This window comes from Enhydra lutris, unplaced genomic scaffold, assembly GCF_002288905.1.
Source record: "Enhydra lutris kenyoni isolate GAN:26980312 unplaced genomic scaffold, ASM228890v2 scaffoldscaffold5, whole genome shotgun sequence".
Classification (NCBI taxonomy): Eukaryota; Metazoa; Chordata; class Mammalia; order Carnivora; family Mustelidae; genus Enhydra; species Enhydra lutris.
In genome coordinates, this window is record NW_019154089.1 from 14567950 (window position 1) to 14639102 (window position 71153).

At 49.3% G+C, this 71153-nt stretch overlaps 1 protein-coding gene across 5 annotated transcripts; it reads right to left on the reverse strand.

Annotated features, from left to right (window-relative positions):
* Nucleotides 1–2464: 2464 nt before the first annotated feature.
* On the reverse strand, nucleotides 2465–57867 carry LOC111141117 (histamine receptor H2). Of its 5 annotated transcripts, none has more exons than XM_022493459.1 (5): nucleotides 57716–57867; nucleotides 36515–36634; nucleotides 34464–36040; nucleotides 34280–34371; nucleotides 32623–32781 (listed from the first exon to the last, which is right to left on the reverse strand). In XM_022493459.1, the coding sequence occupies exons 3-5, from the start codon at nucleotides 35537–35539 to the stop codon at nucleotides 32675–32677; spliced, it is 1275 nt and encodes a 424-aa protein (XP_022349167.1). In that variant the 5' UTR covers nucleotides 35540–36040; nucleotides 36515–36634; nucleotides 57716–57867; the 3' UTR covers nucleotides 32623–32674. The 5 variants fall into 5 exon arrangements, with proteins under 5 accessions (XP_022349169.1, XP_022349171.1, XP_022349167.1 ...); XM_022493460.1 differs by lacking the exon at nucleotides 57716–57867 and adding an exon at nucleotides 44239–44459; XM_022493461.1 differs by lacking the exons at nucleotides 32623–32781; nucleotides 34280–34371 and adding an exon at nucleotides 2465–5351 and having other exon boundaries at nucleotides 57716–57864.
* Between the last annotated feature and the right edge of the window lie 13286 nt (nucleotides 57868–71153).

A 71153-nucleotide genomic window follows, 5' to 3' on the forward strand; every position in this document is an offset into this window, starting at 1 on the left:
ACTCTGGGCACTTTGTGACCCTCTTCAGGCCCCAGTTGGTGGGGATGTGAACCTCTACCTGCCAGGGCTGACTGGTGGAAGAAATGAGCTCGAGTCTGTGGAGGGGCTGACATCATGTCTGGGCACAGGAAGGGGCTCATATAAATGTCAGCTGAAAGCAAAGGATAGGGTCAACTGGGAGGCACGTAGCCTAGGCTGCAGGTCCCTCTGGGGCTGTATTTCCTTGGGCATCCTGCCAGGACTACTGGGCACCTAGATAGAGCCCTGGCAAGGCCCCAGCAAGTGAGGGCTGTGTTCCAGCTGGGCCAGTGCTTGGCCTAGCCCAGTGCCATCTCAGGACATGAGAGAAGCCATGTTGTGTTCTGTGACCCCGAGTGGGGAGATCGGGAACATGGCACCAACACCTGCAAAGATCTCCAAAAAACAACAAATTATGAATGCCTTGTTGCTGCTGGCTGGGTGTGGGAGACTTTCTCCCAGTCACCGTCTAGGCTGTTAGTGACCATTTAAGTCTCCTGAATTGTCACTGGAATGCTTGGAATCCTGAGAGGTCTGTGTCCTTGGCTGTCAGTTCCTGCTTGGGTGGCTTGGAAAGAGATCCCTCAACTGGACAGTGAAGACGATAAATTGGCCCTCAAAGCTCCAGATGGAGTTGGGTCAGCGAAGTGAATTGCTGGCTGCTAGGCTAGATGGGATTCCAAATAGATTCCCTTGGTCCGGGCTACTGAGTGCTCCCGCCCACCCTCCACACTTCTGAGTTTTAGCACGGCCCCAGCATGCCCCAGAGACGTAGCCCTTCAGAAGGTCATGGCTGCCATGGCCACATCCTCCCACGCTCGGCACCCTGCACCTTCTGTCAGGCCTCGGCCACCCCAGTGCTGGCCCCCATGTCCCATTCTTTCCATGATTCCCTGGTAGTTTCAGGTACAGGCCAGAATCTCTTGAGGGTGGGTGGGTGGGGGTCCGCTCCTCTGGGTTCCCAGCATGGAGCCCAGGGTCTGCTGTAGAGCCTGAGATAGATCCTAATAAAATCCTACAGCCCACCCTCCCCAGCAGTGGGGCTGCTCCCTCACCTGGAGAATGAATGACCATTTTGTAACAGACCTTCTCATTCCTGAATTTTCCAAACTAGAATCTGAATGAACTTTCCATAACACAGACCTCATCACGTTAGGCCCTCCTCATGAAGACTCTTCCATGCTCCCAAGGCAGCTGCCTTGGGGGCCTGCTCTCACTCTCTGAGGTAAGCCCTTCTGGACTCCCTGGTCTCCTTTCCCTCCTCCCCCATTTGTCTAGTTAGCAATAATGGCTTTGCTCCTCTTCGGCTTCCTACTGGTGGAATCTACACCTGTTGGAATAGGATTTTAGAAATTGTGATTCCCAGGCTCCAGCCCTGGCTGGTTGCCTATATAGCACCCCACTGTTCATCACCCCCCATTGCTATAGTTCAGGGGACACTGAATAAAGACTATCATTTTCTCCCATCCACACAGAACTGCTTAATACCATCTATAGACTCCATCAGCTACTCTCAACTTTCCCAAGCCCCCCTTAACACAGCTTTGTCCTTTCTTCCCTGAAAAAAACCATATCACTTTGAGGGGCCCCTGGGTGGCTCAGTCGGTTAAGCATCTGCCTTTGGCTCAGGTCATGATCTCAGGGTCCTGGGGTCGAGTCCCGCATTGGGTTCCCTGATCCGCAGGGAGCCTGCTTCTCCCTCTGCCCTTCACCCTGCTCATCTTCTCTCTCTCTCTAAATAAATAAATAAAGTCTTAAAAAAAAAAAAATCCACTTTGAGCCAGTCAGTTCCTATAAGCTTTGACTGAGATGACTCATAATCACTTCTCTGTCATCGGGGTATGTCTTTTTGTATTTGCTGTGAGGCCCAAAGTTCAGGACTCTGCAGCCTCCTCTGGTCTCCTCCCTTCCCTCCGAGGGGACGCGGTCACTGCTGATCTCGAATCTGGCCAGCTCCCTCTCTTCATCTTTCCAACCCTTTCATTGGTGACTTTGGGATTCCTTCCTAGCCCCAAATCCATGAACCTCTTCTTGTCTGGTGGCCTCTTACTTGCTCCTCATCCACCTACCCTCAACCAGCAGATTCCCTCAACCAGCAAGTTTTCCATTTGAAAGCTATCTTTTTCTCTTCCCTAACACAGGCATCGGTGCAGCTGATGACTGCGGAAGCGTGGCCTTCCGAAACCCTCACCGAGAGTCCACTGTGTACCTGGCCCGCGGGGCCAGCGGGACAAGGGCCTGATCCTTCTGACAACCCGTCCTTCATTGCCAGTGTGGGGTTTCTCCCGTCCCTTTGAGAGCTCCTTGACTTTTTAAGGCAACTGCCGAGTTGGCCTTTACTCCAGTCTTTCACCATAACTCCATTTCTAAATCAAGACACACCGTGTGATGAAGTTTGGGGAGTGTTCCTCACCAGGAAGTGAAAAAATAAAACTGCAAGGCAGCATCTGTTTTGATCGCTTTATTGGAACATGATGGTAACGCAGAACATGGGTTTGGGGGCCCACAGCAGAAGCTGCCCTCCTCTAGACAGCATGTACCCCACTTCTGCAGCCAGCAGAGGCTCCACAGAACCTCCAGAAGGGTGAAGGCAGCTCAGCCCAGACCCAAAGGAGGCCCCTGCCATGCCGGGGGCAGGGTGCGTGGGCACACGCTGGGCCGGAACCCCCACCAGCTGAGGCTGCCACCAGCCAGACTGTATCTTATGCCTCCAATTCCTTGGCTGTGACTTAAGAGACCCACCTGCCTCAGGGAAGGGATTCTGGGGCTTCTAGAAGGAACCCAGCCAAGAGATTGAGCACCTCTGAGGGTCATCGGGGCAAATCATGCCTTCAGGTGTTTTGGAAGATAAACAGCTTAAAGCCCTTGCTACATGCCAAACACCCTTCTAGGGGATGGATATACAAAGATCAGCAGATGTAGGCAGGGCCCATGGCCTCCTGAGTGGGGGAGACAGACAAAGGGGAGGGAACCACACAGATAACTGTAAATCACAAACATGCAGTGGCTTCTGAGGCCCGTTGTGGTGTGTGTGGGGGAGGCCTGACCTAATGGGGTGGGTCAAGGAAGACTTTCTCAAGAAGTGGTATTTCAGTCAAGCTCTCATGGCCAGATGGGTGGGAACAGCATTCCACGTCATGGAAACAGCTCTGTGCATGGCCCTACGTTGGGTAGGAGCAGGAGGATAAATAAACAGAAAGGAGAAGCCAGGAGGATCAGGGCAGAGAGACAGAGGGCAGTGTGGCTGGAGAAGGCCGGAGGGCCATGTCAGGCCTGAGCACGCACAGCTGGTGGCCCAGGAGAAAGGTGGTCACCTGCGTGCCACATGTGACCACAGCAGCATTTTGCTTAGCCTGCTGTGGCTGTTGGGTGGGGGTGGGGGGTGGGCTGGGCAGAGGCCAGTGGGGAACGCGGAGAGCTGTCAGGAAGCTATCTCAGTTGTCCTGCCCAAGGGATGGCAGTGGGGCTGAGTGTGGACAGGGCAGGAAGAGAGAATCAAGCAGACAGTTGGGACCTGTGCAGCTGGGACGCGAGAAAATGGACCATGAGGAGCTGACCCTCAGGCTGCAAAGCCAGCGGAAGACTTCTGTGTGAGACAGGAAAGCTGACAGAGGAACAAGTGCAGGGAGAAGGTCACGAGTGTGGTTGCGGACAGGCTAGAAGAGAGGCGCCTTCGAAACACCAGGCGGAGGGGTCGGGCATGCGGCTGGGAGTGGAAAGCTCCCAGGGGAAGCCTGGGCTCCGGACACAAACCTGTGAGTAATTTCGTCACAGGTAAATCTCCTGGTGACTTCGGTTACAAGGGTACACACGAGGCCACAGTGGGACAGAAGTGAGTGAGAAGAATGAGAAGAGAAGGCTCGTGGGACAGGCACACCTGACAGCGCGAGAGAGGACAGCCGCCAGCTGGCCCAGAAGGCCTGGGTGCGCACGAAGGGGGACACCACCGGGGGTTCGTGGAACCAAGGGAGGAGTGGGCTCGGGGAGGGGCCGTGGTTAGTGGAGAGAGTCCAAGCACACCCCGTTCTCTGAGTGGCACCACACCCACTGCCTTGGGTCTCTTCAACAACCCTGTGAATAGCAAAGGGGATCTTACCCTCTTGGGTGGGAGTCAAGAGCTGCTCAGAGAGATCACTACTGATCCACCCAAGGTCACACATCCAGCAGGGACGCTGTGGGGTCAACTCCCCACCCCCCAATGCCAGCTCTCCCTCACTCTGGCTCACTACCCGCCCCCCTCCCCCACCTGCCCCCGCTGTTGGCTCTGCTCCACACCCCTTCTTGTTGATGGAAAGCACCAAAGAGGGCCAGTGCTGCAGCATGAAGGGACCCCTCAGGCCCCAGGTCGGAGCCCCGCTAAGAGAAGGGTGGGCTGAGTCAAGCCAACACCTTGCTCTCTCCTCAGCAGCAGTGCAATGTCAGGTCAAGGATGCGGGCTCGAGGCCTGGCTTTTTGCCCACGCTCCTGTTCCTTCGTTCCTTCAACTATCTTTTGAGGGCCTCCGAGGAGCCAGGCATGCGTGCTAGCTGAGCTCGACCTGGGGCGGACCCCAGTCTTCCTGGACACTCAGTTTCTACCCCTGTAAAGTAGGTTGGTGATTCTTGCCGCAGGTTCAAAGGATTACGTGAGCTCCTCCAGTTGAAGTGCTTAGCACACGGCAGGTGCTCAGTGAAGGTGAATTTCCTTTCTTTTTTCCCCTTCCCTTCCCTTGCCTTTCCTTCATCCCATAGAACCTGTGAGGGAGTGACAGGCTAACTCTTTATGGTGACACTCCTGCTGCACTCAGAGGGCCTGCGTGTTCCTGCGTGGCCAAATCCACGCACACACCTGTGCACACATCCCCCCCATTCCAGCCATCTCGGCTCAAGACTTGGGGCCAGCCCCAACGTGAGCTTTGAACCCATGGGATTCAGCGGACCCATGCCCAGGAGAGTTCTGAACATCTGCTGGGAATGCTGAGCACCGGCCGGGCTGCTCTGCATAGACCCGAGGACCCCAGCACCCCACTGTGTGCTCCAGGAGTCCCTAGACTCAGGCTAGGGTGCCTCCTTGGTGGCTCTGGGGGCTTCTGGGTCCTTAATGGCTCCAGGAGTCCAATCTTGGTGACCAGAAGCAGTATCTTGTGTGTCCTGGGCCGGGTCTACACAGCCTCGGAGGGCAGAGTCCTCCCCGCTTCCTGGGGTGGTGTCCTCAGTGGCTCTTTGGACAGCGTCTCTCCTGGCTGCTCCTCTGAGGGGCCTCTCATGTGTCTCTGGAGGAACCTACGCCCCCACAGACTCTTGCAGCAGCTTAGAAGTTTGCCGGAGCACAGCGTACTGGAGAGAGCGGGCTTCCTGAGGAGACACAAGCATAGGTCAGGGCTGACAGGACCATGGAGCAAGGCCAGCGGGCCCAGGGCCCACCCTCTGGCCTTTGCTTCCTCTGAGCCAGCCCGGGGAAGGGTGGGGTGGGGTGGGGGAGCCCTTCCTTGGCCACCAGGGCAGCCCACGTGCCGCAAGGACGTCGAGGGATGCATTCAGGAGACCTGCTCTCAGATCTCACGCCTGCTTCCAACATGCCGTGCGCCCCTTAACTCCTCTGAACCCTAGGTGGGGGAAAAAACAGCCACCTTTCCAATTCTTGGAAGGACTAAGTGTTATAAGATATGTACAAAAGTATGCCACTCCTTGCCTGGCTCACACCAGGAGCCCAATTAGTGTTTGCTGTTTCTCACTCTTAGTGAAATGATTCCCGACATCTGCAGCAGGCCTTGCACGGCTTGAAGGGAGGCTGAGAAAAGACGCCCAGATTTACTCAGCCTTGCCTTACAATCAGTTGTGAGCACATCCGTCTCCATTAGAATGTGTGCTCCCCAAAGGCAAGGCACTAGCCCCCGGGCAATTACAGCTGGCGGATAATAGTTACTTAGTTAATGTCCGTGGAGTCAATCTGATCAAAGAATAGATCTCGAAGACTGAGCTAGCCAAAAGCTCGGTAGGAAAGTTTTTAAACAGGTTATTTGGCAGACATTTTGAGGAAGAAGAGATTTCCTTCCCTTCGGGGCATACAAAGTTCCTTGGAGCTATTGCCCGCTAAGGTACAGATGGCAGACCTGCTTTTCTCTTTAGCTGCTTTCAGCGAGTAAGAATTCCTTTATCATCTTTATTTCAAGTCAGAAGGAAAGGCTCAGTGTGGCGCTCCTGTGTCTTCCGCACCCAACACCTGCAGATCTCCCTTTAGAACAGAGAACAGGAGGCAGGTTCAGAGGTATAAGCAGGCAACTGGGCCTGGTCCAACTTTGATGACATTGTTTTGTGTGATTGTATCCATGCTCATGAGTTCTTTCTGTTTTCCACCAGTGATACTGTTTCCATTTATAGTGACAGTATAAAGTTTCCTCATATATTTTAGTGAAAACAGCAAGTTGGTGTAGAGATTTAAGAGCATATAATATAGGTGGGACAAGACTATGGGCTGGACTGGATGGGGAAGGGAATGCGCAAGTGACCGTGGTTTGGGGAGTGTCATTCTGAGTCCCCGACACATACCAGCTTCCACTTAGCTCAAACACAGGAGAAGCTGAGTACTGCGTGGTGTCCCTAGAGACTGTTTCTGGGGTCTCTGCCGTCCCAAGACAAAAATCTGGCTTCAGCTCTGTCTAAAGGACCGAGCTACCTCCTTTCTGGCTTCCCTGCCTAGGCTGGAGTGGTAGCTTTCCTCGTCAGTTTCAAGCTGGGAGCCTGCCACTGCTTGGTCCTGAGACACTGTGCTTCCTAGGATGTCCATGAAGATCACACCTGGCCTCAGCTCCCACGATCATTTGTGAAGGTCATCTGGCTGCCAGAGGAATCTATCTCCCTGCTCCTCCTCCCTTCTACATAGAGAGAGGGAAGAGCATCGAGCTTCCCTTTGGCATCTGTTAGATAGATGGATAGGGGTTGTGGATTGGGACGCCTGACTTTGTAAGACACAGATGACAGCTGCCCCCAACACCCCAGATCCCCTCAGTGCATAGGTACGCTCCAGCCTGGCCACTGCTGAAGGCCGCCAGTGGCCCAAGCACTCCCTGGAGGTATGGTCAGCCCTTCCCTCCCCGGAACACAGGCCCTCACCTGGACCTCAAGGTTACACCCCTGGCACGTCAGAGGCCCCATCCTTCGTGCTAGCAGGCAGGTTATCTACCCTTGGATTAACATTCCAGACGCAGCTCTGGTCAAGCGACTTTCCCTGAAATTACCAAAGAAAAGCTATCTTTGGCTAGGAAATAACGGGCTCCCTTCTAAAGAGCTCACAGATCCCTTAAAATAATGGACTTCACCAAGATCAAAAGCTTCTGCACAGCAAAGGAAACAGTCAACAAAACAAAGAGGCAACCCACGGAATGGGAGAAGATATTTGCAAATGACAGTACAGACAAAAGGTTGCTATCCAGGATCTATAAAGAACCCCTCAAACTCAACACACACAAAACAGATAATCATGTCAAAAAATGGGCAGAAGATATGAACAGACACTTTTCCAATGAAGGCATACAAATGGCTATCAGACACATGAAAAAATGTTCATCATCACTAGCCATCAGGGAGATTCAAATTAAAACCACACTGAGATACCACCTTACACCAGTTAGAATGGCCAAAATTAGCAAGACAGGAAACAACGTGTGTTGGAGAGGATGTGGAGAAAGGGGAACCCTCTTACACTGTTGGTGGGAATGCAAGTTGGTGCAGCCACTTTGGAAAACAGTGTGGAGATTCCTCAAGAAATTAAAAACAGAGCTTCCCCATGACCCTGCAATTGCACTACTGGGTATTTACCCCAAAGATACAGATGTAGTGAAAAGAAGGGCCATCTGTACCCCAATGTTTATAGCAGCAATGGCCACGGTCGCCAAACTGTGGAAAGAACCAAGATGCCCTTCAACGGACGAATGGATAAGGAAGACGTGGTCCATATACACTATGGAGTATTATGCCTCCATCAGAAAGGATGAATACCCAACTTTTGTAGCAACATGGACGGGACTGGAAGAGATTATGCTGAGTGAAATAAGTCAAGCAGAGAGAGTCAATTATCATATGGTTTCCCTTATTTGTGGAGCATAACAAATAGCATGGAGGACAAGGGGAGTTAGAGAGGAGAAGGGAGTTGGGGGAAATTGGAAGGGGAGGGGAACCATGAGAGACTATGGACTCTGAAAAACAATCTGAGGGGTTTGAAGGTGTGGGGTGTGGGAGGTTGGGGGATCCAGGTGGTGGGTATTAGAGAGGGCACGGATTGCATGGAGCACTGGGTATGGTACAAAAACATACTGTTAAGCTGAAAAGAAATAAAAAATTAAAAAAAATAATATTACTATGGAAATATCACATGCTCCTTGTAAAAACTTTGGGACAGACAGATGAACAAAACAAAGAAGATAAACGTCTCAAATATCTCCTCTTCTCAGGTATACCTTTGTTACATGTTGGATCTGTCATTAAGTATTTTCAAATGAAGTACATCATACATCCAAAAAGACTATATAAAAAAACAAATGTGCATGGTTTAAAGACTCTTAAAGAATACTAAAATGGATACCACCTTTCAGGTTAAGAGACAGAATTTACCAGTACGTGATTTGTCCCAGCAAGTACTTAGGTATCGAAACAGCCTACTGGGTTGTTCTGCCTGCTCTTTATTTATTTATTTATTTATTGGCAGAGAGGGGGGTGGCAAATTATAGCTTCATTCTTTTTACAAAATAACGATTGATTCAGCAGCACTGGCATTTTCTCAATTGGAGCTAAATCTGGATGGTCTGTCTGAAATAAGTCTGTTCATGGATGACAATTGTCTTGAGATGAATCTTTTCTCTGCCTCACACGCCTTCCTTAGGCAAACATCGACTCCCCACAGCATGTGGTCCGGGTGGGAGGGTGATCACCGGGCCCCATCTCCCAGCTGCCTCTCCATGTGGCACCTGCGACTGCTTGAGGGGTGAGTTCAGAACTCAGCCAGGGAGAAAGAGGGTCCCTCCCGTGACTGCTGCACCTTTCTTATGAGACAGAGAAGCTGGGAGCCCATGAAATAAGGCAGTCAGTGGCTCTCCTACTGAATTACTATCACTTGCGACCAAAAGACTTTTGCGCAGGGGTGCCTGGGTGGTGCGGTGGGTTCAGCATCCGACTCTTGGTTTCTGCTCAGGTCATGATCTCAGGGTCGTGATTTCAGGGTCTTGGGATTCTCTCTCTCTCCTTCTCCCTCTGCCCCTCCCCCACTGCTCACGCTCGCACTCTCTCTCTCTCTCTCTTTAAAAAGAAAAAAAAAAGACTTTTGTCTAATACACCAACACAGAGTATTATTTGCGGTAGACTATTTCTGGTAATTATATAGTCCGCAAAACAACCTTCTATGACAGTTTGTAAACACAACCAACTGGCTGTACTTTATGATGGTAACAACCCTCTTCAACACTTTACACCTGTAAACAAAACAACTTTTACAATATTTTATAACTGCAAACACAAGTTTAACATGACTGGAAGGACTCACCACTTATTTGACATTTTGAGTGCATATAAAGGTTTGAAAAATACTGGCTTAGTGGGGGCCCTTGGGAGGCTCACTCAGTTAAGCGTCTGACTCTTGGTTTGGGCTCAGGTCCTGATCTCAGGGTCCTGGGATCCAGCCCGGACCCCAGACAGGCTCTGCACTCAGAGGGAAGTCCGCCTGAGGATTCTCTCTGCCTCTGCCCCTCCTCCCACTCAAGCACGGTCCCGTGTGCTCTCTCCAAAATAAACAAAAAAATCTTAAAGAAAAAAGAGAAAAATATTGGCTTACTTATCAGTTAATACACAGTTTCAGATACTAAAATTTTGATTACTTAATGCAGTTAGTGGGTTTTGGGATATATAATCTCTCAACATACATCTCAATCATTTTCACCTAAGTAATAAGCATTAATTTATATAATTTACTCTGGAATTAAAAAAAAATTCACCACTTGTAAAAAACAAACAAACAAACAAACAACCCAGAAAAATCCAAAGAAGGATTAAAACTATAAATCGAAAGTATTTAAAATTCAAATTTCCTTTTATATAAATGAAATCATGTTTTATGATTTTTTTCTCTGCCTACCTTTTATTGTTGTTGAACACTATTTTTGAGATTAAATTGTTCATGTTCCTATAGTTCATTTTCACTGCTGTAAAGTATTCCATTATGTGAAAATACTCCAATTTATTTATCCATTCACCTATTGATAGACATCTGAGTTGTTTTCTATTTTTTTTTATCATTTCCCTTCTCATACTTGTTTTTGAATTTACATGATAATGGCCTCATCAAAACCCTGATAAGAGTCTGAGCAGAATTGGAATGATCTATTCCTAGAGTATTTGGTAGAACTCCTTTGCAAAACCATGTAATACTGGTGTCTCATTCACTTTATTTTTAATGGTTACAGGACAATTCCAGTTTTCTATCTCATTGCAAGTCAGTTTTGGCAAGTTCTGTTCTGCTAGAAAATTTCCCCCTTATCTGAGTTCTCCCTTTGTTTGGGAGAATTGATTACAGCATTCATATTACCTTTCCTAATCTCTGTGACATCTAAAATAATATCCTCTCTAAACCCTTAATATTGCTTATTTATGATGCTTGTGATTGATTTCTCTTTGTAGTTCTGTCAATTTTATGTATTTTTGAGGCTAGTTTATTAGGTACCTATGTATTTAGAATTATTATTATCCTAGTAAATAGAGCCTTTTTTCAAAATATTGTGACCATTTCTATCTTTAGTAAAATATTTTGCTTAACATTCACTTTTCTGATATTAATATAGCTACCCACATTTCCTTTGGTTAATATTTGACTAGCATATTGTACTTTCCTTTCCTTATACTTTCAATATTTTTGTTTCCTTAAAAGTCTATTTCTTCTAAAAACATTTGTTTCGGTTTTAAAAAAATATGACAAGCTTTGTTTTTCTTACTTGGATAGTTTATTCCATTTACACCGTGTATTGTGATTACTGATAATTTTCACTAATTTCCAGTGTAGTTTTGTGTTTTATATTTGCCCCACCTTTTCTAACTTTTCCTATCTTTTCTTGCTTTGCTTTAAATTGCCCCTTCTCCCCTCATTCTCTTTCCTTCTCACTTTGTGGAATTTCTGGCCTCTTATAAAATAATTTTAACATGCATATTTAACATAATAAAGTCTAGTGGCATGGAGCCCTCCCCCTTTACTTAGTTTGCCATTCGTCAAATGTAAGTTGGGATGAGACACTAATAAGCTAAATTCCAATACTGTGTAGACTCTATTACATTATAGAGTCTAGAGATACCAATATTTTTATAGGTTTAATATTCTTTGACCCCCTTCATAGCCCCATGGCACATCCTGCCCTGAGCCATAAATCTGGAAGCTGGGGGATGTTAATGGGGGTTCTCAAGAGCACATAATATGGGTTTTGCCACACATTAAGTGCTTATGGTAAACAACGGTCACTTTCAACTTCCCATCATCTATTACCCTTCTCTTGGTAATAGCACTTTGTCACTTTGATTCTTTGGAATCCAGCCTTTCTCACTCTTTGTCCACATGAGCGAGGTGGGGTTGACCTCTTATTCTTTGCCCTGGCTCAAGGTGTGGGCACAGAGTCAGACATAGGACCCACCCAGCCAATGAAAGTCTGAAACTTTTTTGTTGGAACAGTAGGAAAGAGATACATTTTCCACTGGAGTTGCTAAGACGGTAAGATATAATAAGCTTGGAGCTGCTGGCGGCACCACTGGGAGACTCTGAGAATGAGGTGAATACAGTGTAAAACTGAGTTGAAAGCTGGAGAAAGGCACATTTCTGATGACATTTGCACATTTGGATCCAGCCATGCTTGAAGCTCCCCTTGTTTTCTTCAGTTTTTTTTTTTTAAGATTTTATTTATTTATTTGAGAGAGAGAGAGAGAGATTACAAGTAGGCAGAGAGACAGGCTGTGTGGGGGGGGGGGGGCAGAAAGCAAGCTCCCTGCTGAGCAGAGAGCCCAATGTGGGACTCGATCCCAGGACTCTTGAGATCAGGACCTGGGCTGAAGGCAGAGGCGTAACCCACTGAGCCACCCAGGCACTCTCGTTTTCTTCAGTTTTATAAGCCAGTTCCCCACCTCCACCAATCCCAGCCTCTTTTGTTTATTTTATTTATTTATTTTTTGAGAGCAAGAGCAAGTTCACATGTGCATGAATGTGGGGGAAGGGGTAGAGGGAGAGAGAGAGAATCTTTTTTTTTTTTTTTTTTTTTTTTAAGATTTTATTTGACAGAGATCAAAAGTAGGCAGAGAGGCAGGCAGAGAGAAGGGGAAGCAGGTTCCCTGCTGAGCAGAGAGCCCAATGCAGGGCTCGATCCCAGGACCCCAGGATCATGACCTGAGTCAAAGGCAGAGGCTTAACCACTGAGCCACTCAGGTGCCCCGAGAGAGAGAATCTTAAGCAGGCTCTACGTCCAGTGCAGAGCCTGATGTGGGGCTCGATCTCATGAGTCTGAGATCGTGATCTGAGCCAAAATAAAGAGTTGAACGCTTAACCAACTGAGTCACCCAGGCACTGCCCCCCTCCTCCGCCCCCAGCCTCTTTCCACTGGGTTTCTGCTCCTGGCAGTCAACAGTATCCTGATTATAATACGCCTAGAATCTGAATTTGAATCTGAATCTCATCTTTTCACATTGAGGGTGTTAAAATATATTCAGCCACCCGTGGTCCAGATCCAGTTTCAGCACTACTCTCTCTTTAGGAAGCCTTGCTCAGGCCCTCTCTGAACCTCGGTTTCTCCTCTGTGAAACAAGTCTGTAACAGCAACCTCACAGGACTGCTGTGAGGACTACGGGTAACGAGTGTCAGTGCTCTTCACCACTTCTGTCTCCTGCATAGCGTACCAACGACCACACACACACACAGAACCTGCCGTCACTTCCATGAGTGCTTTTGCCCATGTCCCATTGCTAGAGATGTCTTTATGTTCTTTGCTGACGATCAACTTCTACTTCTGTTTCAAGGTTTTGCTCAAGCATTACCTCCCGTGGGAAGCTGTCTCTGAGGCTTCCCAGGATCGTTGAGCCCCTCCCAGCTCCTACAGCACCGAGGCCCTGACCTCCTGGGGTTAACTCTCAGTTTACTTGTCTGTCTCTCAGACAAAAGGCAGGCGCTAGACCTTTCATCTTCAGCCCCACTGTCCAAGTTTCTAGTAGATGTTCAGTCATGTGTGTGAACATGAAAAGCCCAACCAATCCCAGCTTCAATAGCGATTCTCCCATGTTCTGACTTCCCCAATTCACAGATCATCAGAAACTGTGTGTGGTGACTCATGCTGCCTTTATTTCTATATCCACCTCCCTGCTGCTGGCTGGGAAAAGCCTTATGGACAGGAACCCCAGGAGGGGCAGTGAGGGATGCTGACCATTTTAGCCAGCCCCTCTGAGACTCACCATGTGCTGGGGGCATAGAGAAAGCACGAGATTTGGGACCAGGAGTCCTGAGTGTGGTTTGAGCCTTCCTCATTCCCCTGCTGTTGGGTCTCAGGACAATTCCATCTCTTTCTCAAGTCCCTGTCTTCATCTGTAAAATGGGGATGATCCCAGTGAAAGGGCTGGAAGAGGAAGGTTCCTCCTCCTCCTCCCTTGTTTCCTGCAATAGGCGTGGCCACTGGCTGTTTTGTTCCTCGGGGTCCCTAAGAGCTGGAGGTTGAGGGACTGTGTGTTAAGGGTGTGGGCTGATCTCTGAACCCATTTCTGTGCCCAACCACACAGCAGAACCGCTACTGCCACGTGTCAGCTTTGCCTACATCCTAGGAACTGGGTCACCGAAACTCCTTTATGGGGAAAAGGAAGTAGAGGAGAAGAGAAAGGAGAAGAGGCTCTCTCGTACCTTGGGAGCCAGCTGTAACCCACCAGGGCTCTTTCCCCTGCCTTGAGCTTTTGTCAAAGTCAGGGGTGACCCTCTTCTCCGGGCCAGGCCTATTTTCTGGTTGTTCTGGAATAAGCCACGAGGTGGACATTTCAGGACACTGGACTACCCAGATGCCAATCAGAGCGTCATTTCCACATATCCTTGTTTTCTAGCACAAACTGATACCGCCCGATATGCAGGGATGACCCAACTTCAGGCCTCCGCTCATGAAAGAAATTAATTTTTCATGCCCTACTCAGAATCTTCTGGAAGCAGACACAGAGGGTTTGCCTACAGCAGCATCTGCTTCCAAGGGCTAGTGGTGAGGTCTTTTGTCCTTCAGCAGCAGGTATCACGGTGAACTGGGCGGAGGCTTCCTCCTGGAGTTTTGTACACACACTGTGTTCATTTCCAGAGAAGGTGAAATTTATCCAAGAAAGGCACCCCAGAACTCCCTGGGATGTAGTTGAGATCTAGAGGTGACAGTCATAAGCCATTGGCCCCTTTTAATTGTTCCCTCACGACAAAGGAACCAGATGGTGAGGATCCGAAAGCTTTGGGCTCATCAAAGGGATCTTAATGATTAGGGACATCTCGGGACACCCATCCCTGAATGCTGGTGAGTCACAGCCTGGGACCGCTCTGGGAGCTCAGTGAGGGAGGGGTCGCTATGACTCTGGCAGTCATGAGGGGCCTGGCACAGAGCAGGCATCCTGCACTGTACTGGTGAATGAGTACATGATCGATAAGAACTGGTGTTTACCAAGTGCTCATGTACTAGGTCTTGAGTGGGCTGTGTGGCATCCTTTTTCTAGTTAACCCTCCCGGTGGTGCTATAAGATGAGCACAGGTGTCTAATTTCACAGACCAGGAAACTGAGGCTCTGGGGGTTAAGTGATGTGCCTAGGTCACTCAATAACAAAACTCAAATAGGAAACAACAGCTCTTGGCTCCCACGTACAAACCTTGCCACTGTGGCCTGCTTCTTCCTGAGGACCAGGCAAAATGAATTGGACAGAACAGGACCGAGGTTAAAATGAGAGACGTGGCGATGGTCAGGGAAAGGTCGCTGGTCTCTGGTAACTCACAGGTGTGAGTAGCTATGAACATGAACACAAGTATCTGGATGGGCAAGTGAGTGTGTGCTAGGGCCCGAGTGTGTGTGGGTGTGCCTTGGCAAGATGGTGGGCACAGAACCATTTCTGGCCCCAGGGATCAGGGGAAGTTCCGCGGAGCAGGTGGCCTTTGAGTTGGGCCTGGGGCAATGAGTGGAAATTGAATGGGGATGTCAGTAAGGGGTGGGTGTCTCTTTGGGCAGAGAGGGCAGCCTGGGCTGTCTAGTTCATCTGGAGCAAAAGGAGCCTGAGGATGCAGTGGGAGAGGAGACGGAATGGGGTTCTGTAGCTAGAACGGGAGGGGCCTGCTGGACGGGTTTGCCAGCAACCTGGCAGGCCCTGGAGTGATGCTGGAGGCTATGGAGCCCGGGAGTGTCAGTAATCAGCCGAGGAACAGTCTCAGCTTGTGGCCTGGACTGGCCCTTCTCCGTGATCTCACACCTACGTGGGTCAGTGAAATTGTACCTGACTGACTGCCAGGGATAGGGTGGCTGGTGGGGAGGGAGCGTGACCCTTTGTCACAGGTGCTCCCGCAGATGGGGACAGCCAAGGCTGCAGGGCGCGGGTCCGGGCCATTTTCATGGGTGTTCTCTTGAAGACCCTCGGTCTCCAGTCATGTTGAGCATTTCAGGTGTCAGGTCTTGGCCTGCCATGTGGGCACTGCTCACATCTTGACGGATGAGGGGAGGAGACCTTCGTGGAATTAAGTGACCTGACCAAGGTCGCAGAGTTGGTGGGTAGAGGAATGGGGTTCTTGCCACGTCTCTTTGGTCCAAAGCCTGTGCCCTGAGCCCAGAGGGCAACCAAATGATAGAGCCTTCTGCGTTCTGGTTCTCAGCATTTTGTGTCTGAGCTCAGTTAAGCCACATGTAAACCCCATGGGGTAAGTGCTAGGATTCTCCCCATTTGATGGAGGAGAACACTGAGGCACAGAAAGGGGAGAAATCTGCCTGAGGTCACACAGCCAATAAGGGGAACTGGGTATGTTACAGCGCACTGGGCTTGTTGCTTGAGGGAGTGAGGGCGTGGGGAGCCCTACTTCCACTCAACCCTCCCCTGCCTCCACATCATCCGGTTCCTGGGGCTGCACTGGAATCGCCAAATAAAAAAGTGAGGACAATACTCACGCGTTGGGCACTCGATACTGAACAGCACCATATGAAACACACGATTGAGTTCTTAGAGCTAAAAGACGATGTCTGGGCCCAGAGAACTTGGGTCACTTGCCCAGAGACCCACAGCGGGTAAGTGGTAGAGCCTTGAAGGAGCCCCATGTGGCCCCAGCTGTGAAGCTGGAGATGTCCTACCCAGCTGATCCCTTCCTGTACGCAAAGCAGCTCGGGGAGGCCAGGTGTCACCCACGCAATTTGGGTCACACTCAGTTCGCCCCAGTCCCAGGCTTGTGCTCCCCTGCCCTGCAGCTCGAACCCTCCAGTGATCCCCATGTGACTGGATGGCTTGCCCAATCCTCTCCTTGAAAGTATAGAATGTTTGGTAAACCTGAAGAAAACCCCAAAGCCCCTGCTCACGTAGCCCAGGGGGTGCTTACCAAAAAGGAACCATGGTACCCGAGTCAGTCCTCAAAGTCATTTCCAATCACCCATTCTGTCCCACTTCTGTGAGGCAGGTGAAATGTCATGCCCACTTTACAGATGGGGAAACTGAGGCTCAGGCAGGCCTGCCACATGCCCATGTTTAGGTGCTGTCAGGTGCAGTGTCCTGGGCTCAGCTCCCCGTATCAACACGCTGGTCTCTTCAGGCTGACCTATTTGATCTGAACGGCTGAGGACGTGGATGTGTGTCAGGCTGTCCCCTCTCTGATGGCTCCTTCTCAGTCCTTTCAAAGATTCTCATCTCTTCCCTGTCTCCTCCGCCCATCTGAAAAAGCCGTGCATCAATGCTCTGCCCTAGCCAGCAGCGTCCCTTACAACCCTTCCAGGACGCTCCCCCGACTTGGTTTCGAGGAAGTGATACCTTCCAGTGTGGTCGGTGGCAGGGAAGCCTGGCAGCCTGTCTAGAAAACAACTAGGCAAAAGGTGACAAAAAAAAGCTTCAAGTGTCCCTCCCCTTCTACCAGTAATTCTGTTTCCAGAAATTCAGTTTCTAGGGAAATAATCTGAAAGGAACAAAGTGTTCTCTGCATGGAGATGTTCATTACAGGGTTGCTTATAATAGCAAAAAAATCTGGAGACCACAGCAAAGTGCAATCGGGAAACATTTCAGTCAATCATGTGGCTCCTCATGCATTCCCCCACCCCAAGCAAACTGCGATGGCCTGGTGTTCACTCCCCCCGCCCTCCATGTGCCAGGCATGGTTCTCAGGACTTTACATTTATTGTCTCCTTTAATCTTTACAACCTTCTGAAGTGGGTCCTGGCAACACCCGCATTTTACGGACCAAGAAACTGAGGAGAGGTTAGGTAATGTGCCCAAGGTCTGTCTGACTCCAGCAAGCTCAACCGCTCCCAGAGCAGTGGTGGTGACTAGTCACTGTCACCAGGTAATTGGTTGTTAAAGGCAGGCCAGTGTGCCAGGTGTGTGACGTCTCACCTGAGATACTATTTTGAGATGTCGAGGGCTTGCTTGGCAAGGTGGTAGAGTGGGCCCCCCGTCACTCTCCTTTGGGGTCATAACTCAGATTGGAATTGAAGTGGGGGGGGGGTCACTGGAGGATGAGTGTCGGGGGGCTGAAAGCACAGGGGCTTGTGCCCTATCCTTAGTGGAAGTCAGGACAAGAAGGGGCCCCTGCAGACAAGGCAGAGAGGAGGCTTCAGCCTAATCCTGTACCCCAATTCATCTGCTTCATAGGGGGTGCAGGAGGTCCCCCAAATCTCATGGATCTACAGGGAGCCCCAGCATGTGGCTGGGCGGGGAATCTAACGAGTCTGGGGGCCTGCAGCAGAGGCCAAAGCCCCTGAGAGGATGTGGTTGGTCCTCAGCAGTGCCAGGGAGAGCCCAGGAGCAGGTCATGTGTCCCTGGGCCCAACCATGCCACAAACACCAGGGATGGAGAAACTGGCATGACAGGTCTATTGTGGTCCAGAGGACGCCACGGGAGTCAGACAGCCTCTGGGACCTTAGCTTACCCGAGAGGGAAGGAGATGGGCAGGGAGTGGAGAGAATCTTGTTTTGAGTTGGTTCAACTTCCAAAGTCACTGTGTTTCCAGCTGGATGTGACCAAGCTCCCTGACCCGGAAAGTATATGCTTCTCTCCACCATCATGAAATGGTGGTCCATGGGCACCCTGAGCAGAACAAAACAAAGAATCTTCCACCTGTGCAGGCTCAGGGCTGCACCATAGGCTGCTGTCCCAGACACATGCATTAACAGCCTTGCTTCTTCTCCGGCCTGCGGTGGAGATGCTGTAAGGACCAGCCCCACTTTTCAGATGGGAACAGAGTTCTAGAGAGGGAAGGACTTGCTCAAGGTCAACCAGCCAACAAAAATGCGGAGGTTGGCTCAGTGTTCTCTCGACAGACCACAGCACTAAATAGCATCTCATTGCCTATGAGTGCACCCCTCTCCCCATGTTCCTTTGTCCAGAATGGCCCCTCTGCTCCTCAGCTTAGAAACTACCTACTGGCCTTCGGGGGTCAGCTGAGATGTCGCCCCTTCCAGGAGGCTTTCTCTGCCCTCCCAGCCCAGCCCCCACAGCAACGGGGTCTGAGCACCCATCACATGTGTCTGTACCCCTCCTTGCTCTTCTAGAGTCTCCAGGAGTGTCCCTCTCTCTCCCATCCAAACCCCTGCAGGGGAGTGTGCCCTTGGTAAAGGACGAGTGACTCAGTGACTCAGTAAGACTTTGCAGCCCCTAAAACAGGAGACATGTGTCCCTGCTGAAGAACTCCAAGTGTGGAACCTCTTTTTGGCCATGATATTGAGGCCACATCTGCTCATGAAGAACACGAAGGGGGAATAGAGCCATGATCTCAGGGATTGCGTAAGATGGCAACAGGAATGGTGTTTCTCCTCCACTTTCAATCTTCTTGTTCCCCTTCCACAATAATTTCAGTATTCATAAATACTGTGTTTCCAAAGTCAGTGTGGAAAGGGGAAGTTCCCTGAATCTTCTGGGCATTGGGACTGCCTTGCCACCCACTCCGAATGCCGGTCCCTGGGTGACAAAGGCATGTCGTTCAGTCCTGGAAGGAGAAGGGCTGGAGTCCTATCCCTGGGCATGTGCTGCCCAAGCCTGCAGCCTTCCCTGCACGCTGCAACCTTCTGCATGATCGGTCTGTAGCCGCAGACCCGCCAATGCGCCCCAGAGCCACCCGCCCCTTACGCCAGCTGGGACAAACTCCCCAGGCCCCCTCCTTCCTATCTCTGAGTGGAGAGTAAGTCATCCATGAATCTCAGGAGAGCCTCGGGGGCTATGGACACCCTTCAGTGCACAGTGGGTCTCAGGTGTACCCCATCCCTGTCCCCTGACCCCACCACAAACAGCCCCTATGGGTTTCACGAACTGCCCCCAGAGCAGAAATCTCTGCGACTCACTGCTGTTTCTTCAGCAGCCGTGGCAGCCTCCAAAAGTCTTAGCTCTCTGACAGATGAGGAAACTGGGACTCGGAGAGGGACGTGATCCTCTCACTGCTACACAGGCAGTGAGGAATCCAGGTCCCTCATCTGCCAGGGCGGGGGGTCCCTCAGCAGCCCTGTGGCGCACCTGCTTGGCTTGGACCCCCCATGTGCACTCACAGCTTGGGGCGTGACAAGGACACATTTTACTGAATTTGCCTCCGCACTCAGAACGATTTATTAGTATGAAAAACATGTTCTTTGCTGCCCTTGCCAGAAGATTCTTGACACAAACACATTGGGGGTTTGGCATAAATTCTCTCCCTTGTTAAGCATTTATATATAATTTGGGTTGAAACTGTTCCTTGGGCCTGATCCAAGTCCCTCATTTTCAGAGGACAGATGTGAGACTCAGGGGTCAGGGCCTGACTTGAACAATTTGGGGGCACAGCTGTGACATGAGTCCCCAATGCCTGCCTTTAACTTCCCAGTTGCTCCTGGACAGACGGGGGGAAGGCAGGCAGGCAGGCAGGCTACCACTTTCTAAGCATCTATTCTGTGCTCGGTGCTCTGTATAAACTGATGCTAAGCCTTACTGCTCGTCCACACGGGGAGGCATTTCTATCCCCATTTTGCAGATGAGCAAGCTGAGGCTCAGAGAGCGCAAGCCACCTTCCTAAAGTCACAGAGCCAGAGAGTGCTGGGGCTGAAATTGACACCCATTTCTTTCCCCTACATCAAGGGCTGGCAAACTAATAGCCTGCAGGCCAAAACCAACCTACCACCCATTTCTGTTGAAACGGTGGGGGGAAAATAAATAGAAGAATAACATTTCACAACAGATGAAAATGATATGGAATTCCCATTTCAGCATCTGTAATAAAGTCTTATTAGAACACAGCCACCCCCATTCATTTACGTACTGTCTGAGGCTGCGTTCGCACTCTAAGGGCAGAACTCAGTAGCTGCAAGAGAGAACAGATGGGTTGCAAAGCCCAGACTATTTACTATCTGGTTTTTTGCAGATAAGATTGGCTGATTCCTGCCCGAGGCCATGCAATTTCCCAGAGGGCCTGGAAAGTCTGCAGGGCGTCCATTGTCCCTGCACAAGGACACAAGGGCTTAAACCTAGGCCTCCTTCTGCTTGGCAAGTCATGTGCCCTGGGGCCTGGATCCCCTAGAAAAGGGCCCTCCTCTAATTTATTCACCTGGAGTGTTCACCCCCCCTTTTTTTATGGGTACAAAACTAATAGCAGTGGCCCCAAACGCACAGTTCCCCTTCCATTCCCATCACAGCCTCTGAGAAGGCAAAGTATGTCCCATCAGATCTGCAGCGAAGAAGTGGATAGTGAAGGTGGGGAACAAGCAGGGGCAGGGGTCTGCATGAAGCCAGAGGGAGGGAGGAGGGATGGAAGAAGCTGGATCCTCTAGCTGAGTTCAAAGGCAAAAATCACCAAGGAGTTAAATGAAGAGTTCTTGACCTTTCAAGTGACTCCGGGTGGCCACTATTTATTCTCTGTGACTTTTAAGGCTGTAAAAGGTTTCCCACCTCCCCTCTCTCTCTGCTTTCCTTACCCTGACTTCCCCTCTAGGGGTGGGAAGGGAATCTCATTCCTGAAACTCTCCGCAGAGACAGAAGATGAAAAGGATTAACTCTTTGCTGTAGCCTGTCTGCTCTGCCTGGCAGTTGTACACATGTGAGCCGTGCAGGCGTGAGCACAGTGTTCTGGACCTCCCCTGGGCAGGAGGCAGGCACGGGGCACCTGAGGAGTCCATGACATAGTCATGCCTAGGGCTCCCCACCAGGGCCAAAAGCTTCCATAAAGCCCAAGGGCTCAGTGAAGGAGAAATCCGACCATGGATGGAGGAGGGGAGGAAAGAAGAAACAGGGAAGTAAAGAAAACAAAGTGAATGGAAGAAAGAAAGGAAAAAAAGCAGAAATAAAGAACTTAGACAACATTACTCTAAGTGAAAAAGCAGGTCACCAAAGACCACATATTATATGGAATGTCCAGAATAGGCAAATGTGTAGAGAGAGAAGATAGATTAGTGTTTGCTTGGTGGAGGTCAGGCAGGAATCAGGGTTTGGGAGGTGATCACAGAAGGCTACAGGGTTTCTTTTGGGGGTCATGAAAATGATCTAAAATTGGTTGTGGTGATGGCGGCACAACTTTGTGAATATACCAAAAACCAGTGAATTGTACACTGAAATGGCTGAATTGCATGGTATGTGGAGCATATCTCAATAAAACTGTTCCATGGAAGGAAGAAAGATTGAAGACAGTCCAAGATGGCAGCATAGGAAGCCCCTGAAATCACCGCCCCTGGACACACCCAGTCTATAGTTACACATGGAACAATTCCTGCCAGAAAAGAATGGAAAAGTAGTGGAACATTTCTCTCCACAGCAAGGGATGAAAGGGCCACATCAAGACAGGTAGGAAAGATGGAGACACAATCTCGCCAAAAACCATAACCCTGGTGGGATAATTCACAATAAAGAGAGATCTTGTGGGTCTGGAATCTCTCTCTGAGGAGAGACGGGTTTGTGTCCCACACTGCGCTCCCCAACCCTTGGTATCCGCACTGAAGAGAGGGGAGGGTCTGTGGGGATCTGAGGTATTCCTTCCGAGGGGCTCATGTGCAGACTTGCCCATCCTGGGACCAGCGGGAAGTCAGCAGTTTGAGAGGTGACTGGGTTATATGGGGAGAAGGTGCATTTACCAGAAGGGCGGAGGTCAGCTGGCACTTTCTCTGGGGACAGAGGTGCTGGTGGGCAGCACTTTTGCACTTTCTCTCTACCTTGCTAGTATGGGTCGGTATGCACAGACACAGCTTTGCTGAAGCCTTGAGTGTACCTGTCCCCCAGCCCTCTTTCTCGGCCTCCCTAGAGCCGTGGGCATGCCCGGGCCTCAGCACTCTCCAACAGCCTCACTGAAGCTGGTTGGCGAGGGCAGTCCACACAGGGGACAGCACTGATCCTGGCCCTTGTGGCTGGAGGTGCTTGTGTTTATGGGCCCCCTGTGATCATAGCAATTAGAAAGACAGTTCTGGGCAGGCTGTCACACCCAGCGCACTGCACAGACAGCAGACTGAAACACAACCCGAGTCTGCCTCTGAAAAAGACCCCTCTACTTGTCCGGAAACTTCCACCTGAGGGACAGGTTTCAGGTTTGCCGGATATCCAGAGGCTACAGAGGCACTCAGAGGGAATAAAGCCAGGGAAATAGTGTCTTTGAGCCTTCCCTTGGACTTCACAAAGCTCACTGGTATCTCTTAGGAAAGCACTTATACATTTGCCTGAAGCCCTGATTTTTCCAACAGTTGCCCACAGAACACCTCCAGATTTCCTGGTCTGGACGCCAGCAAGGTCAACAACTGCAGTCCTACAAGACTATATACATTTGCATACTTAGAAAGTTGCTACCTGAGGCTCTGGCTTCCAGTTGGACCAAAAGTAGGCACTGTCTGTGATTTCTCTCTTTGGAACACTGGCAGGTCTTGGCACACACAACCACAGTGGTCTTTCAAGAATAAATCAGACTACTCAGTCACAAAGGCTTGAGGGACAATAAGAGCTAGGGCAAGGTTGAATGATAAGGTTCATCTCCTACACAAGGCCACTTTTTCAGGACTAAGGAGGTAGTTCTTTTGAGTAATACATAGAAACCAACACAGAGAGGCAAGCAAAATGAGGAAACAGAGGAATATGTTCCAAATAAAAGAACAAGACAAAATCTCAGAAAAAGATCTTAATGAAACAGAAATAGTAACCTATTCGAGTTCAAGGTAATGGTCATGAAGATGCTCACTCATCTTAGGAGAAGCATGGATGAACACTGTGAGAAGTTCAACAAGGAAACAGAAAATGTAAGAAGGTACCAAACAGAAGTCACAGAGCTGAAGAATAGAATAATGGAACTGAAAAATACATGAGAGGGGCCCAACAGCAGATCAGATGAAGCAGTCGAATGGACCAATGACCTGGAAGACAGGGCAGTGCAACTCACCCAGAGCAGCAAAAAGAAAAAAGAATTTTAAAAAGTTAAGATAGCCTAAGGGACTTAGGGCAGAAGATCAAGCAGTATAACATTTGCTTTATAGGAATCCCAGAAGGAAAAGAAAGAAAGGGGCAAACAACTTATTTGAATAAATAATGGCTGAAAACTTCTCTATCCTGGGGACAGAAGCAAACATCCAGTCCAGGAAGCCCAGAGAGTTCTTCTTCTTCTTCTTCTTTTTTTTTTTTAAATAAAAATTTTATTTTAAAATAAACTATTTTATATTTATCAGAGAGAGAGAGAGAGAGAGAGAGAGAGAGAGAGAGTACAAGCAGGTGGAGTGGCCGGCAGAGGGAGAGTGAGAAGTAGGCTCCTGATGAGCAGGGACCCAATGTGGGTCTCAATCCCAGAACCCTGGGATCATGACCTGAGCCAAAAAGGTAGATGCTTCACTGACTGAGCCACCCAGGCACCCCTGTCCAAAGAGTTCTAAATAAGATGAAACCAAAGAGAATCACATTAAGACACATTATAATTAAAACGTCAAAAGTTAAACAGAGAATTTTAAAGGCAGTAAGAGAAAAAAAAAAAAAAAAAAAAAAACTTCTTGCATACAGGGAACCCCCCTCTAAGACCATAAGCTGACTTTTCAGCAGAAACTTTGCAGGCCAAAAGAGAGTGGCATCATATATTCAAAATGTTGAAAGGAAAAATACTTCTGACCAAGAATACTCTACTTGGCAAGGTTATCATTTGGAATTGCAAGAGAGATAAAGAGTTTTCCAGACAAGCAAAAGCCAAAGGAATTCATGACCACTAAAGTGGCCTTACATGAAATGTTAAAGGGATTTCCTCAAGCTGAAAAGAAAAGGCACTAACTAATAACAAGAAAACATATGACAGTAAAAATTTCACCGGTAAAGATAGTAGATTAACCACTTATAAAGCTAGTATAAAGGTTAAAAGATAAAAGCAATAAAATTAACTAAAACACTTAATGATTAGCTAAGGGATACCAAAATAAAAGAATGTAAATATAACATGAAAATCATAAAACATGGGGGGAATATAGAATTTTTACACTGCATTCAAATTTAAGTTGTTATCAACTTAAATAAGATATTTATATCTATACACACACACACACACACACACACACACACACACACACACACTGCTCTACATGAACCTCATGATAACCACAAAGCAAAAACCTTATAATAGATACACAAAATGTAATGAGAAAGGAATCTAAAATTAACCCTAAATAAAGCCATCAAACCATGAGGAAGAGAGCAAGGAGAAAAAAACAAAACAAAACATAGAGGAACTATGTTCCAGAAAACATCTGACAAAATGGCAGTAAGTACATACTTAACAATAATTAAGAGTAAGTGGACTAAATTTTCCAATCAAAAAACACAGAGTGGCTGAAAGGATAAAAATAAGACAAATATACACACTGTCTACAAGAGACTCACTTCAGATATAAGGATATGCACAGATGGAAAGTGAAGGAATGAACAAAGACATTCCATGGGAATGGAAAGAAATCTGGTTTAGCTATATCAAACAAAATAGATTTTATTTTATTTTATTTTTATTTTAGAGAGAGAGAGCATGTATGCACAAGTGGGGAGTGTGAAGGGGCAAATGGAGAGAGAGAAAATCTTAAGCAGGTCACAGAGCCAGCATGGAGCTGATATGGGGCTCGATCTCAAGACTCTGGGATCATGACCTGAGCCAACAACAAGAGTTGGACACTTAACCGACTGAGCCAGTCAGGTGCCCCAGACAAAATAGACTTTAAAGCAAAGATGCTAAGAGAAGACAAAGAAGAGTATTACATCATGATAAAGGGGTCAACCCAAAAAGATGATAATATTTGTAAATATTTGTGTGCCAACACAGGAACACCTAAATATATAAAGCAAATACTAACAGACCCACAGGGAGAAATGGACAGTAATACAGTAATAGCAGGGGACATTAATACCCCCCTTTCTTCAATGGATAGAATGTCCGGACACAAAACCATTAAGGAAACATTGGCCTTAAATGACACATTAGACCAGATGGATTTAAAAGATATATATGGAATATTCTATCCTCAAACAGAAGAACACACATACTCTTCAAGTACATATGGAACATTCTCCAGGTTAGATTACATGTTAAGCCACAAAATAAGTCTCAATAAATGTAAGGAGATTGAAATCACTCTTAATGATAGAGAATAAACTGAAGATTGGATGGGAAGTGCGCAGGGGTATGGACTAAATGTGAGATGGGTATTAAGGAGGGTGCTTGTGGTGATGAGCAATGGGTGCTGCATTTAAGTGACAAATCACTAAATTCTACTCCTGACGAATATTACACTATATGTTAACTAACTAGAATTTAAACAAAAATTTGAAGTGGGGGGGATAAAAGAGAAAGATCAAAATCACATCAAGCATCTTTTCTGACCACAGTAGTGTGAAATTAGAAATTAGTTACAGGGGCGCCTGGGTGGCTCAGTGGGTTAAGGCCTCTGCCTTTGGCTCAGGTCATGATCCCGGGGTCCTGGGATCAAGCCCCGCATCGGGCTCCCTGCTCAGCAAGGAGCCTGCCTCCTCCTCTCTCTCTGCCTGCCTCTCTGTCTACTTGTGATCTCTCTTCGTCAAATAAATAAATACAATCTTTAAAAAAAAAAAAAAGAAATTAATTACAAAGAAGAAAACTGGAAAAATCGCAAATATGTGAAGATTAAACAAAACAGCCAGTGGGTCAATGAAATCAAAGGGGAAATTAAAAAAAAAAAAAAAAAAAAAACCTCGAGACAAATGAAAATGGAAACACAACAATCCAAAATCTAGGGGATGCAGCAAAAACAGTTCTACGAGGGAAATTAATAGGGATACAGGCCTACCCCAAAAAACAAAAAAATCCCAAATAAATAATCTAAACTTACACTTAAGAAATTAGAAAAAGAACAAATGAAGCCCAAAGTTAGTAGAAGGAAGGAAATATAAAGATCAGAACAGAAATAAATGAAATAGACTTGAAAAAAAAGTAGAAAAGATAGATGAAAATAAGAGCTGGTTCTTTGAAAAGATAAACAAAATGGACAAACCTTTGTTAGACTAAGAGAAAAAGGGAAAAGGCTCAAATAAGTGAAATCAAAAATGGAAGAAGAGATGTTACAACTGATAGGGCAGAAATACAAAGGATTATAAGAGATTGCCAAGAATAATTATGTACCAACAAATTTGGACAAACTGGAAGAAATGGATAAATTCCTAGGAACATATAATCTTCCAAAACTGAATCATGGGGGCGCCTGTGTGGCTCAGGTAGTTAAGCATCTGCCTTTAGCTCAGGTCATGATCCTGGGGTCTCAGGATTGAGCCCTGCATCGGGCTCTCCTCCTCAGCGAGAAGCCTGCTTCCCCCTCTCCCTCTGCCTACTGCTCCCCCATTGTGTGCTCCCTCTTTCTGTCAAATAAGTAAATAAAATAAAATAAAAACCCTGAAGAAACAGAAAATCTGAATAGACCAATTACTTTACCAATTATTAAAGAGAGTGAATCAGTAATCAAAAACTACCCCCTACCCCCCAAAAACCTCCCAACAAACAAAAGTCCAAAACCACACAGCTTCACTGGTGAATTCTACCAAACATTCAGAGATTTAATACTTATCCCTCTCAAATGCTTCCAAAAAAGTGAAAAGGTAGGAATGCTTCCAGACCCATGTTAAGCCCAACATTACCCTGATCCAAAACCAGACCAGGACACTGAAAGCGCACACGCGCGCGCGCGCGCACACACACACACACACACACACACACACACACACAATTACAGGCCAATATCTTTGATAAACACAGATGCAAAAATTGTCAACAAAATATTAGCAAATCCAATTCAATAATACATTAAAAGAACCATACACTATGATCAAGGGGGATTTATTCATTCCAGGGAAGAAGCATGATTAATCATCATCAATGAGGATACATCACTTTAACAGGAAAAGGTAGAAAAATCATACGATCGTCTCAATAGGTGCAGAAAAAGCATGTGACAGAATTCAATATCCATTTATGATTAAAAAAAAAACTTCTCAACAAAGTGGGAATATGAGGAACGTACCTCAACATATTAAAGGCCATATATCACAAACCCACAGCTTACATCCTACCCAACAGTAAAAAGCTGAAAGCTGTTCCTTTAAGATCAGGAACAAGACAAGGATGCCCACTCTTGCTATTTTTATTCAACATCATATTGGAAGTCCTGGCTGAGGAGTTGGCAAGAATAGAAGAAATTAAAGGCATACAAATTGGAAGGGAAGAGTAAAACTGTCACTTCTTGCAGAGGACATGATACGCTATACAGAAAACTTTTAAGACTCCACCAAAAACCTGATATAAATGAATTCAGTAAAGTCACAGGATAGAAAATAAATATACAAAAATCTGTCGCATTTCTATACAGTAATAATGAAGTAGCAGAAAGAAAAATTAAGAAAACAGTCTCTTTAGGGGAGCCTGGGTGGCTCCGTCAGTTAAGCATCCGACTCTTGGTTTCAGCTCAGGTCATGATCACATGGGTGGTAAGATGGATCCCCGAGCTGGGCTCCGTGCTCACTGTGGTGTCTGCTTGGGATTCTCTGCCTCTCCCTCTTCCCCTCCCCGCACTTGCATGCACTCTCTCTCCTCTCTCTCTTAAATAAATAAATAAATAAAATCTTCTAAAAAAGTAAACAAAACAATCTAACAACTGCCTCAAAAAGAACAAAATACCTAGGAATAAATTTAAGCAAGATGATGAAAGATCTGCACCCTGAAAACTATAAAACATTGACAAAAGAAAGTAAAGAAGACACAAATAAATGGAAAGATAGTCCATGCTCATGGATAGATAGAATTAATATTGTTAAAAATGTCCATACTACCTTAGGCAAGGTACAGATGCAATGCAATCTGTAACAGAATTCCAATGGCTTTTTTCACAGAACTAGAAGAAAGAATCCTCAAATTTGTATGGAACCATAAGACTTTCTCTAACCAAAGCCATCTTGAGGAAGAAAACAAGGCTGGAGGTATGACACTCCCTGATTTCAAACTACACTGCTAAGCTATAGCAATCAAAATAGTATGGCATTGGCATAAAAATAGACACATAGATCAATGGATCCAGAATAGAGAGCCCAGAAATAAACCCACACCAACCCCTAAGCAGTGGTGGGGCAGGACTCATACTGGGGCTCCCTAGTTCCACTCTGGAAACAGGAGAACACCCCAAGAGCCTTGTGCTGTAATGGCCGGGCACAGAGGGAAGAGGTGACAAAGCAGCCAGTGGGATTCCAGAGTGCAGTGGGGCTGCCAAGACCCTTCGTTGGGTGTGAGCTCCAGCCACCTTTGCAAAGAGCACCATGAAGGCCATTAAGAGAGGTTGGAACCAGTGTGGCAAAAGGTTAGACTACTTTAGAACCCGGATGATACAGGAGAGCAAATCTGGGCTCTTAGCGGGGTAGGCTATGGGGAACTTCCTGCCTGAGCAGCACTCCTTCTTAGGAAATGTGTGTGCTGGGCTCCAGGGCTCATCTGCAGAGCCTGGGCTTGGAGCAGCCAATGACGTCAGGCCCATACTCCCCTGTGCCCCCAACCTCTGGCCAGACCAACTGTGGAGCCCTAAAGGCCAGCATCAGGTTGTCAGAACTGTGGACCCCCACCCCACTCGGAAGCTCAGTTTCTGTGTCCTTGCCCAAGTCACCTCCCCTGTCTGGGCTGGTGAGTAACATAGCCAGGGGAAGGGTCTGCACTCCTGTTCGGGGAAGCGGCCTCTTCCCTCTCCAAGTCCGATTCAGAGCCTGCGGTTGGAGCCCTGCCCCAACACCACTATCTGGAGGGAAACCCACTGTGACATCTGAATTAGAAAAGGGAACCAGGGATTTCTGAGCTCCTGCCAGTTGCTGGAACTTCCCTCATTGGGTTTTGGTTTCCTGATCTCTGAAGTAGAGGCAGTATTACGTACTTCTTAGGGCTTTTGGGGAAATAAAACTAGATATTCACTTATGCATTCATTCAACAGGGTTAGCGTGCCTATCCTGTTAACAGCACAGGCACGGGCTTGCCTTTGGGGAGAGTACCCCGCTGGGGGAGGGTGCAGGCCTGAAACACAGAGAATGCATCAAGGGGAATTAGACAGTCTGGGCTGAGGCAAGGGGACCTCCATCCTGGGAGGTCAGGATTAGAACTTGGGTGTTTTATTCCGAGAGCATCAGGAGGGACAGCGCATGGTCCCACTTCCATGTGGAAACCCGCTCTCTAGCTGCAGAAGGCAGGAGAGCAGATAGGAGGGGTCGAGTGGACCCCTGCCATGGGACCTCTTGGTGGGGAATGCTGGCTGGAGGGGTGGGGCCACCTTGCCTGTTCTCCCAGGGTCTTTCCAGAACTCTGGCTCTAGCCTCCACACGCTCTGCAGGAATGAGGAAGTGCCACGCCCACGAGAGGCTGCTGATACTTCAGGCGCTTGTGAATATTATCTCCCTGCCCTGGGAGATTACCCGGAGCAAGCCAGCGGGTGGGAAAAGGACCCAAGGGCCCTGGCATGGGTCCAAGTACTGGGTCTATCTCCAGCCCCTCCTGAGCTTATGTTGGGCCTCGGGTAGATCACCTGCTTCCCAGTGATCGTAGTTCCCTCACCTGGTGTCGATGGGACTACCACCGAGTCTGGACTCCATTTAAGTGCAGACAGTGGAGTCCAGACTGTGTTTTGCTATAGAAAGACCCCAAGCTTTAGGGTCAGACAGGCTTGGGCTGGAATCCTTGCTTTGCCACGTTTGAGGCTATGTGGTCCGAGGCTGGCCAAACTTTGCTTCTGGAAGCCTGCAGCTGACTTGGGGCCCACACTTTGGGAACCACTGCCCTAGACTATCATCCCTCAGGGAGGAGAGCCTCTGATCTGCTCACCGCTACGCCCCCAGCAGGGCTGGGCATACAGCAAATCCTTACTGGGTGCTTGGGGATCCTGGGCTCTGGGTGGTCTGTTTTGGCTGTGACAGAAGTGGGTGGAGGGTGGGTGTGGGACGGGGGATGTTGGCAAGAAACAGATCAGGAGGAGGGTAGGGCTTCTAACGACAAGAGGCACTGGGACTTGGGGTCGCTGAACACGGTCCCCAGAGATGTCCACATCCTCATTGCTAGAATCTGAGCACATTTTCTTCTTTGGCATAAAAAGGAGTCAGTAGATCTGGTTATGTTCAGGAAAGTGGGATGGGGAGGTGATCCTGGATCCTGGATTATCCTGGTGGTCCCTAAATATAAGAGCCCTTATAAGAGAGTGGATGGAGATTTGACTATGGATGGGACATAGTCAAAGGAAATAAGAGGGGCAAGATGTGAGAGAGTGCTCACGAGCCAAGGGGAGCAGGCGGCCCCGGGAGCTGGGAAAGGCACGGAAATGGAGTCTCCCCTGAGGCCCCGGAGCGACCAGCACTGCCAGCACCTTGATCTGACTACTGACCTCCCAGACTGTGAGAGAATCTGTCTGCCTTGTTTTCGGCCACCAAAGACTACAGCAGCCCTAGGAAATGAACACAGACCCATATCCAGCAGGAGCAGTGGAGGTCACTGAGCCGAGCCCAGGCAGGTGCACTGCCGGACACGTGCCAAGGGCCACACTCCCTCCTGGAGTCTCCCCTTGGCTGGCGCCACCTCGCCCCTGACTGGGCCCCACCCTGCCCCAAGGGCAGGTCCAGTTAGGCCCTCAGACTTCTGTACTCAGAGCACACCTCCACCATCCCCCGCCCCTGTCCTCCCCCGACCCCAGCAGTGATAAGGGCCTGCGGTCAGGTCAAGGCTGAGTTTTGTCCCCAGCCGGAAAGCAGAAAGGACACGGCTATCGGTCATCAGGGAAGCTGGGAGACAACCTTACAGAGGGCCACTTGATGACCTGGCAGTCTCAGTGTGAAAATCAATCTCTGGCTTTCGTGGCCTCCTTCAGCCCTCCCAGGCCCCCATCCATCCAACTGATTCACCTCCCTGTTCTGCCTCTGCTCACTGTCTCCAGGGCCTGGAGGGCAGAGCACAGCCACGGCCACCCAGAGCATGTGTGTCCTGGTTCTGTGGCTGCTGTGTGTGACCCAGGCGGGCACAGCCTCTCGGCTGACCTCAGCCTTACAGCCCCCTCCCAGGGTGGCTGTGAAGACCGGAAGAAGAGGTGTTCATTCCTGGTCCACAGTGTGCCCAGCACCCAGGGGACAGCCAGTCGGGGGGAGGGGCTGCTCTTTCTATTGTTGCTCAGAACATGGCTTCAGCTGACTCAGAACATAGCTTGCGTCACTTGGGCAATTTACTTATCTTTTCTGGGCCTCAGTTTCCCCATCTGTGAAGTGGAGATTAAACAAGCATAGGGTTGTGGGGAAAGTGAAATGAGGTCACAAGTCCAAAGGGTCCAGAGCCACCCTGGATGACAAAGGTCTTTCCCGTCTGCCTTTAAGGCTCAGCTGGGAGGTCTGCTCCCAGGGCTGGGCTCCCTGGGTCCCACACAGCCTCCTCTGGGCCTCCAGCACACGGGGCTTCAATCCTTGGGATGTGCTGCACCGAGCTGCAGCTAGATGGCGAGACCGATGCGTGGGGTGGGGGGGAGCTTGCTTTATTTCCCTTTGCACCCTTAGCACCCAGCACAAGGGTGGGGATGGGAGGCCCACAGAGGGACTGTACATGGAAACAATGGCAAACGTGTACAGTGGGCCCCTAGTGGGTGTCCGAGGAGCGCTGGCTGGTATTGCTAAGTGCTTATTGAATGTAGTTCCCTAAGGATTAGGGGTGAAGGTAGCCTCTCCACCAGGGGGTTGCACAGGTGAGAGCAGTGGGGAAGCGCCACACATGACTAGGCTGAATCGTGTCAACGGCCTTCAACGGGGTCTACTCCCTGTGATTTGTTCTTTGTTTGCTTCATGATCTAACTTAGCTTCATGCTCGAGGCTGCTTCCTGAATGAGGGAGGGAATGGGGAACGACATGGTCAGAGGGGGCCTTACCCATCAGGGCCGGATGTGGAAGGCTCCAGATCTCCATTTTGGAGAGACATTGCTGGGTGGTTTGGAGGATGGATTTGAGAGGGAGAGTCTCAAGGTTAGGAGGCTGGAGGCAGGAGCAATGAGGCTTGTTCCAGAAGGCTGGCAGTGGAGGGGTGGAGGGCCCGGGACCCAAGTCTATGGCAGGACACTCCACACCTGGCTGCTGCAAGGACCAGAGGGGACATGAGGCCCAGGGGTCTGGCTGGACAGTTTTGCTCCCACAATGCTCCACAGGAACCAGAACCCAGAGGGTGTGGGGCTGTGGCATCCGTCCAGGCTTTTCTCACAGCTGATGCTAGTTACTGAGAGGAGACAAGTGTCCCACTGGGGCTGTAGAGCCTGGGCAACAGGCAACCCAGGGAGGCGAGCAGGGCAGGCTGATGAGGACAGACCCCACACTCTATGAGATGAGGAAAAAGAAGCCCCATGGACAGGCGGGGACTGGCTCACACCACGGAGGGTGGGAGAACTGAGAGCTGAGAGCGGGGTTATGCAGCTGACTTTCCACGCCTGTGCATCAGAACAAATCACCCAAAATGTCATTTCTGCATCCCCGGGACTCAGCACAGTTCCCAGCACGTGGTGGGAAGTTGAGAAATGTTTGTAAATGAATGGATGGACGGATGGACGGGACAGACGGATGGATGGATGGATGGATGGGTGGGTGGGTGGATGGGGGCACACTACCTGCATTTGGGGAGGCAAAGTCACTGTCTGCGGGAAGAGTAAGGAAAGCAACATTTGCTGAGCACTGCTGCATGCCAGGCGTTCCACCAGCACCCTTATGCCCAGCCATCTCTGCAGCTAGAGTGCCCGCAGACCGGGCAGTGTCCTCTCCAGGCTATGGGCGACCTTCCTCGGAGCCACTCAGGTCTCTGGTGGGCTTTCCCTTAATGCCCGGTGTTGGCTTTGCCACCAATGCATGCATCTACATCTCATTCCCATGCTGTTTCTCTTTTCAGCCTGGATACCTCTTGGGGGTAGAATCCTCGGGCTTCCTCTCTCTTGCATCTCCTGTGCCGCAAACATCCAATGATCATCAAGCCTATTTTTCTTAACAGTCTCCTAGATTTTTCTCTAGTCCCTTCTCTCTCTCATGGGTCAGGGCACATTCCCCTTCACTGATGGCTCCGTCTCCTCCTTCTGGTCCACGTCTTTACAGGGGAACCAGAGCTCTCTTTCCAAAGCACAGAGCTGCCTGGCTTACCCCCCACCCTTGCTTCTAATCCTTCCATCTTCCCTAAGACCAATGGTACAAGGTCCAAGGCCCCAGCCTCACTTGCAAGGCTCTGCTTTCCCGGTCAGGCCAACCCCCTTTCTCCTCTGACCCGAGCAGCTCTGGCGGAAGAGTGGGTCCCTCATAGGTGCTCAGCTAACGTGGACCAGGCTGGGTTTGTGGTCACTCCCCAGGCGGCAACGTTAGTGCCTTGCCATTTCAGGGCTGTCCCGGAGAGCTTGGGTGAACACCTCAGCCGACTAACCAAGTGGCAGAGCTGGGCCTCGAACTCAGGACTCCCGACTGTAAAGACAACGTCACTAGGAATAAAGGGCCCATAAGTTCTGGAGTCAGGGTTCTCTGTCCAGGTCCCTGCTGTGTGGCCCTGGCCACATGCTCTGAGATTTAATGTGGTCCCTTAAAAAACAGAAGTCAAAGCTTCTACCTTGAGATGGGGAGGCCATTGGGAGGATGGAACAACATGAGGTTTGCAGAGAGCTCACAAAGACTTCCCAGCACAGAATGTTCAACCAGCATCTGCGGAACAACCACCACCTTCACGGTCGTCATCGCTGGGGACCCCCGCCCCGGGCACTTGTCCCGCACCCACACACCCTCAGGGCAGTTACCTGTCTGTGGCTCCCCGTGGGGCTGTGACCTCTGTCCCACTCCACACCTGGAGCCTCAGGGGCTTCTCTTCCTGCCGCACAACTTCTTGGCTTTGACTCCTGGCCACCTGAGAGCTGCCAAACCTCCGGCTGGTCTCCGGGGCCCCGTGGCCCGCAGGCCTGCAGCGGAACAGCTGCTGGTATGCCGTGCGGAAGTCTCTGTTCAGCGTGGCATACAGGATAGGGTTCAGCGCCGAGTTGGCATAGCCCAGCCACAGAACAACGGCTTCAATGGCCTCGTTGATGGCATCATCCCCTATCAGCCCCCGGTAAACAAACACGGTAAAGTAGGGAAACCAGCAGATGATGAAGGCTCCCATCACGGCAGCCAGTGTCACTGTGGCTTTGTGCTCCCCGACGGTGGCCACCTTCCAGGAGCCCATGTGATGGATCCGCTTGGCCTGATCCCGGGCGATCTTGAAGATGCGGTAGTAGGTGACGCACATGACCAGCAGCGGCAGGTAGAAGGTGACCAGCCCATCCACTAAGCCGTACACCAAGTTGACCTGCACTTTGCACTTGGGGATGGTGTGATTGAAACTGTTGTTCTTATTCTCGCTGTTCCACCCCAGATGGATGGACAGGAAGGACAGGGTGATGGAGATGACCCAAATTAAGACAAGAGAGACAGCAACCCGGACGGGGGTGACCAGCACGGGGTAGCGCAGGGGGTCCGTGACTGCACAGTACCGGTCGAGGCTGATCATGAAGAGGTTGAGGATGGAGGCCGTGCAGAGCATCACGTCCAAGCTGGTGTAGATATTGCAGAAGACCTTGCCGAAGCTCCACTGGCAGGAGAGCTGGTAGAAGGCCGAGAAGGGCAGCACCAGGAGGCCGAGGAGCAGATCGGTGATAGCCAAAGACACAATGAAGCAGTTGGTCAGACTGCGGAGCCGGCGGGTCAGGCCCACAGCCAGGCAGACCACCACGTTGCCGGCAATGGTGATGAGGATGAGGACGGTGAGGACCACGCTGACAGTGATCCTGCACGGGGGAGAGTCCAGACAAAAGGAGGAGGCTGTGCCGTTAGGTACCATCCTGGGACCCTCCAGCTTCGTCCTCCGCCCACGGCCCCTGGACACTTCTCGCTCACCTTCCCAGTGCGTCAATTACGTCAACCGCTGGGCTCTAGGCTCCCAATGGAGCCCAAAGAAAATGTCCAGACGTGGGGAGGTGACAATGACTGCCCCGATACTGTTCTTCTAGAAATAAATAAAGCAGTCTCCTTGGAGGTATTGGGCATGAGTACGGACGAAGAAGAGCAAAAGGAGAAAGTTTCTGGTTCAAATTCCAGTCCTCAAATCACTGCCTGCAGACCCAGCTTCTTCCAGGGACTGGAGCAGGTCTCTACTCTCCAGGTTCTGCATAGAGACACGGAGGCACTGGAGCCTGTATCTGGAGGTGGCTTTGGTTTTATGCGGGAGGGATCAGGTTGAGGTGTGGCCGCATCCCTTTCCATAGCTGGTGGACGTTCCCGCCCACGTGCCGGAGGTTAAGGGGAGCCGCATCTGCCTCTTAGGACCACTGGTGAACAGGAGCTGAAAATGCAAGCATCGAGCGTTGAACACTTTGAAACCAGACCAACAGCATGACCAGTTCGAGAGGAATCCTGCTAGACCCTGACCTCGCTATGAAACACCAGGAGGCACGGGGCCAATCTGGATACCTCTCCTTAGGAGGGACTGAGGCAACCAGGATACACGAGGGAGGAGAGAGGGAGCCAGGATGCAAGGGGCTGGAGCCCTGTGTCACTCTTCGAGATACGGTTGGAGGGGTGGGACTATTTATACAGGAGAAAGAAAGAACCAGACACAGATTCTAAACACAGGAATAGGGGCTGCGTCTGCTTGTTCACTGCTGGTTCCCAGTGCCTGACCCTATAGGCAGGCATTAAGCATCTGATGGATAAATGATCAAAGGAGTGAATAAATAAGCAAATGCAATGAATTTGCTCTGATAAGGCACTGAGAACAGTGTCTGATGCTGTTGGTTTTCACAAAACGTCATCATACCGTAAAGCAGGAGCCGGCCAACTTTCCCAGGAGAGAGCCAGGTAGCAAATGTTTTCGGCTTTGCATCCCCCAAGGTCTCGGCTGGAATTACTCAGCTCTGTCATCATCGCCCGAAAGCACCTACCATGGAGAGACAACGTGCCAATGAATGAGTGTGTCTGTGCTCCCATAAGACTTTACTATGGACCCTGAAATTTGAATTTCACATAGTTTTCACGTGTCGCAAAATAGGATGCGTCTTTTGATTTTTTCCAACTCTTTAAAACCATTTGCAAACTCTTTAAAAATGTAAAAGCCATTCTTAGCTCATGAGCTGCCCAAAACCAGGCAGAGGGCCAGATTTAGTCTGCTGTCATAGTTTGCCAACGGCACCCCCTGCCCACACCTGCTCCAAACATCACTCTCAATCTTCCTTTTCTTATTTAGCAGCGCGTGTGGCCGGTCAGCCTGTGCAGAACTGACTTGATCTCTCCAGTGGCTGCCTGGCAGCCCATGGGGTGGCTGGCCACCGTTGATCCCATTTTGTCTCTATCACAAGTATTTTGGTATTTTCTGGCTCCTTCCTCTCTTCTTCCCTCCCTCCCATCCTCTCAGCCCTCCCTGCTTTCCTTCCAGCTATCCCAGTGCAAACCTCACTTCAGCAGAAAGGCTGCACACACAATACTTCTTGTCAAGTCCCAGAAGATCCCCTTCTCCTGATGAAATTCTATGATTCCAATGGACGAAACACAGAGGCCCTGCTGATTCCCTTTCATGCAAGCTGATCCTGGTTTTCCAGAGAGCAGCTTGCAGGCCATCTACTGGGATCTGGGAGCCTGCAGAAATCAGCATGACAGTGGAATCCCTCTCAGAAGCAAGCTCATCGCCATGTGACATGAATTAAACCTCTCCGAGGCTCTGGCCTGGAGCGGTTTTGCAACCTGAATATGAGAAGCATCATTTAATCATAACCACTGTGTTGGGACAAGGATCACGGCTCCTGGTCACCTTCTGCCGCTCCAGCTGGATCAGCCACCAGGCTTTGCGAGCCGGGCCTCTGGGTATTATTTTTAGAAGATCTTTTCATTACATAAATAACGCAAGCAGCATGGCTCTCCCTGGTACATTTAATTAACTGTGGAGGAGATAGCAGCGAGGCTATCTTTTTTGAGAATCCCTATTTCTGATAACAAATTTTTTCCCGAGTTTCTTAACAGCCAGGTGTAGGTATTTTGGCCCTGGACCAATATTTTAGTTAATGTTTGGGATTTTCAGATCTGAAGGAAGCAGCCTCTCGCATAATTCAAAATCTATCCTCCCCTGCCTTCTTTCTTTTTCTTCCTTCCCTCTGTTCTTTTTGGCCAGTGTTTCTTTCAGAACTTAACACATGACAAATGTTGTTCTAGGTGCTGGGGGCACAAGGATGAACGGAGCAGTGGCGGTCCCTTTTTCATGGAATCTCAAAGAATCACTTCTGTCGTGTTTCTATTTTATAGCCCAGGTCCTGGAGTTTCCGGTGACCTATCGTGAAGGCAGGAATTTTCGAATGGAGCTTCATTCCACCCTGTACCTTGTGGGTAGAGTGACTGCCCCAGAGGCCACAGCCTTACAAGATCACGGTCACTGTTTTCATCATCACAGATAACACAAAAACACTTTCTCGAACTTCCCTTCCAAAATTCCAGAGCCATGACAAGCTTATTGCGGTAAACCCAGTATCCTGAGGGATAAGGGAAAGGACGACTGTTTGGGCTGTCACACATGCCCAGGAGGTGACTGTTGCTGACGGTTTTGTGTGACGGAGGCCTTCCCTTCTTGCTCTGGGCTTCTCTGTGTATACAGGCACACACGCTCTCCACATTACCGAGCAACTCTGTTTCCCTAATTCCTTTATTGTATAAAGACACCCCTCTAGGTCACTTAGACCTCACTCCTTCTTTTGAGAACCTGTGCTGTGGCCATACAGCCTCTACCGGACTAAATGTATGAAGGACATCTGTGACAGCAGGTGTGCAAGCAGCAAAAAGCAAAAACCCATCAGAGTGTCCAGCAGTAGGGGATGGCTTGAGAGATCATGGTGAATCCTTACTGTGGGATCGCCCTGGGCATGGTGAGATCACATATTAAAAGAAATATCATTTTATCCTCACAATAACCCATGAGTGAGGGAAATCATTGCCCCATTTAAGTCTGAAAGAGTGAAGCTCAGAGGGGCCAAGTGATGTCACAGGACTAGTAAGTGGCCAGAAAGCCTGGATTCAAATTCAGCTCACATCCCGTCAGCCTGCCTTAATGCCTGTGCTCAATCAGATGTCACCCCATCCTTCCAGCTGGATCTCATCAAACATCCCTATACTTGTCCCCTAACTTTGCCATTCAGTTAACCCAGCCTTTCCCCAAACCTATCACACCTTCTTAATCCTGCCTTTGCTGTCTCCCTCACCTGCAGCCCCGCTCTTACCTGTGTTCACTTCAACTACTCTCCTTTCAAGGCCCTGCTCAAGCACCTCGATCTCCCTAGAGCCTTCCCAAATGCCTGGAGGCAGAAGCATTCTCCCCTGTGCTTTGTACCGAGTTATGCTTTGGTACCTGCTGCCTTGCAGTGTTAATATGGCTCCCAGGGCTAATTTGCCTACCTGCAAGGCCTGGATCTTGCCCACCTCTCTCCACCCCCCCCATCCACCCATCTACACATCCACCACCTATCTATCTGTCTGTCCATCCACCCATCCATCCATCCATCCATCCACCCACCCATCCAACCATCTATCCGTCCATCTACCCATCCATCCACCCACCCATCCATCCATCCATCTGTCCATCTGTCTGTCCACCCACCCATCCATCCATCCATCCACCCACCCACCCATCCATCCACCCATCCATCTGTCCATCCACCCATCTACCCACTCACCCATCTGTCCAACCACCCAGCCATCCATCCCTCCATCCATCCACCCACTCATCCACCCATACCCACCCATCCATCCATCCACACACCCATCCATCAATCCACCCAGCCAACATTTTCTGTTGTCTATATAACACAGGGAAATACAGAGTACATGAAGTGCGAGCGTGTGTGTGTGTGTTTGTGCATGTGTGGTTTCCCCACCTTGGAAATATGTGGGTATTCACCTTGGGATTCAAAGGGTCTGGTTAGTGTCTGAATGAATACGTGAAAATGGGCCTATTTCCCCCAGCATCTTATGGTGAACATTTTCTCACACAAAAAGTTGAAAAAACAACACAATATACAATAGATCTTATCCAACTGTCCATGAAGATTAGATAATTGACTGTTCACCTCTCATTCTGTGTGAAAAATCACATGAAACTCATTAAGACAGTCTTCAGCCCCTTCCTCCCCCATCTCGTAGGCTGATGGTGTGTCTCACAGCTGCCCGTGTCCCACTGCTTCCTCTTCTCATCTCTGCCTTAAGAGCCTTTCAAAATGCACCTGCTGGAGAATTGGCTCAGGGCCGCAGTACTCCCCGCTGCCCCCTGGGGAGGCTCCTGACCTTTACCTGCCATCAGCCCCTCGCAGATGTAGCCAGAACAAAGAGTGGGGCCCAGTTCAGAGTCTGCTTCATGGGGAGGCCATGCTGGCCAATTAGCCCTCAGGAGCAGCCCCAGCCCAGCGTGATAAGTGCACTCACTGCACTCTCTGATGTGCTTGAAACCCGCCATGCTGGGCTCTGTGCGGGGGAGGGCTGATCCGCTTTCCGTTACCAGCTTCAGTTGGCCTCTAAGTTTAGATCCTTGATGTGGCATTCAAGGTTCTTCATGACCTGGTTCTGTCTCCTCTCTTTCGTCTCAGCTCCTGCCCACCATGTGCACTTCCGTGTCCTGGGACAACACTTTGGGAAACACAGCACTGGGGACATTTCATTCCTTTGGTTTTTGAAAGTGCCAGGCCCATTCTGACTCTGTGCCTTTGCCTATGCTGTTCCACCTGCCTAGAATGCCCCTCTTCCCTTCTCCTCTGCTATCTCAGCCGGGAAAGCTCCTAGAGGTACTCGCTCCATCCTCTCACTTCTGCCCCCAAGTTGCACCCACTTCTAGCCCAGGCTTGGGCTTTCTAGGGTGCGCTGGGTAGAACCCTGGGTGTTTAGTGCCCCCAAGAAAACTCTCCTCCTGAGCGGGTGGGAGGTCCTTGGTGATTCGTCATCAGAATATGTCTCCCTAGGAACTGAGTTGTAGTAGCTGGGGTCCAGAATATCATTTCCCTCCTCACTCCTCCCATGCAGCACAAAGAACATGGGGGCTTGGAGGGTCGAGCGTAGCCCCACTGGCACTGGTGAAGCCCAGAGGCAAACCCAGGCCTGCCTCGTGCCTCTACTTCCCTCTCACTGTTCCTCACAGACAAAATCCCAGAAGAAATGCCACCGGTGGTAGATTCTGTTTGCTAACTAGAAGGGTCGGGCCTTCTAGAAAAGCCACTGATCTAGGGGCCTGGGGACCTTCCCTTTCAAATTTTATCAAACTCAGTCCAGCACTTTCTTTTCCCTTTTCCCTGGGAAGTGAAATGAAGTTCCCCTTTCCATGTTTAAGTATCTAAGCTCCAGACACAGGGGGCTGGCACTGTGCAAGCCGGGATCAGTTAAGCCTTATCTGATGGGGTTCCTCTCAGGGCCTGACGGATGAGTCTGGTGTCACAAGCAATAACTTACACTAGGAAAAGAAAACGGGGTTCATCAGACAACTCCCGTCTGCCAGATCCCTCCTGGGTGATCCAGGCAGGCAGCCCTGTGAAGGGGGAGAGTGGATCCTTATTCTGCAAATGTAGGCATGATAAGTGAAGGAAAGCCCCAGGGGCCGAAAGCAAGGACTCTGGGCTGATCGGGGTTCTAAGTCCAGTGCTGCCATTTCATAGCTGAAGTTGGGCACTTTCCTGAGCCTCAGTGTCCTCATTTGTAAAATCTCTAAGATAATACGCCCTCCCTCACTTGGTGGATGGGAAAATGCAGAACCTATCACCTGGCACGTGGCAGGTTCTCCCCAGATGTTATCTGTATTATTGTCTAAAGCTGTACAGCCAGGAATTAAGTATTCCATGAGCACTCCGTGTATTTACTGAGTGCCTTCCAGGTGCAGACAATATGCTGGGATCTTGGAACACAGCAGTGAGCATGACAGACACATCTAGAAGCTTCTAGTACAGTGGGGGAGCCGAACATTAGTAACTCACTGTAGAACTGTTCATTTAATTACAGTTGCATTAAGAGTTCTATGTATAAATGGGAAGTATATAGAGATAAAAGATTATATAATGGGGGTGGGGGGTGGCCTGGTCCAGGGGTTACTGAAGGCTTCTCAAGGAAGGATATGTGAGTTGAGACACCAGAACAGATGGAAACTCGAAGAAAATGGGGGACAAACAGGCAGAGGGAAGAGCTCACACAAAAGCTCCAGGAGGGAGATGGTGGATTTTAACCCCAGAGCCATGGGAAGCCTCAGAGGTAGAGGGGGAGTGTGCGAGAAAGGCAATGTGATGGGAGGCAGGAAGGGGCGTGCTTCCCTGCTGTCCTGCTGTCTATACCAGGAGGTGAGCTGTGGCAGTGGGGGTGGGTCTGAGCTGGGCCCTGCTGTCCACCCCCCTGTGATCCTCACAGGTTATGAGACAGAAGTCACTGGGTCCTGGAAACGCAGTTCCTTGACTTTATGAGCCCTAATTTCTTCAAAGTTCCCCCCTATAATTGGCCATTCCAAACGTCCTAGGAGCCTGGTGTTGAGGGCTTTAGAAAGTAGTCCCAGCAGCAGACCCTCCAGAACTCTGTCCCTGTCAGGAGTCCCAAAGATTTCTGTCAGCAGGGCAACTTCCACTCCTTAAGGAGGGAAGACAAGCCTTTAAATCTCCAGAGTGGCCATATGCACATACACCACATGGGGTGCAGAGCAAACGGGACTGAGGCCCAGCTGGTCCATCAGCACTGAAATGACCTCGGTCTTCCCTGGGGATCCCTTCTTCCCGCTTACAGATGCCGGCCAAGGTGCAGCTCCATTTAAGAATGGCTGACGCCTGTTACACTCCAGGAGCTCCGGGTCTCCTTGTTACCATCCCCCAGGGGCCTGGCTGGGGTAGGAGATCACCCCCCTGGGGACATGGCAGGTCCCAGGCCCACACTTCAGACACAGCCCAGGCATGGCTAACAGGAGCTGTGGTGGAGACAACAAGGGACTGTGGGAACTCGGAGGAACGAAGTTGGACTCTGTGGCTGGTGGCAGGTGACAGCTGTGTGTGTGCACATGACACTTTACGGAGCCTGGAAACCCCCGTTCATGTTAAGAACACTCAGACTCCTGACCCAGCCATTGTGTTTCTAGGAACTCGTCCGGTGACTCCCCACAGCACTGACTGGGTTAGCCAAAGCTGGAAATGGCGTGAAAGTGCAGAGGACACAAAGCAGTGAAGCCATCAAAAGACTGAGTAGGCTGTCTGGGCCCACATCGGATAGTCTCCAAACATGTGCCGAGTAGGATGGGAAAGGGGGAATGTGTGTGTGTACCCACGCATTCCGCGTGACTGCTCAGGAAGGGTACTGGGACTTGCCAAAAGGGAGCTGTTTCCTCTGGGGACCTGGGGGTTGAGCCATGGGTGGGAGAAAGTTTTTTTTTTTTTTAAGATTTATTTATTTATTCAGAGAGAAAAAGAGAGAGTGAGCACGAGCCCGAGGGGGGGAGAGACTGAGAGAGAGAGAGGGAGAAAGAATCTCATGCAGATTCCACGCTGGGCGCAGAACCCAATGTGGGGCTTGATCTCGGGACCCCGAGATCATGACCTGAGCTGAAACCAAGAGCAGGACGCTCAAGCAACGGAGCCACCCAGGTGCCCCATGAAACTTCTTTCACTATATGCCCTTTGGGACCTTTTGAATCTTTTTACCTCGTGTATGTATGACCGATTTGAAACCTAGCAGCTGCGAGGCTTGACAGGTGGAGAAGGGAAGGGAAGGGGCAGGGGATGCCCGGCAGAGGGAACAGCACACAGAGGGATAGAAGCTGGGTGGTCAAACCACGCTGAGGAGCAGGACTAGCTGTGTGGCTGGTCAAGGGCTCCAGGCCAGGGCTGGCACTCGGTCCGCTCAGTCCAGGAGCCCTCTTGCAAGAAATCCTCCACGTGAAGCTCATTGCGTTCAGGGACCATCCTCTCCCCACAATCATGGCCAGGTCTGGGAGTCAGACTGGTCATGCCGTGCCCCTCCAATGCTTCCCTGTTCTTTGCATAAAGAGGACGATGCCCGTCACACCCTGTAGGATCTGGCCTCCGCCAGCCTCTCTGGCTGATTCTTCAGGGGAAGTTGGAGCCGGGGATGGAGCTCTAGAGAGTTTGGACGTAGCAGTCAGAGAAAGACAAATACCGTATGATTTCGTTATGCGTGGAACTTAAGATACAAAACACGGGAACATAGGGGAAGGGAGGGAAAGATACAATAAGATGAAAACAGAGAAGGAGGCAAACCATAAGAGACTCTTAACTCTAGGGAAGAAAGTGAGGGCTGCTGGGGGGGAGGTGGAGTGGGGAGAGAGTCACTGGGTGATGGGCATTAAGGAGGGCACGTGATGTAATGAGCACTGGGTGTTTCACGCAAAAGATAAATCACTGAGTTCCACCTCCAAAACCAATAATGCAGTATATGTTAGTTAAATTGAATTTACATAAAAAAATGAAAAAAAAAAGTTTGGACTTAGTTCTGAAAGCAATGGATAGCCACTGAAGCTTTAATCATCAGGCCCAAGATTACCCAGGAAACTGGTAGGCCATCTGGAAACAGGCTCTCCTGACCCGAGTCAGTGAACCATCAGTGAGGACACGCTCCTTCCTTGTTAGCATGGACACAGCTCCTACTTCGCAACAGGCCTGGGGCTCTCTCTCTATAAGCATCAGGTCCTTTACACACTTCACCACAACATCTTGAGGCAAAAAATCTCTTCTGCATTTTACAAATGCAGGAACCATGGCTCAGACAAGTTCAGGAACTGCCCAAAGTCTCAACACCGTTCAGTGGAAAAGTCAGGATTTGAATCCAGGTCTGTGGGACTCCGGGGTCCCTGTACTGGGCCACTGCCTGTTTATCTTCCCCAGTGGAGAAAGAAATGACCATTTGGGCTTTTCAAAGAGATGGTGTGATAGCCTGGGCATCTACAACATGAGACGCTCACTTCCTTCTTTGCAATAACATTAATGTTAGTCTTTCGTCTTTGTGGTTGCAGACTTCTAGCCCCTTCCCGGCAGTGGGCAGGACATGCAGTCAAAGCCCTATAGGCAGGAAAAGGCTTCTGGGCTTCTGGTTGAGACTGTTCTTTGGAGAGAAAAGTCCTGGATACCAGTCATCTGGGCTTTGGTTCCACCTTCCATTCCTCCAGGGGCCCAAAGCCAGGGAGTGTGTTCCTTCTTCCTCAGGTGTGTCTTACTTCAAGCTTCGCACCCCCCTTGCACCCCCCTTGGCACCCCCTCTGTACAGGCTGAGAGATGAACAGATCTGAAGGCTGTCTGGAATCTGGGGCTGCTCAGGTTGGGGAGAGCCCCACCCGCTCCCAGCCGGAGAGTAAGGCGGTGGGATCAAAGTGGACAGTGATTGCTATCACCCTGGCATGGCACTGAGGGGGACACGAGGTCCACACATGGGACCACAAGCTGGGACACTGATCACTTCCATTTTCTGAGCACCTACAGACAGTTTACTCTCTCTGTGAGGCCAATATGATTATTATTCATGTTTGACAGACGGTGAAACTCAAGTGCAGGAGGCTAAGGTCACTTGTCAAGTTCACACAGCTAGTAAAGAGGCAGGCAGGGCTTGGAAGCAGGCCTGGTCCCATAGTCTCCGAGCGTCCAAGACATGCACTTGGTCCAGCTCATTCTCTATTTGTGCGAACAGTTCCTGTTGAGGTGTTTTCTGATCCGTGAGAGAGCCCACGCTGTTTGCCTGGCCTCTGCTAATGGTTGATGTTAGAACCCGAAGCCACACCTGGTGACAACAAAGTCCCTTAGTTATGGTTTGTCTGGGAAAGTCTTTTTTTTTTTTTTAATTTTTCTTTTTATAAACATGTAATGTATTATTAGCCCCAGGGGTACAGGTCTGTGAATCGCCAGGTTTACACACTTCACAGAACTCACCATAGCACATACCCTCCCCAATGTCCGTAACCCCGTGTCTGGGAAAGTCTTTATTTCGCCTTCATTTTTTGCTTCAATCCAGGTGAAGTTCACATAACAGAGAACTGACCGTTTCCAAGTGTATAATTCAGCAGCATTCAGTACATTCACAGTGTTGTGTTTCCAAAAGTTGTTCATCGCTCCAAAAAGAAACTCCACGCTCATTAAGCAGTCACTCACCTTCCCCTCTTGTCCTGGTCCCTTCCAACTACCCACCTGCTTTCTGGCTCTTTGGATTTGCCTATTCTGGATGTCGTGGCCTCAGAGTATGTGTAAAATTGGGAAGTGCAGGGCTGGGAGAGACCTCTGATTCTCTTTTCCTGCCCCTGCCTCCCTTTCATCCACGTAGATGCTCAGCTAAATCCTTAGGCATCACCCCTGGCATATTTCTTGCCTCCTCTACTTGCTCACCACATCTCTCTCCCCACTGGAACGTGGGTGCCGTGAGGGCCAGGATCCTCTCTGTCTTGCTCCCTGACAGGCAGCTAATGAGGGCTCCATTAATACTGGCTGGACTGACTAAATGCATGTTGAAAACGAGCGTCCTAACTATATAACATCCCATTTACTGGGCACTTCGAAGGTGTCAAGCGATGTTCCGAGCACCTCACCTACTTTATCCCATTTAATCTTGGCAATAACTCTGTTATGTGGATTCCATTATTCACTTCCATCTTCTAGATAAGAAAATTGAGGTTTATGGTGTTTTTGTGACTTGGCCAAAGTCCACGGCCAGCAGAGGCTTGACAAGTGTGGGAAAGGCCTGGGGAAGGGCTTTTCAGGGCAGGCGTTGGACTTGGTCAAATGAAAATTCTGCCTTGGTTCTTCTGAGGGAGGTGAGACTGAGACTGCCAGTGTTTGCAGGGGGTCCCAAATCTCTGCCATCCAGGGGGCAGGGGTAAGGCGGAGAGGGCGCTGGGTTGGGAATTTGGACCTTGAGTTTGAGTCCCTGGTTATGACTCTGACTGTCTGTGTCACCTCAAACAAGTTCCATATCCTCAGATTCCTCAGCAGACAAGTGTGGAGATGGGCTTAGAATATCTCAAAGATTTCTTCCAATGACATTATGTATGTGTGTTATGTGTAGAGGGGGTGGAAAAGACGGAATCATGAGCTCCTTAAAGAACAACATAGGAGTGTTCTGGGCAGAAACACATTCAGCGGTCACCCTGGGGTCAAGAACCTTTCTATGGCATCCCTGAAAGGTAGTCATCCCCAATTGCCTTGCATACTTCCAATGACGGGGGACTCACTATCTCAGAAATTATTTGCCAGCGACTTACAGCCATTTAAAGATATTATAGAGCCCTACACACTCTTTGTTTTGGAGGCATAGCCCACTGCATAATAAACACATTGTAATAAATGCGTATTCCAAAGGAAAGAGAATGTGTACTTAGCTATTTAGTATAATGAGCTGCCACTGACCAGTTGTCATAGTGGCACAATTGTAGATAGCCAATTAAACATTTATTACTTGCAATTTTGTGGTTTTCTTTTTGTATTTTAGATCTGGGGTGTGTGTGTGTGTGTGTGTGTGTGTGTGTGTGTGTGTACGCGTGCGCGCGCACGTGCCTGTAGGAGTTTGCAGACATTTTTGTAGGTTGCTTAAAGCTCTGAAGCCCTATAGAACAAAGTCCCCACTTCCAGGCAGCTCGACAGAGCTCCTCGTTCTCCTGAGTTTTTGCTTCTTTATGATCAAACAGCCCTCAGGCCCTCCAACCGGACCCCTCACCATCATCACTGCCGTCGCTGCCACCACTGCCCTGCCCATCACTGCTGCCGTCAGTGTCCTTGCATCCTCATCTCCAACGCCAAATTGCCTTCCCTCTACCTTCAGCCCCCACCATCACAGGAGCTGGGCCGCAGAAGCTGCCCACGCCAACATGGGATCCCCATCCCTCTCTGTTCTTCTCTCCCCCAGCCTCACTCCAGGTTTTGCCCTTCTGACAAGGTACAACTTGCTCCTACAGGTGACAGGCCTGCAGCTGGCAGGGTCACCTTAACGATGGCGGCAGCAAACAGCCAGCATTGGCCGCGAATGTTCACATACATGGGCTGTCTTACATAATGCTCTCTGTCCTCTCCCACTTTTCATGGCCCCTCCATGTGCCCATGGCCTCCTTTTGGGTCCTGTAGGATTACACTGTGGAGCAGGTGGGGCAGTTGCTATTACCCCATTTTGCAAATGTGGCCCAGAGAGGCCAGCTGCCTAGCGAGGTCACACAGCTGTTCAGAGGCGGGTAGAGCTGTCTGTTGCTCATTCCCCACAGCTTACCCTGTCCCACACCTCCTGTGTTTCTCTTTCTTTCTTTCTTTCTTTCTTTTTCTTTCTTTTTTAACATATTTATTTGACAGAGAGAGAGAGAGAGTGAGAGAACACACAAGCAGGAAGGAGAGAGAGAAGCAGGTTCCCCACTAAGCAGGGAGCCTGATGCGGGGCTCGATCCCAGGACCCTGGGATCAGGACCTGAGCCGAAGGCAGATGCTTAACTGACTGACCTACCCAGTCACCCTACCTCCTGTTTCTCAAACCTCATTCGCTCACGTACCACCTCCAGGATCCTTTCCAAACCCACAAAATACCAGTTCTGTTTTTTTATGCAATATTTTTCTCGGAAGTGATTGAATTGATTGCAAACGGGATTGTCTCATCATTGCAATCACCAACAGGATCACCTTCCTTCAAATAGGTCACCCTGAAACTTAACGTGGCAATTAACAAACGTTACACTCCACATGGCCACTGCTGCGCCAAGAGCCAGCCTCTAGGCAGACTGGCCTGGCTGGAGAGGTGTTTAAGTGGGACGGCCACCAAACTGATACTTTCCCTTGGATGCAGACAGGAAGGCTTGGAGGACTGAAAAGGGAACCCTCTCTCTGCTGGTTGGGCAGCACGTTGACATCCGTGTGGCTGACCACTCCTGTCCATGCCCGGACCCCAGGGCTGCCTGCCCCACCCTCGAGGAAACATCTGGCTCATGCAAGAAGCCCCCATTGTGCCATGGAAAGGAGCCAGGGACCTCTGCGAGGCTCGGTTTTCCATCTGGGCACGGGCATGGTACTATAGCGTGCAGTGCTGGGAAGAGGAGCTGTGACATAAAGACAAGCCTGGAAGTGAGGTGGCGGCCTTAGCAAGCGTCCCTCCCTTCCCCACGGCCGTTCTCTGCTCTTCTCTCAGAAACCCTGGTCTTGGAGTCCTGCCTTTTCTGGGAGAGAAGGCACCCCAGCTGGCCAGATGGGGAGAAGGAATGAGCACTGTGGGTCTCCGCGGGGACAGTCTGGGTGCCGGGCAGCTCCCGGTGAGCCCAGGACAACCTGCCAGGCCAGGGGGGACGCTGTGTCAGTTAGCAGGCTTTTCCCCCTGGCCCGGCCCTTAGCACTTCTTCCTCTTGGCCTCCCCGCCCCAGTGAAACAAAGGGTGCTTCCCAGCAGGTGTAGTGCGTTCTAATTCCAGCTCCGCTACTTACCAGTGAGGCAATTCTGGCCAGGAGACCTGGCTCAGAGCCCCAATTTCCCTTCCCATGAAATGGGGACAATAACCTCAACCGCACAAGCCTTGCCAAGAGGCTTGCAGGCTTCAGAGCAAGGCACTTATAGAACTTTCCCCACTGCTTCTCTCCATGGCCAAGGCAAGCAGTGGTGTGGTGTGGTCTCCCTGCCTCAGATGCCTCAAGGGGCAGAATGGAAATGACAAGAGTTTCTACGTTGTCTGACTGTCGTCAGGAAGAAACGGGCAAAAGTGGGCAAAGTCCCGGTAGTTGGGGCTCAGTGGGTGTGAGCCCTCTACTTGCTTACACACAGCACAGTGCTTGACCCAGAGCCCGTCTCCCTCTAGTTCCCCACTGGGCTCTGGCCTGCCCTGTCCCTTCTCCTTCCATGACCTCAGCATGTCTCCTTTCTTAGCTACGTCCCCTGGTAGCACCCCGAGCTCCTAGCCTCTGCCCTGGGGGGCCAAGCCATGACTCTTCAATATCTGACCCAAGTCTCAGGCATCCCGGAGACGCCCAATCCAGTTACAGAACAAACTGCAGGTTTCACTGTGTTCTTTATGACTGCTGAATACTGGAAATGACCGTGATGTGTTTAAAACTAGAAGACTGGTGGAGAAATTTTGTCATAATGGAATCCTGATAGCTATTACTGTAACACTTTGGAAACTATGAAATAGTAAAAAAAATGTTTATCTTTAAGTAATAAAAAGCAAGATTGAAATTGTATCTAAGAGACGATTATAACTAAGAACTCCTACCCTGTCAACCTACAGGGGAGAAAAACAGCCAACATTTATGTCTAGAAGGGCAGACTGGCTGGGAATAGTGTTTTCTTTGGATGGTGGTATGACTTATTACGTCTTCCTTCAAATTTCCTTATTCCAACTTTTCTACATTGAGAATTAATTCTACGGTGACTAAAAAGAACACAAAGATACAGAATTGTGTATGCTGTACTTCACTTAAGTCAAAAACACTCAGATATATATATATACACACACACACATATATTATAGTGCGTATATTTTTGCACAAAGAAAATTTGGAAGGATACATCATAACAAACAAAAGTGACCGACCTCTTCTTTTGAGAGGGGACTGGGCAGATGCAGACCGGGGTGGAGTGAGGATCTCCCTGAAGACCTTTGTATATTGTACTTCTGACTGCATGGATGTTTTTTCTAACCAGAAAGTGAAAAGAAAAAGAAAACATAACTACCTAATAAACATTTAGCAAAAGCAGTATTTTCCCAAATGGGCTCTGCGGACATTTGTTGAAGTTCCTACTTAAAAAACAAAAAACAAAAAAACGAATTTGTGCCTGAAGTACAGGATCTTAATGGTGCACTTAACGGAGCCCATCAGCAAGTGCTGGGACTGAGAGAGACTGGGGATTGGAGGGCTCTCAACAAGCCACATAAGGTCCCAGAGACCAATCCCACTCTGCCCTCTTTTTCCCATGGAGCCTACCCAAAGAGTCATGCTCCCAGGACCAATTTAGGGAGCGCAGGGAAAGGGAAAGCTAGGAGGATGGTCGTGTCTCCCTGAGCCAGGCAGGTGTGTGTGAACAGTCTATACCACTGTGGGACTGTGGGGTATGGGCATGGTGACCCAGAAAGAGGATGCCTGCACTGGCCAGAGGGGTGGTCACTGTGGTCACTCTGGGCCTAGCACCACCAGATGGCCACATTCTTCAAGAGAACCTGGAAATCTGGATTTTAAATGAAATCTTCTGCCTATAAAATAAAATATCCAAGCTTTTCAATGCAATCTCTCTCTCTCTCTCTAATATCTTATGGTTCCCTGCAAAAGTCCTCCACCACCTGTGGGCTAGGAGCTCAGTGTGTCGTTGATGTTCTCAGAAAGCCGGGTCAGCCCTGAGGATTTATTTCCTTTTCTAGCCACCCGCCCTCTTTCATGATTGCTTTGAGAATTTTGCCCCAGATCAGCATCAAACTCATTGGCCCATTGCTCAGGGGAGTTTGCTTACCTCCTGCTTGAAAACTGGGCTGACATCCAACTGTCTCTGCCCCGGGAGTGTGGGAAGGAGCCTGGGAGAGGGTGACTAACCCTAGCAACCAGCCTTCTCATGGGGAGTGAATGCTCTTCATCAGGCAGTGATAGTCTTTGGCACTGTTGCTGGACTCCTGCTCTGGGCTCTAACAGCCCTCTGATGTCTCCATCCCTCCTGCCCTCTTCAGCCTTAGTTTTCCTTCCTCTCCTGCCATCACGCCCTCTGTGTACCAGCCTGCCAGAAAGTCTCATCCTTCAACTCTCCATATTCTCGCACCTCAGTGCCTTTGCACATCCCGATCCCTGGGTTGGGATCACCCTCTCCTGCTGCTGCTTCTACCATCCAACCCTCAGGCAGCTGGACAGTGACATACCCAAATGGCAGCTCCTTGTGCCCTCTCTGTTGTAGCCAGCACCCCAGGAAGCTGGCATCCACTGTTCCTGCGTTGGTCATTATTTAGTCTCCCATTTCTCCTGTGACCCACGCCCTTCTCACATGCTTTCACCTTCCAAACAGCTTTTAAATCTGTCCCCTTCTCTCCCACTGCAGTGTTCCAGCTTCTGTCCCAGCCGGGCTGTCCTGACTGTTCCAGATCTCGGCTCTCCTGTCAGCCCCACCTGCCTCCACATTATCTGGGGAAAGGACATTTTAGAAAACACGACCTGGTCACCTCTACCCTCTGCTCGAAATCCTTGTGTCGCTCCCCAGCCTACAGGACAGAGTTCAGACTCCTCAGTTTGGCATTGCGGGGTCCAGCCCTGTCGACTCCTCTGTTACCTCTTTCCGATGCCCCTTGCGCCTCCGGCAAAACCTAGCTGTCCTGTGTGCTCTGAGCACATCTGGAGATTTTGCAGCATTGTGTCTTTGTACACCTCTTTCTCCACCTGGAACACTCTTTGTCTACCTGCAACCCTCCCCATTCACCTCTACCTCCAGCTCTGTGAATCCTGTCCTGATTCCCCCAGGGCAGCGGGTTTAGAAGTTAGATTATTCTCGAAGCAAAGGTGGGTGATTCCCAAGCTGAAAGTGGCAGGGGTGTCCCGTCCCAGCTGGAGCTGTTGACAATGCTACCTGCTGCTCCTGTAGGTTGGGCGCCAGGTCAAGGCCGCCACATGTTCCTGGAGACTGTTCCCACAGGGCTGGCGATAATCAGCCATGCCGCCTGCTCCAATCTGTGACCAACTTGGCTCCAGCCACCTTTCCCTCACTGCCCCGGCGCCAGGCCCGCGCCCTCCTGGCAGCGCTGCCACACGGAAGCTGGCATCAAAGACGGACAGAGTCAGAAAGGCTCTACAAGATCAGCCAGTGTGCCCCTGACTGGACTGCAGTTGGAGAAGCTGGGGCCCGGAGAGTGACAGTGGCTTGCCCAGGGTCACACAGTGATGAAAGGTGTAGTCATGCCTGGAGCCCAGTTCTTCCAGATCGTATCAGATAGTTTAAAAAAAAAAAAAAAATCGAAGGAAACCTTGAGATGTGCTAGCAAGGGCCTGGGGAGGAGTGCCTTGAAATTGACCAGACAGGGCAGGCCTCCCTGAGGCTGACCCCAGGGGCCGAGGCAGAGGAAAACAACCCCTGGCGAGGACTTTAGTGGGGACCAGCTTGCCGTTTTGGTATGAGCAAGGTGAGTGAGCAGAGATGCAGTCAAAAGCAGAGCCTGCTCATGGTCACGTGGAGCCGCATAGACCCCGGGAGGGTTTGCATTTTAGTCCATGTAATGGAACAACACAATGGAGTTTTGGCTCTGATCTGAGCAGACAGTTCTGCAAACATATACAGATGGCCAACACACACCTGAAAATGTTCAAATGAATGTTCAAATTCATCAGCCATCGGGGGAATGCAAATCAAAATCATAGCGATATCATGTCGTACTCACAGAATCCAAAAATTGGGTACTTAGGGTTGGTGAGGATGAGAAAAAACTTGAATCCTCATACACTGCCAGTGGGGATGTCAAAGGTTCAGCTGCATGGGGCTCCAAGCTCAGCACACAGTCTGGGTAAGACTCTCCTTCTCCCTCTGCCCCTCTACCCCTCTACCCCTCTACCCACTCATGCGTGCGCGCTCTCTCTCTCTCTCTCTCTCTCAAATAAATAGATAAGTCTTTTTTTTTTTTTTAAAGTTTCAGTTGCTTTCGGACTGCCTGGGTGGCTCGGTCATAAAGCGTCTGCCTTCAGCTCAGTCATGATCCCAGGGTCTTGGGATCGAGCCCCACATTGGGCTCCCTGCTTCAGGTGAGCCTGCTTTTCCCTCCCTCTGCCTGCTGCTTTCCCTGTTGTGCTCTCTCTCTCTCTCTCTCTGTGTGTCAAAGAAATAAATAAATAAAATCTTTAAAAAAAAAGTGTCAGCTGCTTTGGAAAACACTCTAGTAGTTCCTCAAAAGGTTAAACATTGTATTCTTACATGGTTTAGTAATTCTACTCCAAGGTTCATCCCCAGGAGAAATGAAAAGATAAAATGTCCTCAAAATCAGTACATAAATGTTCATAGCAGAATTATTTATAATAGCCAAAAAAGTGGAAACAAGCCAAATGCCCATCAACAGAATGTGGTGTATCCATAAATGGAATATTATTTTGGCCACATCAAGGAATGACGTATTGATACATGTTACATGCAACATGGATGAAATTTGAAAACATGCTCAGTGAAATAGCCAGACACAAAAGGCCATCTATTATTCCATATAATCATACATTACATGATTCCATTGATAGGAAATGTCCAGAAGAGGTATATCTCTAGACACAGAAAATAGATTAGCGGCTCCCAACCTTGGGTAGGAGTGGGGATGGATTGGGGAATGACAGTTAATGGGTACAAAGTTTCTTTTGGGGGTGATAAAAACGAGATCTGGACTTAGATCGTGGTGATGGTTGCACAGCATACTGAAAAACAGTGACCCATACACTTTAAACGGGCGAGTTTTAGGTCATATGAATTATGATTCTATGAAGACTTAATTCTGTTTTGAAAGGCCACTCTGGTTGCTGTTGGGGGCAGAGTAGCAGCAAGGGGTCAGGCACCAACAATGCGATCATAGGCTTAGAGTGTCCAGTGCAGAGGAGGGACACAGTGACTGTGTGCATGGTTCGCACAGGCTGATCCTTGTTCAGGAATGTCCTTCTCTTCTTATCCAGGCTTTTAAAACCCTGCACTGTTGACATTTTGCGCAGGATCATTCTTCTGTACGGAGATACCGTGGGATGGGAATCACGGGATGAACAGCCGCACCCCTGCGCCACTCGCCAGCAATCAGCACATCCCCCCACCACAGCTGCAACAATCAAAAGTACCTCCTAGAGGACTAACTGACCCCAACAGAGAACTGCTGCTCTAACCTCTTTTGCTTAGCTGCTGAATTCTTGAGTACCCTTCCAAGATCATTTCCCTTATCGTCTCTTCTGGGGAGCCTTCATCCTTCATTCTCCAAAGTTGCCCAGTTTCTTTCTTTCTTTTTTTTAAGATTTTATTTATTTATTTGACAGACAGAGATCACAAGTAGGCAGAGAGGCAGGCAGAGAGAGAGGAGGAAGCAGGCTCCCTGCTGAGCAGAGAGCCCGATGTGGGACTGGATCCCAGGACTCTGAGATCATGACCTGAGCCAAAGGCAGAGGCTTTAACCCACTGAGCCACCCAGGCGCCCCTAAAAGTCGCCCAGTTTCTTAAACAAAGCCCCATCACAGCCCTGATCGCACCGTGCACGCTCCACTCTCCCCCACAGCTGCGTAGACATGGCACCTTACGCACTTTGGGTCCCCAGCATCAAGGACAAAACCTTTGGCCCTTTGGAGGTTGCTATGGACCCATTGCCTCACCTGCCAAGTGCAGAGGTGCACTGCCTGCCTCCCCCAGGGTTTCCGTGATTAGTGCTCAAATGTGGGTTAACTGATCCGTCCACCCCTCCTGACTCTGGGTAGGAGGGTAGGTTCCAGATCCAGATGGCCTGGGTGGCCTGGGTTTGCTGTGGGACGCTGGGCAAGTGACTGAGTTTTCTGACTTTTGGTTTCTTCTCTGTAAAATGGGGGTACTGATAATGCCCACCCTGTAGGGTTGTCATAAACACATAGCAAGAACACAACAAATGTCAGATACTCTTGGTGATAATAATTTACTATTCTTTCTTTTTTCTGAGGGGCCTTCCAGGATTCAACACAGAGGTGGCCTTGTCACTGGTAGGTGTCGCTTTGTGAGCCCTGTCCTGGATGCTGGCCAAGAGGAGGTGGGGTGGGTCCACTAGGAGAATGTTACAAAAAATATGGAAAGTTCAGAAATTATAAAGAGTCAGGGAACAAACTTCCCATAATCCTGCCACCCTCAGGCATATACAATCAACACTCTTTGGTCTGTTTCCTTGTAGTCTTTTTTCTAAGTGCTTGCCACGAATCTGTGACCATACCCTATATATGCATATGCATACGCATATCCTTATTCATTAAAAACTCTCCATTTTCTGTAGTCATATGGCTGTCCCATAATTTACTTAATTGATTCCCTACTGGCCATTTAGGCACTCTCTGATTGTTGATGAATACCTTGCATTTGAAAGAACTTTGTTCATACTCCCATCATTTCATTTGGATGTCCTCCTTGCTTTTAAAACATTTTTGGCAAAGAGACCTCTCTAGCCTGCTGGGACACCCATTTTCCCATAGCTAGGCATCCATTTTCTCATCATCAGGGATTTCCTTCCCCAGGCTGAGCTAAATCCTTGGGATTGTGCCTTAATCCTGTTTCCCCTTCTGGGGACATTGGTGGAGATGGACCACAGCTGGCCTTGTCTTCTCCTTGGATGCATCAGCTGGGAGAGTCAGTTTATTTAGTCAACAGTGGATGGAGAATGAAAAGGAGAAGCAGCCTAGGCCAAGGTTAATGGGGACGAGGTTAACTGGGACAAGGTGGTAGAAGAAGAGAAGTTGGCTGGCTGGGGTTAGCCAGCCTCATATCAGCTTCCTATATGCTGTTGACTAGTGACCTTCCTTCCTTCCAGATCCCTAAAGAAATCACCAGGCAAAGGTACCCCAACCCCGTTGCCAGACTCAGACCCACTTTCTCCTGTGTACATAAACAGCAGCTCTTCCTAGTACACGTAGAACAAGAAACCAGTGCTGCCTGGGCCCCAACCAGGTGCCAGGTCGCATGCTAGACACCTTCCAGACTCCTACTTTGGAGCCGGTGTGGTACCATCCGAGGTGCTTGGAAGGAGACAGATCTGGAACCAATCCCAGCATAGGCACGTCCTACCAGTGGGACTGTGTGGAAGCAATTTGCCCCTGTGAGACTCGGTTTCCTTGTCTGTAATTTTGGGGTTTAACGGCACCACCTTCCCAGGATCCTTGTGGAGACTAGATCCCATACTGTACGCACAGCACCCCAAGTACCAGGCCTGCACAGAGCAAGAGCAGGAGAAATGTTATTATCTCATTCCATTCAACTCTCATCATATCTCTCGGTCAAAGATGTCAATAAATGTTATCTGTCTCATTGCCTTTTATAACCGCCAGCGACGGGGCACTCATTAGTATTAATTTGTAACTTCCCATTACCAATAAGATACCGAAGCTCAGAGAGATTTCACCAGGAGGTTTTCAGGGCAGAAACTGTTATCTCACAGATTTCATGTCTCAGAGAACCATCAGGATGGTGTCTGGAGTGGAAGGGGGGTGCCCCCCACTCCAATTCCCTGGGCCCTGTTTTATGCCCAGCTGGGCCACTGGCTACCTCTGGCAAAGGAGACCAGAGAGGACCTGCCCCCCACAAATGAGTTCCCAGGAGGCAACGAGAACCAGGACTCTGGCCATTGAAGTTAGGGTATGACAGCTGCCATTGGGGGACACCACAATCTGTACTTTACTGACCCACCTTCCAATCCTTAGAGCCTTCTCAAAGGGCCATTAGCGTCCCCACCCCAATTCACGGGATGGGAAACTGAGGTTCATATGGTCAAGGTGACTTAAGTCACCTTGTGAGCGAGCCGGGATTCCCAGCGGGAGGCCACTTGCCCAGCTCATCCCAGCTCATCCCAGAGGCAAATCCTGCCTGTCCTTGGTACGGGGACATAGGGCGGCAGCCCAGGAGGGCGAAGGCCAGATACCTGGGCTCCCCGAGGAACTCCGCGTCCCCTTCCCGCCCACCCCCAACCTTCTACTGGCTTTCCTAAAGCAGAATGTCGCTCCATGCTCCCGCAGACACAACGCCTCTAGAAATGCCACCGCTCAGAGCCGGGGTCAAAACAGCGACTGTTTCGGTGCAAGTGGACTTTCCAAATCCACCCCCACGCGGGCAGAGGGAACAACACGCCGGACCCCACGCCCGGAGCACAGCTTCGGAACCCGGGCTGCATCCCGTCCTTGCAACGCCCCCTTGGCGCGCGCACGACCCCCGCGGGTCACAGAGAAGGAAACTGAGGCTCGCAGGCGGAGAGAATCGTTCAAGGTCAGGCGTAGTCTGCAAGCCGCGGGGGGGGCCGGAGCTCGCACTCGGGGTCAGGGTCACGACGGCGGTGGCGACCCCACCCGAGCCGAGGCCCCGCGGGGAGGCGGCGGCCGCGTTACCTTGAGCTGCTGCAACGTGGGGCTCCGGCTTCGGCTCTGGGCTCGCCGGCGTCCTGCAGTCGCGCCCGCTCTGCTCCGGGCAGGGATGGAGCGGGTGCCCCGCCCGCGCCCCGCGCCCCGAGCCTCGCGCCCACTTCCTCGTCCCTGCCCCCAACTGCTCCTCCTCGCTCTCCGCCCCTCCCGCCCTCCCTCCCTTCCCTCTCCCGGGCTCTCCTGCTCCCCTCTCTTTCTCTCCCTCTCTCCTCCCCGCCTCCGTGCACAGCACACTCTCTCTTCCTTCGCTCTGCTCCCTCCCCACAGTCCCTCTCCCCCGCGCTCCCCCACTTTCCCCTAGACCTTTCCTTCTCTCCCTGGCTCTGACGCGGCCCCTTCCTCTTTCTTTCTGTCACACTACCGTCTTTCTCTTCTTTCCCCGCCTCACTTCCACCCACTCCTCTCCACCCCCAGCCCTGTCTGGGACCCAGCCTCCAGAAGTGAGGTAAGAGTAGAAGGAGACTCCCAGCTGTGGCCCCTCGGGATCTGGTGGCACCCCTGCCCAGCTCCCTGCTACCTGGAATCAGCCTACAGGAGAAAAAGGACTCGTTGCCTGGGAAAAGTCTGGATAATTCTGTGATCTGTGGAACTTCAGAAAACCCCAGGGAGGGTTTGTTCTAGTTGGAGGAAGGGGTGGAGAAAGAGAAGATGTAGAGAGGAGGGTCTTGGGAAAGGGGCTTTTGGGGATGGAAAATGGAGGCTTAGATGGGGAAACCTATCTCTTAAATATCAAGATGGTAAGGCTGCTGTACTAAGGGTGCAGACGTGGGTGGAGGGACCTGGGTGGGCAGGATGGCCAAGGGCATTGTGCCAGGCCTGGGGTAGTCAGCCCAGGGTAGGAGAGACAAGTGGTCAGATGGGCTGCCTTGTTGCCTGGGGAGCCTGACACGAGGAAGGGAGTTTGCACAGGAGCTTGGCAAAGGAGAGCAGAAGGACGCCAGCTCAGGGGAGCAGACATTTCAGAGGCGTGTTCATGGTGATTGACATGTCACCCTAAGCCATTCTGGCACTATGGGCCTGGCCCTGTGCCTATGGGCTGAGATGCAGACTAGGGCCACAGTCCCCTGGAGCTCCGAGGTCACAGTTTCTGGAGGAGGATGTGGAAGGCCGTGCATCCAGGTCACCAGTATCTTGGAATGATCGCAGGAGCCTCCAGGCGGGTCTGGGGCACTCCATGCTTGCTCGCCTACAATCTACAAAGCCTCAAAGGTCATCTCTTAAAAAGTGTAAATCAGATCACGCCTCTCTGTACTCCCTGCTTGAAACCCTCCCATGACTTCCTGTTGTAGTTAGGATAAAATCCAAGTACTCTATCACTGCCAACGTGATCTGATCTTGTGTCTCACCACGTTCTGCCTCATTCCGTGTGCCTCAGCCACAGCCACTTCCTACTTGTGCGGGAATGGGCCATGCTGGACCATACCACAGACCATTTGCACTGGCAGTTCCTTCTTCTGAGATTGCTCTTCCCCCACATCTTCCTGGGTGCTCAGATGAGGCTGCATGGCCTAGTCGTCTCACCCAAAGCAGTCACCTCCTTGCCACTGTGCTTTTCACATCATGAAAACACTTACCAGTGTCTAGAACTTTTCATTTTAATGCTTATTGTCTGCTTTACCGCTCCACAATGTAACCAGTGTTCATATCCTCCCCTGAGCCTCCAGGGAGCCTGGAGCCCATTACTGTAGCTGGATATACCACTAAATGTCCAACAGATGTTGGTTGAATAAGTGAATGAATAAACACTATAATGAATGTGTTTAGAAAAAAGAAAAGGTGTGACTGACCCTGCCAGGGGAAAAAAGATTGTCTTGAGATAGGAGTGGAGAAGTGGGAAGGGCCGCAGGCCTGGAGGAAACAGCATGAAGACAGGTGCAGGGTATTAGCTAACCTGGAGCATTTGGGGAGTTCTGCCTGGTCGGTCACCCAGCAGAAATCCAGCAGAAAGCCCTGGTGGGACTTTGAGGACACCTCAGGGATGCCAGTTAGGACTTGATCTTGTGAGCAATGGAAGCTGTGGCAGGTTTTGGGGGGCTGCAAAGTCTGGGGTGTGTATTCTGGAGAAGAGAAGGCTCCAGCAACCTCTGTCTCTAGAAAGGGCTCTCTGAGGGAGCAGATGAGACTCTAGCACTTGGACCAATAGTAGAAATAGAATGAGACAGATTGGACTCTGTAAAGAATTTTTTTAAGGATCTGTAAAGGGAAATGTGCTCTGTGTGGGTGAGATTATGGTCCTCTCCTATTCGGTGCTCCTCCCAGAGAAAGGACGCCATGTCTGTGACCTCTTTAGCCACTGAACTGGGAGAAATGATGCATCTTTGTTGTTGTAAGTCAGTAAATGTTGGGATGGTTTGTAACAAAGCAATGAATTGGATAAGGGGCCTTGAGGAGTATCAGTTCCTATCTCTGAGCCCATTTCCTTGACCATTAAGTAAGAATAACAACAATATCTGTTCAAAGAGTTTTGATGAGGCTCAGATGAAAAAAGAAATGGATAGTGCATTCATTCATTCATTCATTCCACACAGGGCGACCAGACCTACTATGTTTCAAGCCCTGGGTTAACCCTGGGATACTGCAATGAACCAGATAGGTGAGGGTCGGAAATGTAAGGAGGAAAAAGACAATGAACAAGGCAAATAATTTCAGCTAAAGATAATTGTTGCCTGGAAAGCAAAGCAGGGTAATGTAATTGAGAGTGACGGGGGGCAGTGCTTTGTTCACGACGATTGGGGAAGGACTTTCTTAGCCCGTGACCTTTGAGCCCAGGCGTACATGATGATATCGGGGAGCAGTGTTCTATGTAGGGGAAGCAGTAAGTGCAAATGCCCCAAGGTAGGGAGAAGTTCATGGTGGCTGAGTGGATGAGGGAGAGGGAAGATGTTTGGAGATGGTGTTGGTGCAAGGCCATGGTGAGGTGAATGGATTTAATCCTAAATGAAATGGAGCCAAGGAGGGATTTCAACAGGGAAGTGATACCCTTATACTCTATCAAGCAAATTAGTACTGGAGTTATTGCTGGAGTCCATTCCTGGTTGGTTCCCCCACAGGCTGGGATAACATTTGCAACCCTTTCCAGCTCTCAGAGTTTCCAGTTCTGTATTCGTTCAGAAAAACCTTTGGAAACTACTAAACATGATCATAGAAGGAGTCATTATAACTAAGAGGCTCCCCACCTTGCAAAAGCGTTTGGGATCTGATAGCTTAAATGTTCTCCTTGCTCTGAATACTTAATAAAAACTATCTTTCAAAGGGAACGGAAGAAGCTTCTTATTCTGAGGAAACCCAAACCACTATTTGACCAAAATAGGAAAAAAAAAAAAAAGTGCCTTCTTTGGATGAGTAATCTCTGCCGAGTCTGACAGCTTAAAATTGAAAAAAAAAAAAAAATTGCAACAATTAAGATAACAAGTGACAAGGCATAGTGATGATAACATTTACTCGAGTGGTCTGCGGAAAATTCTGGTGAAACCCACTGGGTTTTGTCATAAGTTATTTCTCATCTCTGTCCTGGGCTCTGGGGTGGTTCTGGGTTTACGGTAGGGCACCCGAGACCGCCACTGGGATGTGTGGGGTGTAGAGTTTCTTGGCCGGTGTGCGCTCTGAGTCTTGAGAGAGGCTTTGGAAAGGTTGCCGGGCTGGGAGTCCCCGGATGGATGAGGTTGGTTCCTGCCTTACCATGACTACTCCAAAGAGCCCAGACTTGGCTATTTCCCCAGTGTCTTCAACATTACAGATGCCCCAGTTCTGGCGTATGAGCTGGGGAGGAACATAATTTGCCACCATCTTCTGTATTCTGTGCTAGGGTTTTCACATACGTCATCTCAAGTAATTCTCATCACAGCCCTGTGAGGTAGATACTAGGATTACCTGCCACCATCACCCCTTTATAGATGAGGATGCCGAAGCTCAGGAAGTCAGAGTTTTCTCCAAGATCCCACAGCTAGCTGGGGAATTCACTCGACTGGTTCCAAAGCCCCAACTTTGAATCAGTCTGCTCTCTTGGTGCACTGCACTAGCAAGAAGGAGAATGTTCTGTGGGAACCCAGAGTTGGAAAGGATGAATTCAGCCTGGGTCTCCAGCCAGCCAGCCCATCCTGAGGATTCTGGACTTACCAGCCTCCATAATGGTTATGAGCCAGTTCCTTAAAATATATCTTTCTATATCCACAGAACCCTGACTAGTGCATAGAATAGGAGCTATTAGCCATTTCCTAAAGGAAGGATTTCCTAAAAGCAGCTAGAGGATGTGTTGGCTGATACAGGCAGCCCAGAATTGGGACTCAAGTAAGAGCACAAAGGCCCAGAATGACGGAAAAGCTAGATTTTGGACTTATGTGTGGCTGACCCCCTGGGAGCCTGGCCACATCATTAATCAGAGTCCTGGGAAGCAAGGAGTTTGGATGTGAAGGTCAGAAGGTGAGCCGCAAGTCCAGCCAAAGATGACTTGGGAAGCTCATTTCTGATTCATGGGGGTGGGGGGTGGAGGGTGGAGGGCAGCAGGCACTGCTGTTGTCTACAACAGCGATTTCCACCCTGCTGTCCCAGCCTCCATTACAGATGGAGATTGTCATGTGACCTGGTTCAGCCAACGAGAAGAAGGAAATTTGGGAAAGGGGGGAAATTTCCCTCCTATAACGGGAGAGACAGGCACACCTTCTCCTACTTATTCATCTACTTCCTTTTTTTTTTTTAACTTCCTTTTTTTGATCCTGCAGCAGAGGCAGCCATGTTGTGACCATGAGGGAAAAACTATGGGAACTGCAAAGAAATGGACTCAAAACCTAATGTTATAGGGCTCCTGGGGTAACTTTTTCACTTGGGAGAGAATAAGCCCCCTCCGCCTTAAGTCAAAGTTTCTGTGATTTACGGCTGAACACATTCTGATTCAGGGAGGAAGTAAAGAACATAGTTATATGACCTCATCCCTAATTTGTTGCCCTTTGAGAGTATGGTGGGGCAATTTTCTTCTGCTGGGACATTTTCCCTCTCTATTCTCCATTAGCTCCTATTCAGGGCTTAGGTATTAGCTTCTGCACAAGTTCAACCTTAAGTTCCCAGGGTGGGTCCGACGACCCTCTTCAGAGCCTTCTTAGCCCTGTGCACCTTCACAAGATGGTGAACACAAGATGGGTATTGGTGGGGGCAGGAGGAATGAGGAGAGGGAGGGAGCCAGTGAATCTTGTCTCCCTCAGCAGGCTTCCACTTTTGTCCATTCACCCCAGCCTACCACATGGCCACCCCTAGCCACAAGGGAGGCTTACAACGTGACCGTATCGCCCTTCTAGCCTTCACAGGGGGAGGCAGGCAAGCAGAAGAGGTCTGGGAGTGGAAGTGCTCAGTTGGTCATGATCACAAATGACATCTGTCACAAATGACAAAATATTTTATTAAGTTTTTGACGTTTGAACCGTATATTATTTATCTCTTTTTTCCTAAATGGAAGTACTTGTATTATTATTTTTTTACCCATTCCAAAAGTAACAAAGCTTATAGTAAAATTTCAAACCATATGGGTTAAGTGAGTTTCCTGAAATCTTATTCCTCCAGAGATAAGCCTATGAATAATTTGATCTATAACACATTCCAGACTTTTATCTATGCATAAGAATATTTTTTTAGTCATAGATTTGTAAAGAAAAAAATGGAAGAGGTGGTTTTATTTTCTTGGTAAGAACACAAAGCAACTTCAGAAAGAGATCACCACCTTGCTGGATGAAAAGTGACACCCTCCGTCCCCACCCTCTGGTCACTTCTTTCACTGTTCACTCCCTGGGGACCCAGGAGGGGATGCTGCTTCTCTCTGCCCATCTGCTCCGCTCTCTTCTCCTTCTTTACTTATCAGCTCCTCCACTTAGGGAAAGCCTCCTCATGTCTTTCTTCTAGTTTCCAAAAGAAAACCTATCTATGACCAGAATGTGAATTAATGGGACTGGGGAGGAAGTGACGTTCATACTGCCTTCTCCACTCCCATCCCTTCTCTCGGAGGCTTGGGAAGGAACTGTATGATGTCCATCCTTCCAGTTTCCTTGCTCTGCAGAGGATGATGACGGTAGAAGTTACTGGTTACTGAGCACTTGGTATGTTCCCACTGTGGTTCTACAATAAGGTTTGCATCCTCATTAAAACAACCATTTGAAGCTGATATGGTTATTTCTCACTTTAGAAATGAGGAAATTGAGGTTAAGTAATTTGCTCAAAGCCATATGGCTAAGATGGCAGAGCCAGGATTCAAACCCAGGAGGTTTGAATCTGACACACAGAGACACACAATACTAGAAACATAAATTTAAAAATAGCAGGTTTTTTTATAAAATAAAAACCAGTAGTTTTGTGCATCTTTTTCTGTATATAAAGATTTACCTGACTCTTTTAAATTCCTAAATGACACTCTATTATATGGATGAACTAGACCTGTTTCTTAGCCCATCTCTTACTGATGGCCATTAAGCTGTTCCCAGTTCGTCCCTTTGCCACCTTCCTCACGAGAATGTCTGACTTGAGGCTTCAGCTCTTGAGGACCAGGATGGTGTTTAGGTCTTTAGCACCTGGTGTATAGCAGGTACACAATGAACATCCACAGAAAGAATGGGTTAGTAGTGTGAGCTCCTCTCCTTATTCCATTTTTTTTTTTAGCATTTTCTTGGCTGCTCTTTAGCATTTGTTCTTATAAATTAATTTTCATTAATTTGCCAAGATCTCCTAGGCACAAATGGGATTTTTATTGACTTCACAACAAATGAATGGGTCAACATGAGGTGCGTCAACCCTACAACCCCAGGAAGGTGATCGCAGTCCCTTCCCCCAGCCCTCCTGCTTTGTTGGGCCGTGCAGAGCTGCATCATGTCCTCGCTATAGGCCTTGCTTGCTTGTCCAAGGTTTATTCCTGGGTATTTTCCTTTCATTCTTGCTCTTTGGAAAAGGTGCCTTTGTCTATTAGAGTGACTGAACACTTAGAATCGTGAGTTGGACTTCCTCTTGCTGGCTTCTGTGGTTCAGAGCACTGGCTTTGGAGCCTAGCAGATATGGGTGCTAAACCACTTTGTAAGCCTTTGACCTTGACAAATCATCCAACCACCAAGAGTCTCAGTTTCCTGGTCTTTGACAGAGAAGAAGCAGTGTCTGTTCCACGGGGATACTGTAAGCGATGTCCTGCCATGCTGGGTGATTTATTATTGGTATATACAAAAAAATATTTCTAACTCCCTCCCCCTGCCTTATCTCTTTGGCAGCTGGGGGACGTTTCTGTTCATTAAGTATGAGTACTAAGGACTTTTCAGATTCTTGAAGGTGATATTGATGTTGGCTGTGGAGATGCTGGAAGAGAATGAAATTGCCCTAAGACCCTACGGAGACTGGAGACGGGAGATAAGAAATCTTGGGTGGGATGCGGAGGGTATGGAGGAAAGGTTCTGGGGGGAGAGAGAGAGAGAAGGGAAGAGAATAGAATGAGCATGAGATATACCAAGTGATGGGAAAGGAAGGCAGAACCAGTATGTCAAATGTCATGAGGATTTGGGTGGGAAATCCCACCCCTTCCTAGCTCCTTCACCCCTACACACTCTCATGGCTACCAACCATGTGTTTTTTTCCAATGCCACCAAGCTGGGTGTCCTCATTTCAACTCAGTTCTGACACTATGTTCTAGAAATAGCACCAGATACCACAAGTTAAGGGCTCAGTCCCACATGACTGCCCCTACTCACTTCAGATGCCAATCACGAGCCCCAATCGCCACCCATGCTTCTGAACTGACTGGCTGTAGACCAGAGGTTCCCACCCCTCCCTCCTCGGGTTTGTTAACCTGCCAGAACGCACCGAATTCAGAGAAATATTTTACTTACGAGATGACCAGTTTTTTGTTTTTTGTTTTTTGTTTTTTTTTTATCAAAGGATGTAGCTCAGGAACAGCCAGATGGAAGAGATGCATAAAGGCTAGCTATGTGGGAAGAGCTCAGAGTTTCCATGCCCTCTCCAAGTGCGCCGCTCACCCCAAGTGTCTGTGTGTTCACCAATCCGGAAGCTCCCCAAGTTTTGTCCTTTGGGCTTTTACAGAGGCTTCATCACATAAGCATGACGGAATCGATCACTGGCCGCTGGGGATTGATTCTACCTCCAGCCTCCCTCCTCTCCCCGTAAGTGGGGGAGGAAAGGGTGAGGGGGTGGGACGAAAAGTTCCAACCCTCCAATCACATGGACACCAACCCAACCCCACTCTCCCCTGCCCTCCTGGCAGCACTGGACACAATGAGAAGTCAGAGGCAAAGGAGATCTTTGATACAGTGGGTCTTTGGGGGTGAAGGGAGGGCTATCTGCCACAGCAGGGGAGCCGCAGTCAGTCTCCAAGAGAGTAATGGCAGGGCGCCATTTGTCCTAACTTATTTGATCCCCTCCATAACCCTCTGAAGTAGATACTTCCTTTCTCCTGAGTGAAGAGGCTTAAAGAAAATAACAGACTTCCATATGTAGTCCCAACTGCTTCTCTTAATAAATTCCTATTAAATTTTCTCACAACCTGAACCTGGTGCTCAGATTTCTCAAAATCTTTTCTTCCCATCCTGCTTGATGTCTTGCCAGGTAACGCATGAGCACTCCTATCTCATTCTACTCCAGTCCAGCTCCGAAGAGAGGGTTCTTTCTTTCCGACCCCCAGCAGAATTCTCCATTACAAAGAAACACCTCTCCCCAGAGGGCCTGTAGATTCAGCTAGAGTCCTCAGAAAGACTAGATGGGAGACATCCTATTTTAAACATTTATTACATACCCGACATTGAGGTAAGTATATATACCTATATAATAAGTTCATTTCACTCTCATAGTTACATAGGTAATCACCCCTGATTTACAGGTGGGGAAATTGGGGCTTGGAAGGAGAAGGTCCTGGCTTAGAGTTACATATAAGACAACCTTATACAGTTGCTCAGGCTGTGCACTGCACAACTCCAGGCCATGACATTCTAAAACTATGTGAACTGGCTGGTAAGAGCTAGTAAAAGATTTGAACTTGTTATTTCTGGCTACACAGCTCATGCTCTCAATCACTATGCTAAGTGCCTTTTTAGAGAAGAAGAGCTGTGGGACTTTAGAGACCACCTTTCCCGTAGGTTGCAAACCCAGGAGCCAAGAGTCATGTCAAGCCTGTTTTATTTGTCTGGCTCACTGAAGTCGATGTTCACAAATTAGAAGATTTCACCTAAAAATCCAGACTTTTGCCTTCTCCTCAGACATCAGACACTGGTCTAATTCTCAGAAGTCAGCATCAGACCGGAACTGAGGAGTATCTCTCGTGACAGGGTGTGAGCTCTTTACTTCACCCCAGTCCCCACACTTCCTGTGGTCTTAGACATTTGTCTACCACACACATGTGCATCACCTCCCAGACCCACAGTCACCGGGCTCCACTACTTTTGCTACAAATGTCCAGTATACATACCGGAAACTTCTAGGTGCTCACTGAACAAAACATGCCTCCCTGCTGTGGCTCATGTGGCTTCCTCCCCAGGGATACCCTATCCCTTTCTCCCAGGAGAAACTCCTACTCATTCCTTGAGCTTTGGCTTGATGAGCCTCTGATTGCCCCTCAAGTATTACAGTGAGCTATTTACTTGACCCCTCCCCAGGTGATGGGCTTCCTGAGGCCCCAGAAGGTGTCTTTGGTCTCTGCATTCCCTGTGCCCAGCATGATGTCTGGCCCAGAGTCACGGGACACTAATCTACGCTTCTTCCTTATTCCATCTGCCTCCCTTTTCCCCTCTTCTCCCTACAGGCCAAAAACTGAGGATCAGAAAGGACAAGTAACTTGTCCCAGAGCACACAACACAGACTGTTTGTAGAGTAGAAAGCCCTTGCTGGTCATGTATTTTCACCCTTGTTTTCTAGAACAGCAGGCAGAAAGGCTCAAGGCCCCCTGCTGGTCTTCTCCCCTTCCTCACAGCCTCTTTTCCACATTCAAATTCCAGCTAGAGTTTTGCCCCCAATAGAAGCATGAGCCCTCTCTGATTCTACCCCATCCCAGCTCTGAAGAGTGGGGTCTTCTCTTCCAAACTCAGCAGAAAGGACACCTCTTCCCAGAAGGTCCTCAGATTCAACTCCATGGGTGGGAGGACAAAACCTGGCTAAGCTGTTGGTGACATTCTCCTTTTGAGTTCTATTTCCTAGCAGAGTCTGAGAGTGCCTCGGGATTTCTGGAATGTCTAATGCTGTAGCTGGATTAGGCAAGAATAGAAGGTGGGGAGCCCACTATTTCTCAATTCCCTTCCATCCCTGAGCTCCAAGAAGGAACGCCTACTTGATTTATTTTAGCGTTGCTGACGGTAGCATGGAGGAAAATCTCAGTCCCAGGGCTGGGGGTCGCCCCCTGGCCCAACCTCATGACTGTCGTTATTAGTCTTTCCCTGCTTCTGGTCCCAGGACCTCAAACACAGCTGGACGCCCTCAAACGAAGGCTATTCATAGATCCCAAGAAGTCCTGGGTCGCAGGCAGCTAGCTAAGTCCTGCAGGGTTCATTTCCCTCTTGCAGGGGTGCAACGTCCTTCCAGAGTCAGCATCATTGATTTCCCAGTGATGGGGAAGTGCTCCAAATTATAACTTGAACTGTTGCTCTTGTTCAATTTCCTTTGGTAATCAACAGCCTTCTGGTCGCCTTCCGATTCCGTCTGCCTTTCACTGAGCTCTTATCAGAATAATGCGAATAAACACAACAAAGCCAATTAGTTGCAGAGTGTGATGAGATACCACAATAAAGGAGTAGATGACGTTTCATATTGGAAAAAAGGACGTAACAGATTTTACTGGCCAAACCATGCACCATCCTGCGCCCATTACCTCTAGGGATTGAGGATAGAAGCGTGCTCGAGATAGGCTGTTGTCAAAAGCACCCACCAAAGACTACCAGGAACACACCTGTAGCCAAAAGGTAGCTTTCCTTGGCTTGCTGCAACAAGGGGAAATGCACCCCAGGGGGAACCCCAAGGGTAGGAATTTCTCGGAGAATTGGGGCTTGATCAGGGTGAACCTCCAGGGGTATTAAGCAAGTGGGTTCTGGTTTGGATGGTTGCGGGGGTAATTCCATCGCTGGATATCTTAATTCCTTCTATTTTGGAGGCAATACAAAACTGTCAGTCATTCACATTAGTCAAAGGAAGGGGTATGTCATACCTTTTATGGCCTCTGAATGGCTTTGTCTCTGTCTTATTTGAAACACAGACGCAACACGGCCCTGTCTGAGCCCCACACCCACCGAGGGTTTGTTTGTATTCTGTGAGCACTGATCATCATTTGTGTTCAGATGGGAACATCATGGGCTGGCAGAGGGCAGAGCAAATTTTTATTTCTCGTTGATAATAGGGAAAAAAAAAACTGGTTTCAAAGGTTAGGCAAAGGGGCACGCCCAGGTGGCGCAGCTGGTTAAGCATCAGGCTCAGGTCATGATCTTGGGGTAGTGAGATTAAGCCCCGTGTGGAGCCCCGGGTGTGCTTGGCACTTCACATAGAGTCAACTTGGAGATCTCTCCCTTTCCCTCTGCTCCTCTCTCCACTCTCTCTCTCTAAAATAAATAAATCAATCTTTAGAAAAAAAACACCAAACAGGTGAAGAAAGTACATACAAACACATAATATGTAAGTGTTTGTATGACAGAAATTAAATAAATGATTTATTAATAGTGTTTTGTTTTGCTTTGTTATGTATTTGACAGGTTTCAGCCCTGGTGGTGTTTTTAAGATCTGGAAATTTCACACGAAAATAAGAATTTATGGCTTTTACTGATACTTAATGGGAAAATTTGGCAACATTGGGCTTGAACACTTTTCTAAAGTGAAATGTGTCAGGATACTTTGGAAAGAAAGGCATTGAAACTCTCAACCCCTGTGCTCTGAAATTTCAAGTTAAGAAATCGCAGTGGGTTGGGGATGTCTAGCTGGCTCAGTGCATAGAGCGTAGGGCTTGTGATCTTGGGGTTGTAATTTCGAGCCCCATGTTGGGGGTAGAGATAACTTAAAAAAAAAAAAGAAAGAAATTTCAGTGGGGGGGCCCCTGACCGGGACCTGCTGGTAACATCCAAAGAAGAATTAATTCATCAGTAGGGGAAGGGAAATCTGTGTTTATGGGAAAAGCTGAGCTCATAGGGCTGAAGGTCACTCTGGATCCAGCCATCCTGGCTTGGGCTGGTGCTTCAGAATGAGAGCTGACCATGTAGTATGTGACGCTAGAGGGCTGAAATTTGGTGCTACGCATGGGACACTACTGTCGTGTCAACTGGGAGGGTCAGACCAGCGGGGGCGAATTGCTACAGTAGACAGGTGTCCACAGGACTGTGCAAGACTGATGTTCAACAGGGACACCCCGTGAAGTAACAGAAGCAGCAGACTAATGAATGATAAATACCACTTCTCTCTCCCCTTGGTGTTTAGAAGCAGGACCCCTGTCCCGTCTCATAGCATTTAACCTCTTCCTCTCCCTGCTCCAGCCACACTGGTCTTGCTGTTTCATGAATGTGCTAAGCTCATTCCTACCTCAGGGCCTTTGCACTTGCTGCTTTCTTGGCCTGAAATATTCTTCCCTGTGGTGTTCATATGGCTGGATGCTTCTCAGCATTTAGCCCCTCCCTGATGGCTCTATCTAAATGAGCAGCCCCTCTCCCTTCCAGTCACTCTCTCCCATTACCCTGCTTTCTTTTCTTCATAGTGTATACTCTTCTCTGACATGTTCCTATTTACTTATTTGTTCGCCCATTGGCATAACACAGCCACTGACCCTCCATTTATTGCTTATATCTTTTCACTGGAATCCAAGCTCCACGCTTGTCTGGTTTGCTCATTGCCCAGCTGCCAGGGTATAGAATCATGCCTGGCACATAGTAGGCACTCTGTAACTACTTGTTGAATAAAAGGTAATTACTTTAACCCTTTCACTGAAGGCCAGCTCACAGCTTGACCTGGGGTGGGAGGGTCGGTAACTGTGTTATGCCAACGGAGCCCTGAACTTGCAGTTAATTCTCTCTACCATTTTTCATCTGAATGTTTCAAGGTTTTCTCTTCTTTAAAAGATGTGTACTGAGTTAACCAAACAAGATATTGAACTCCCTCATAGGGGGAGGGTAAGTGTGTGTTTATGAAATCTGGAGGTGGTGGGTTACATAAGTTAGTAGCTTCCAGAATCAGACAGACAGAAAGCCAAAAGGCTTATATATTTTTTCTAAACCTTCATGGGGACAGAACTAAGAGGTATCTTCGTCCTGGCCCCCGCTTTCCTGGAAACCTATGCGAGCTTGGTGCCAGTGCACACCTTGGGGAATGGTGGGAGGACCCAGCATTAATGGTGCCATGAGCAGAAGTGGGGAAAGAGCCAGTGTGATGAGAGCCAGGAAGCCGAGCCAGACTGTGAGCTGGCAGTAAGAGCTCCCAA

Bases quoted from the DNA above. Each gene is read 5' to 3' on its own strand.
- LOC111141117 (XM_022493459.1), bottom strand. From the start codon at position 35,539: ATGGTACCTAACGGCACAGCCTCCTCCTTTTGTCTGGACTCTCCCCCG. The intron at 34,372-34,463 runs GTAACTGCCCTG...GTTGTTCCGCAG, and splicing joins CCACGGGGAGCCACAGACAG to ATGCTGGTTGAACATTCTGT. The intron at 32,782-34,279 runs GTAGAAGCTTTG...TGGTCCTTGCAG, and splicing joins AATGGCCTCCCCATCTCAAG to CAGCCAGGTGTGGAGTGTCC.